This window comes from Bos grunniens, chromosome 1, assembly GCF_055505025.1.
Source record: "Bos grunniens cultivar Pamir isolate PY7600 chromosome 1, Bosgru_T2T1.0, whole genome shotgun sequence".
Classification (NCBI taxonomy): Eukaryota; Metazoa; Chordata; class Mammalia; order Artiodactyla; family Bovidae; genus Bos; species Bos grunniens.
This window is the reverse complement of record NC_141165.1, coordinates 6,391,311-6,462,339: the sequence shown is the minus strand read 5'-3', so window position 1 is coordinate 6,462,339 and position 71,029 is coordinate 6,391,311. Positions and strand designations below refer to the sequence as shown.

General features: G+C 46.3%; 2 protein-coding genes, 1 long non-coding RNA gene and 1 pseudogene across 4 annotated transcripts; 3 read left to right on the top strand and 1 right to left on the bottom strand.

Annotated features, from left to right (window-relative positions):
- Nucleotides 1-25,890: 25,890 nt before the first annotated feature.
- Nucleotides 25,891-40,044, bottom strand: LOC147378896 (uncharacterized). 2 transcript variants are annotated; one of them, XR_015170028.1, is made up of 3 exons: nucleotides 39,649-40,044; nucleotides 28,039-28,159; nucleotides 25,891-26,387 (listed from the first exon to the last, which is right to left on the bottom strand). It is a non-coding gene; the product is annotated as an uncharacterized LOC147378896 (long non-coding RNA). The 2 variants fall into 2 exon arrangements; XR_015170026.1 differs by having other exon boundaries at nucleotides 39,567-40,007.
- On the top strand, nucleotides 26,854-26,980 carry LOC147378897 (small nucleolar RNA SNORA70; annotated as a pseudogene).
- A 139-nt stretch (nucleotides 40,045-40,183) lies between the features above and the next one.
- On the top strand, nucleotides 40,184-60,000 carry ETS2 (ETS proto-oncogene 2, transcription factor). The gene is made up of 10 exons (XM_086416280.1): nucleotides 40,184-40,506; nucleotides 44,975-45,046; nucleotides 48,340-48,451; nucleotides 49,690-49,809; nucleotides 50,107-50,307; nucleotides 52,168-52,251; nucleotides 53,447-53,671; nucleotides 54,713-54,976; nucleotides 56,525-56,643; nucleotides 57,790-60,000. Exons 2-10 carry the CDS (start codon nucleotides 44,975-44,977, stop codon nucleotides 58,003-58,005), a joined length of 1,413 nt encoding a protein of 470 aa, XP_086272406.1. The 5' UTR covers nucleotides 40,184-40,506; the 3' UTR covers nucleotides 58,006-60,000.
- Nucleotides 60,001-65,937: 5,937 nt separating this feature from the next.
- LOC147378894 (melanoma inhibitory activity protein 2-like) lies at nucleotides 65,938-67,711 on the top strand. Its single transcript, XM_086315924.1, has 2 exons — nucleotides 65,938-66,565; nucleotides 66,598-67,711. Exons 1-2 carry the CDS (start codon nucleotides 66,016-66,018, stop codon nucleotides 67,488-67,490), a joined length of 1,443 nt encoding a protein of 480 aa, XP_086172050.1. The 5' UTR covers nucleotides 65,938-66,015; the 3' UTR covers nucleotides 67,491-67,711.
- The last annotated feature ends 3,318 nt before the right edge of the window (nucleotides 67,712-71,029 follow it).

Genomic DNA, 71,029 nt, shown 5'->3' with positions numbered 1-71,029 from the left:
TTTTAAGAATTCTTCTCAAGTTATTTTACATTCAAGAAATGTTTAAGATGCAAAATAGGTGCATTTTAATACACGTGATACAATGCATTGAGATTTCTTCAAAAGGGACTGCTTCTGCTAAGTCACGTCAGTCGTGTCTGACTCTGTGCAACCCCACAGACGGCAGTCTACCAGGCTCCTCCGGGAGGGAGACCGTTAAAACTGGTCTGCTGGTAGATAAAAAAGGACCTACTGTGTAGCACAGGGAACTATATTCAATACCTTATAATAACCTATAATGGAAACGAATCTGAAAAAGAATATACATATAAATACATACATATATGTGTGTGTGTGTAACTGAATCACTTTGCTGTGCACCTGAAAATCAACTACACTTCAATAAAAAATAAAGATAAATGTGAAACAAAACATAAAACCAGTCTGCTGGTTATAGGGCAGAAAGGAATAACAGTATGGCTGACAGAATAAGGACACTGGTAATAATAACTGTGGATTATTAATAATGATCATCGCCACTTATCATGTGCCATTGATTCCTTTCATCTTTAAAAAAAAAGTGACTTGATATTCACATAACATAAATTAGCCATTTTAAAGTCTACAACACAGTGGCATTGAATACATTGACTAAATGTTGAGCTATCACCACCTGTCTCTAGTTTCAAGTCTTTTCATCACCCCAGAAAAATACCATCAAATGATAACTCCCCCTTCACCTCTCCCCCCACCACCCAGTAACCACTGATTGCTCTCTTTCTCTCTGCATTCACCGCTTCTAGACATTTCATAGGAACAAAATCATACAATATGTGACCTTTTGTGTCTGGCTTCTTTTTTACAATAAAAACAACAGGGATTTGAACTGTGCAGATCCAATTATACCAGAAGTTTTTTTTCAACCATAAATACTAGAGTGCCACAGATCATTGGTCAGTTTAATGCATGGATGTAGAAATGTGGGTAACAGGGAACCATAGATACGAATAACATCATATAAAGAAGGCCAACTATAAATTACACTTGAATTTTCAAGTCCACAGGGGGTCAGCCCCCTTAACCTCCATGTTGTTCAATGGTCAACTGTATTTTCATCACCTCAGCAAAACTTGGTTCCTATTATTTATCACCTCATTATCCCTCCAGTCCCCCCCCAGTCTTAAGCAACCACTAGTCTATATTCTGCCTCTATACAATTGCCTATTCTGGACATTTCAAATAAATAAAATCATGCAATATGGGATCTTTTGTGACTGGTTCTTTCACTTAACATAATATTTCCAAAGTTCGTCTACGTTGTAGTACTTCATTCCTTTTTATGACTGCATGTTATTCCACTGTGTGCATACATCACAGTTTATCATCTGTTAATGAACATTTGGGCTGTGTTCATCTTTTGACTATGATGAGTAACGTTTGCTATAAACCTTCATGTTCATGTCTCTGTGTAGATGTACCTTTTCATTCCTCTGGGTCCATGCCTAGGATTGGAATTGCTGGTTAATAACCAGTAACTCTTTATTTAACTGTTTGAAGAATGATTCCTTTCACCTTCACAAAAGCAATATAAAGAATTGGAAATAGGCATGATCACATGCTCAAGATCACACACCAGTAAGACGTAAGGCCGTAATTTAAACTTGGATCACTCTGGGTCTAGGGCTCCTGCCCTTCCACTCCCCTGGGACTCTTTCTTATCAGTACACAAGAGATAGGGTACCGTGGGAGGAACTCATGAGTCATGTGCAGGGCAGGACTGGAAGGAAAGGCTGGCAAGTATCTGAGGTGCCCAGGTGTGTCCTGAATGGAGCAGGGCAAATATGGATGGGGGAACAGATCCTGGAGCATGCTCAATGTCAAGGTGGTACTCAAAGCCAGGTAGCCAGGGTTAGATGAGTTTTAAGGACAATGTAGCCAGGACATGTCATTAGGGTCCTTTAGGGACTTGAGTAATAGTGGTGGCCAAGAAGGGCCAGGTTCAAGAACGCATATTAGGGAACAGACTTGAGAAAAATGAGCAGCACCACGGGCTTCCTACATAGCTTTAATGATTAGATTAACAGTCTTACTGAAAAAGAGACATGAATGATGGTGCAAACACACAGACAAATATAAAAAAAAGCAACAGTAGCCCCCATAGTAACAGCCATAATGGCTGCAGCAATTAAGGCAACTAAATTTGTATGCAGGTCAGGAAGCAACAGTTAGAACTGGACATGGAACAACAGACTGGTTCCAAATAGGAAAAGGAGTATGTCAAGGCTGTATATTGTCACCCTGCTTATTTAACTTATATGCAGAGTACACCATGAGAAATGCTGGGCTGGAAGAAGCACAAGCTGGAATCAAGATTGCCGGGAGAAATATCAATAACCTCAGATATGCAGATGACACCACCCTTATGGCAGAAAGTGAAGAGGAACTAAAAAGCCTCTTGATGAAAGTGAAAGTGGAGAGTGAAAAAGTTGGCTTAAAGCTCAACATTCAAAAAACTAAGATCATGGCATCCGGTCCCATCACTTCATGGGAAATAGATGGGGAAACAGTGGAAACAGTGTCAGACTTTATTTTTCTGGGTTCCAACATCACTGCAGATGGTGACTGCAGCCATGAAATTAAAAGACGCTTACTCCTTGGAAGAAAAGTTATGACCAACCTAGACAGCATATTCAAAAGCAGAGACATTACTTGGCCAACAAAGGTCCGTCTAGTCAAGGCTATGGTTTTTCCAGTGATCATGTATGGATGTGAGAGTTGGACTGTGAAGAAGGCTGAGCGCCGAAGAACTGATGCTTTTGAACTGTAGTGTTGAAGAAGACTCTTGAGAGTCCCTTGGACTGCAAGAAGATCCAACCAGTCCATTCTGAAGATCAGCCCTGGGATTTCTTTGGAAGGAATGATGCTAAAGCTGAAACTCCAGTACTTTGGCCACCTCATGCAAAGAGTTTACTTATTGGAAAAGACCCTGGGAGTGATTGAGGGCAGGAGGAGAAAGGGACGATAGAGGATGAGATGGCTGGATGGCATCACTGACTCGATGGACATGAGTCTGAGTGAACTCCAGGAGTTGGTGATAGACAGGGAGGCCTGGCGAGCTGCAATTCATGGGGTTGCAAAGAGTCGGACACGACTGAGCGACTGAACTGAACTGAACTGAAATAAAGTCGAAAAATCTGTGTGACCAGCCAGAGAAAATTTGCAAATATGTTGAAATATGTAGACTCTCTCCCACATGCACACAAAATTTTGCAGGGTCAGGGGTCCCACCGATTTCTTTGAAGATTTAATCTGCAAACTGGGATCCTAAGTTTATTTTGCTGTTTTTTCTCTTGTATATTAAGATAGATATTTAATTCATTCATTTTCAGACTTCCCCCACCCCCCACAAATATGAGCACCTAAAGCTGTGACTGTGTTTCTAAGTTCTGCTTTAGCTGCATCCCCAATGTTTTAATCTTTAGTCTATTCCTCATCATTCAATTGTAAATATTTTCTAACTTTCATTATGATTTCTTCCGTGACCTTTTGATTTGGTTATCTAGTGCTGCACTGAAATAAAAAGTTGAGCAGCTTAAAACAGCAATCATTTTATTTTCTCTCATGAGTTTGTGGGTTATAAATTTGGGCAACTTTCAGCTAGATGATTCTTTTGCTCCCCTAAGTGTTGACTGAGGTAACTGGTGATATTCGGGCAGTAAATGGACTTATCTGGAAGGTCCAAGACAGCCTCCCTCACATGTTTTGCCTCTTGAGAGGGATGGGTAGGCTTGGATGAGACTGTTGGCTGGTGTGTGCACACGTGGCATCACACAGTACTCTTGGGATGTCTGGACTAATTCAAGTGGGCTCAGGGTCCTAGAAAGAATGATGCAGGACTGGGGAAGCTGCTGGTTTAAGGTTCAGACCTGGGATCTGGCACAGCACCACCTCAGCCATATTCTGTGGCTCAAAGCAGCCCCAGAGACATCCCAGATTCACTGGAAGGGACACAGACCCTGCCTCTGGTTGGGAGAAATGGCAAGGAATTTCTGGTTAACTATCTGGGCTGAATTGTGTGCCTTCAAATTCATATGTTGAAACCCTAACCTTTAGCACCTCATTTTGGAGGTAGATTCTCTAAAGAGGTAATTGGGTTAAAATAGGGTCATTATTTTTTGAAAAGACCCTGATTCTGGGAAAGATTGAGGGCAGGAGGAGAAGGGGATGATAGAGGATGAGATGGTTGGATGCATCACTGACTCAATGGACATGGGTTTGGGTGGACTCCAGGAGTTGGTGATGGACAGGGAGGCCTGGCGTGCTGCAGTGCATTGGGTCGCAAAGAGTCGGACATGACTGAGCGCCTGGAGTGAACTGAACTGAGCTGAGCTGAGAGTCGTTATCTCAGACATAGAAAACAGACTTGAGAACATGGGGGAAAGGAGAGGATGGGATGAACTGAAAAGAGAGTGGTGCTGAAACGCACATACTACCACGAATAAAACAGAGAGCTAGTGGGAAGCCGCTTATGACACAGAGAATTTAGCTCATGCTCTAACATGACCTAGGGGGTGGGATGGGGGCAGGTGGGAAGGAGGTTCAAGAGGGAGGCAGTGTATGTATCCTCATGTGTTGTACAGCAGAAACTATTACACAACACTGTAAAGCGATTATCCTCCAATTGAAAATAAATTTAAAAAATAGGGTCAATAGGGCGGTCCTTAATTCAATCTGGCTGGTGTCCTTTTTCTTTCTTAACTTAGTTTGCAAGTTTAATGAATGTTTAGAAGCACCGAAATTCTAAGTAGGTCAATCAAATCTTATGGTATGACTGACTTATAATTATACTGGGAAAAGTTGTCAGGAAACACCAAACTTGCCAACACCTTGATGTTGGACTTCTGGCCTTCAGAATTGTTACAAAATAAATTATTGCTGTTGTTTGGGTTTCTTTTTTTAGTTTAAGAAAGCTAAGGAACTGCTAGAAATAACACCGGAACAACACTAACAGGAAAAGTAACACCAATTGTATAGAAAGCAGTTCTAGCAACAGGAATCATACTATTAATAAACTGTGACATTCTGAAGCAGAATTCCCCTCCCATCAAGTTCTAACAAATATAGTTATGACAACTGATACAAAGAGAACAGCTAACAAAGATGGCAGCATTAGGCTGAAGCCCATGGGGAAGTTTAAAAAGAAATGGCAACAAGCGTAGGAAGATAAGGACTTTTATCCCATGTACTCAAATATATTCAGGATTTTGACTGAGTAGGAGCAGTAACTAACTGCTTTGTTCTTCTTGAGAATTAGGTCATAACAAGAGGGTTATACGAGCTTCTAGGAAGAAAAGTTGTGAATTCTTCAAATTAATGCCAGGAGAAGTTGTCGTCTCTCCTTTCTGGCAGTTCTGAAGGAAAATATAGTCAGCTATTTTTGTTGATATTCAATATGAAATCTAGCTTAGAATCATGGCGCTCATTCTAAATAATAACAATTATTCCTCTGCTGTATTGAACTACAGCTCCCTTTAAAGACATAAGGAAGGATCTTCTATATACTTATATGTGTTATCTAATTTAATCTTAACGTTTACATTTTTTTTTATTATTGTACTTTTTATGAGAAATATAAAGCTCAGAAAAGTTAAGTTCCTTATCAACCTTAAATATTCATTGGAAGGACTGATGTTGAAGCTGAAGCTCCAGTACTTTGGCCACCTAATGCGAAGAGTCGACTTTGGAAAAGACCCTGATGGTGGGAAAGATTGAGGGAAAGAGGAGAAGGGGACAACAGAGGATGAGATGGTTCAATGGCATCACTGACTCAGTGGACATGAATCTGAGCAAACTCTGGGAGATGGTGAAGGACAGGGAAGTCTGGCGTGCTGCAGTTCATGGGGTTGCAGAGTCGGGCAAGACTTAGCGACTGAACAATGGGGTCATATGCCTAGTAAGTGGTGAAGCAGAGGTGACAGTCTAAGTTAGTTGAAGTTCTAGGATTGCCAGTAGCAAAATCAACTCTGGGTACCTCAAGCAAAATAATGCGTGTAGTAGTCAGGGTTTTCTGGAGAAGCAAAACCATTAGGATATATAGTTATAAGTTATAAGAGGAGATCTATTATGGGAATTGACTCACACAGTTCCTATATTCCCAATTCATATGGGCTGAGAAGTCCCACAGTATATCATCTGCAAGTTGACAAAACAGAAAAGCCTGTGGTATAATTTGGTCTGAAGTCCAGAAGTTCTGATGTCCAAGGGTAGGAGAGATGGATGTGCCAGCTCAAAAAGATAGAGAGAATTTCCCCTCCCTCTGTTGGTTCCATCAGGGCCCTTAGTGGATTGGATAATGCCTGCCCATAGTGGTGAGGGAGAACCTTGATCACTCTGCTGAATCAATGTTAATCTCTTCCAGAAACACCCTCACAGACCCACTCAGAAATAATGTTTTATTAGCTATCTAGGCATTCCTTTGCCCAGTCAAGTTGACACACAAGATTATGTATATAAATAAAAGAGAATATATATTGATAAAACTAACTGTCCAATGGAAGGGTGTAGGAAAGGATAAATTTTTGATGTTTAAGCCACTGAGTTTGTGGTGAAAACCATAGCAGATAAGAACACCATCTTTAATCTTAGGATTGTTAGTCAGTCAGTCATGATCCCATTTGTGACCCCAAGGACTGTAGTCCACCAGGCTCCTCCATCCATAGGCTGTCCCAGGCAAAAATACTGGACTGGGTTCCCATTTCCTTTTCCAGGAGATCTTCCCAACCTAGGGATAGAACCCAGGTCTCCTGCATAGCAGGGAGATTTTTTTTTCCATCTGAATCACCTCTGGGCATCTATAAATCATGTATAACTGTGTTTCTTCAACTCCAGTCACATGGGTTTGCTTCTAGTTCCCTTTTTGTTGTTGATTTCTACTGTGGTCAGAAAATGTGGTCTGCACTTTAACAATCATTTGAAATTGGTTAAGGTTTTTAGCCTAGTATGTGCACATTGAGGTAAATATTCCATGTGTGCTTGACAAAAAGGTAAATCTATATAGTCATGGTTTTGAAACAGGAAGGAAGGGAGCAGGGCACAACATTTAAAAGAATGGCACAGCCAGAGGACTCAACAGAAACTGATTAGAACCAAATGGGTCCAAGATGAAGGATGAGTCCGACTTTCACTAGAACTTGAGCCTCAATATATGCTCATCATAACATCAGCAAGCTAAATGACACTCCCACAAGTACCATGACACTTCCAAGGCTGACCATCAAAGACCAAAAAGTGGGCAGAAGCCCAACTCTTGGAAATCTCTGACCCCTCCCCAATATAATTGGAGTAATCCTCCCATTCATTCAGTTCAGTTCAGTTCAATCCAGTTGCTCAGTCATCTCCAACTCTTTGAGACCCCATGAACTGCAGCACGCCAGGCCTCCCTGTCCATCACCAACTTCCAGAGTTTACTCACGCTCATGTCCATTGAGTTGGCAATACCATCCAACCATTTCATCCTGTCATCCCTTTCTCCTCCTGCCTGCAATCTTTTCCAGCATCAGGGTCTTTTCAAATGAGTCAGTTCTTCCCATCAGGTGGCCAAAGTGTTGGAGCTGTTCAGGTTCAGCATCAGTCCTTCCAATGAACACCCAGGACTGATCTCCTTTAGGATGGACTGGTTGGATCTCCTTGCAGTCCAAGGGACTCTCAAGAGTCTTCTCCAACACCACAGTTCAAAAGCATCAATTCTTTGGAGCTCAGCTTTCTTTATAGTCCAACTCTCACATCCATACAGGACTACTGGAAAAGCCATAGCCTTGACTAGACCATAGCCATTCATTAGCCTGTGAAATTATTCAGCCAGTAAAAGCTAATCACGCCATATTTCAAGGCTGCACTTGCCTTCTGAGATGGCCCACATTCTGTCTGTGGAGTGTGTCTCTGTCTAAATAAATCCACTTCTTATCTATCACTTTGCCTCTCACTGAATTCTTTCTCTGATGAGACATCTAGAAACCAAGCTTCATTAAGTCCTGATACTAAGTGTGTGATCTCAGTTGGAAGACTGTGGGTTTTGGCTGGGTTTGAATCCAAGCACCGTGGGTTCAAGTCCCAGTCTGAGGGGAATGGTTTCAGATTTGTGGTCCTTCTATACCTGTTGGGTGAGGCAAAGAGACTCAAGAGGGGCCAACTCCCTTGCCAACTAGAAATAGTCTTTGCTTTTCTCACTTTGACAGTCTTTGTTTATTTCCACACATGTTTAGCTGTTTTGGTTATATTAATCACCACTTTTGTTGTTTTTTAACATGTAATGTAGTCTGCTATTTCTCATTTGATGGCTTTTTTTTTCCTCACTGATTTCCACAGTTAAGAATTCGCTCTCAACATGGACTCAGCAAAGCCTCTTTGCATCTCCACTCCCCTTACCTCACAGCCCTCTTCTAACCTGGCCTCATGGGAACAGGAGTCCCCTCTTCACCTGTTCTCTACACAGTGGCCACAAAGATGTTCCTAGAATGAGAATTTTCTCACCTCACTGCCTTGACCCACCACCTCCAGCCCAGTCCCCATCTCTGAACTTCTTACTGTGTACTTTGGAGACAACAGCTAAGTCTACATGAATTTCATTGCGTTGTGTATAAATCTGCATTAATTCTCAAGAGAAAAGTGAGAGCTTCATAAAGGGTGAAGTTAACAGGATCATGATTGTTTCTGCATAACAGTTGATGGTATCATTTGAAGCCAGGAATGGAGTGCTGGGCCAAGTGCTGGGGTTCAGATCCACCTCCTTGGTTCCCAAAATCTGACATGATGGGAATTCGAAGAAAGATGTCACAGTGTAACCAAAGTCAGACCTCCCCGGGGAGGTGGCCTGTCAATGGGCATTGCTCATGCATCTGGGGAAAAAGCCAGGATGAAGAATCTGCCTGTAGGAAGAGGAACTAATATTCAGAACATGCTGGTGGCACTTACACTGGTTAGGGGAAGAATGGGGATGGAGCAAGGTGATCTTGAAATTTGTGACATTTCCTTTCTGCTGTTGTAGCTACCCTGAGCATCTCTTTCACCACCCACTGCCAGAAGCCTTCCTGGGTCACTTTGCTCAGAATGTAACCTTGTCTGAGGTCAGGGGGCTTCCCAGCTGGCACCAGGAGTAAAGAACCTGTCTGCCAATGCAGGAGACATAAGAGATGAAGGTTTGATCCCTGAGTCAGGAAGATCCCCTGGAGTAGGGCATGGCAACTCACACCAGTATTCTTGCCTGGAGAACCCCATGGACAGAGGAGCCTAGTGGGCTACAGTCCATATGGTAGCAGAAGAGTCAGACTTCTGCTAAGTTTGTGACTTAGCACACACACTCACTGAGGTCAGGAAGATCCTCCCTCTGAGGTGACACTAAGAGTGAGGCCTGAAGGAAGGGTCCCAGTTAGAAAGGAAAACTCTTGTCCAGGATCTCCAGCTTTACTGACTGAATGGCTGCAGGGTTCTGGTCTACCACTTCATGTCTGAAATCGTAGATAGAAAACTTTTAAAGGTAAAGGATTAATTTGGCATATTAACTTGAGTGTGCATTAGTCATATTTGGTTCTCCAGAAAAAAGAGAGAGGGAGGAATTTCTCTGTGGAAGTTATCGGCCCAATCAAGTCCTTATCAGAGAGGAAGGCTTTCAGGACTGTAATTCATTTTCACCTCATGGTTTACATTGCGCGTGCCAGAAACATCACTCATTGCTAACCAAGCAGCAGGTTAAATCAAAATAGTTTCTATTTACACAACTTCAAGAACACCTTCCGAGAAGGATGAAACAGGCTTTGTTCAAAGTATTCGCTCCAGCCGGCTCTGAGCAAACATTGTCTCATTAATCTTCCCCAGGACAGTAAAGGGAAGCTCAGAGTTTCTTTTTATAAGTAAGAAACAGGCTGAGTGCCCAACTGGCTACCCATAGCCTGGGGGCTGTAATCTCTCATTGAAAACAGTAGGCTGATTCATACCATTGTCTAATACAATTAAACCAAACACTTAAAAAATCATTTCTGTGTAGGACAGAACAAAGACCAGAAAATAATACCTTATGGTTTCTTCTCAGTTTTCCATTTTTATTGTGTCCTACTAGATTTTCAAATTTCTGTCAATCTAATAAGTTCTCAAATTAGAGAATGAAACAGTCCTACAAAAGCATAAAATCCTACAAAAACATAAATCACAATGAGGTATCACGTCCCTCAACAAGAAAGACCAACATCAAAAAGTCTACAAATGATAAATGCTGGATACTGTGTGGAGATAAAGGAGCCCTCCTACTGTTGGTGGAAATTGTAAATTGGTGCAGCCACTACAGAGAACAGTATGGAAGTTCCTTAAGACACTAAAAGTAGGGTTACTGAATGGTCCTACCATCATTGGACATATATCTGGAGAAAATCATAATTTGGAAAGATACATGCACCCCAATGGTCATTGCAGCATTATTTACAATACATGGAAGCAACCTAAATGTCCATCAACACATGAACGGAAAAAGATGTGGTACATGTATACAATGGAATATTACTCAACCATAAAAAAGAATGAAAGAATGCCATTTGCAGCAACAGGAATGGACCTAGAGATTATCACAGTGAAGTGGGTCACACAGATGAAACCGAGCAGGACCCTGTGGGGCTCCTGGGCACAGAAGCCTTCCTGTGTCTTCCATTCCTTGTTTGTAGGGAACAGATTCCAGCCTCCATGACCTTCCCTGAGTTCTGAAGGGCAGATTTCAACAGTTCCTAATCAGGGAAGAGAGGGTATGGAGAAACAAGGGAGAAGCAACCAAAAGTCAACAGTGTAGACTTGGGGCAGGTCCTGATTCTACCCCAAGGGATACACATAATGATATCTTTGAGGTCTTTACATATCTAGACCCCACAACAAATGAAAGAAGTAGCATTCTTTGTTCCAGAGAAGAGCACCTGAAACCAGAGTAAAGGAACTAGAGAAACTCATCAAGGGATTATTTGAGGGCAGATTAAGGAGTGCAGGGCTTCCCTGGTAGCTCAGACGGTAAAGTGTCTGCCTACAATGCGGGAGACCCGGGTTCAATACCTAGGTCAGGAAGATCCCCTGGAGAAGGAAATGGCAACCCACTCCAGTATTCTTGCCTCAAAAATCCCGTAGACTGAAGAGCCTATTAGGCAACAGTCCATGGGGTCGCAAAGAGTCAGACACAACTGAGCGACTTCACTTTAAGGAGTGCAGGATCTGCACACACCCTAATCTTATCAACAACCTCGAACCATTGCTGCAAAACTGGTCACCAAATCCTCCCAGGTAGGATGCACGATTTAGAGGTGTGCAAGCCTGTTGTGTTCCCCTTTGTCTGGCAAAGCAAATAAGCTATTCTTCTCCACTTCACCTAACACTCTGTCTCTGAGATTCTATTTGACACCAGTGCACAGAGGCTGAGTTTTTGGCATGAAAGAGAAACACAAACATCATATGATATTGCTTGTATGTGGAATATTTTTTTTAAAATAGACAAATGAATTTATTTACAAAACGAAAAAAGCTCATAGACATAGAATACAAACACAGTTACTAAAGGAGAAGGTTGAAGTGGGTAGGGATAAATTAGGAGCTTGGGATTAATGTATACACACTTCTAGATGTAAAACAGATAACCAAGAAGAATGTACCGTATAGCACAAGGAACTATACTTAATATTTTATAATAACCTATAAGTGCAAAGAATCTGAAAAAATAGATGTTTGTATTCATATATTTATCATTGAATCACTGAGCTGGACGCCTGACACTGACACATCGTAAATCAACTCGTGTGTGTGTGTGTGTGTGTGTGTGTGTGTTCGTGTGTGTTAGTCACTCAGTCATGTTCGACTGTTTGCAACCCCCATGAACCGTAGCCCACCAGGCTCCTCTGTCCATTGTATTTTCCAGGCAAGAATACTTGAGTGGGTTGCCATGCCCTCCTCCAGGGAATCTTCCCGACTCAGGGATCAAGCCCAAGTCTCCCATATTGCAGGCAGACTTCTTACCATCTGAGCCATCAAGGAACTCCCAACTATACTTCAATTAAAAAGAGAAAGAGGGAGAAAAGCATCAAATTACATCATTTTTAGATGCAGTGTCGTCAATGAAAGCATTTGTGTTTCCTGCACAGACTGTGCCAAAACACTGTAGCCTGGTCTATAGACTTGGTGATTGATAGGTAGGTGGATAGATGATAGATATCAATGGTCAGGGTGGCTACCAACCTGCACAATACCACTGAGATAGGTGCTATGATCTCCATGCTTTAGCTAAGACCCAGGGAGGGTCAGCACCCAGCCTAAGTTCACACCATTAGGAAAAGACAGAACTAAGATCTGATCCAGGGCAGGATCTATTCCATGTTGTCTGGTTCCCTCTCAAGATATACCCAAAACAGAACTCATGCTTTGTATCATGGGAAGAGGTACTGGATTGCTACCAAGTTGAACTACAGTCTGCTGCTGCTGCTGCTGCTAAGTCGCTTCAGTCGTGTCTGACTCTGTGCAACCCCATAGACGGCAGCCTACCAGGCTCCCCCGTCCCTGGGATTCTCCAGACAAGAACACTGGAGTGGGTTGCCATTTCCTTCTCCAATGCATGAAAGTGAAAAGTCAAAGTGAAGTCGCTCAGTTGTATCCAACTCTTAGCGACCCCATGGACTTCAGCCTACCAGGTTCCTTCATCCATGGGATTTTCCAGGCAAGAGTACTGGAGTGGGGTGCCATTGCCTTCTCTGTGTGGCAGTTTAAGCCTGTTCAATTAATGAGTTAAACAAGGAAGCCATCAGTCTGATATACCTTCATGAAATGGCAACTTCATAAGTAAACTAGAACCTCAGCCCGTAGATGCCTCAAGGTTCTGAAATCTAAAGCTAAGGACAACCAATCAGAAAGTCAACTTTGACTCTCTCTACAACCAACCAATGATTCCCCATCTCTGCCTCCACATGTACCGTCTATGTACGTATGTTTCTTCTCTGGGGCCTCTGGGTGAAGGGCTGCTAACCATTTCCAGTTTGGTCCTGCCCAATTTGAATAGATTTTTGCTTAAAGAAACTAAAAAAAAAAAAAAATTTAGTGTGCCTTATTTCATCTTTCAATGGGCCCTAAAGGCACATGTTAAAAAATGATTAAAGAGACAGTTTTGGAGGAAGATGGGGGAGGAATTGGGAGATTGGGATTGACATATATACAGTATTGATGTTCATGCTCGGTGGCTTCAGCCGTGTCTGACTCTTTATGACCCCTGGTGGACTGTAGCCCACCAGGCTCCTCTGTCCATGGGATTTCCCAGGCAAGAATACTGAGTGGGTTGCCATTCCCTTCTCCAGGGAATCATCCCCACCCAGGAATCAAACTGGTGTCTCCTACATTGGTAGGCAGAGTCTTTACAGCTGAGACAACAGGGAAGCTCATACTCTTATTGATATTATGTGTAAAATAGGTAACTAATGAGAACCTACTGTGTAGCTCAGGAAACTCTACTCAATGCTCTGCAGTGACCTAAATGGGAAGGAAATCCAGAAAAAGAGGGGATATGTGTATATACCTATGGCTGATTCACTTTGCTGTATAGCAGAAACCAACACAACATCGTAAAGCAGCTACACTCCTATGAAATTAAAAAAAAAAAGGAAAAGAAGATAACTTAGGTGATACGAGCAAACCTGCTTAACCCTTTGTGAAGCGGACGGTCTCCATTAGGAAAATGACAAAATGGGGCAGAAGGCAGGAGGCTTGTACATAATAATGGATAAAAGCCAAGGGCCTGAGTGTAGAAGAACCCAGTGCGGGCTTGGCGCTGGGGAGTGGCCGCCTTGAGACACCGTGTTTCTGGTCAAGCAGTGCATGTAAAGGCCACCAGGTTTATCTGTTTCCACGTGCTGACATGGTCCCCCCAGGGCCAGAGCATTTCCATTTGGGGCCTGGTCATGTCAACAATTCCGAAAGCTGCAGAGATCAGTGGTCAGCTTGGCCCTCCCAGCGAGGGGTTTGGAGGTTCCAGGGGGACTCACGTTATCTTCCCCTGTGAGGGCCAAGCCAGATGCCTGGGAGCACAGCCGGGTTATAGTCTCTGCCTAACTTTCCCAAAGTTTTTCCTGAAATTCCTGTTCATCCTGCGTGTCCACCACTAAGCAACCATTAAAAAAAAAAACAAAAAAACTTTTATCAAGATGGGAATTTTCTTATAAACTTTATGGTTTACTGACTTTGTAATACATTATTTTTTCTACTGCAACCTGTCCCTGACATTCATTCAGTAAATATTTATGTGTCTGTATGTATGAGCACAGTCGCTCAGTCTTTTCCGCCTCTTTGTGGCCTAGTGGACTGCAGCCCGCCAGGCTTCTCTGTCCATGGAGTTTTCCAGGCAAGAATACAGGAGTGGGTTACCACTTATTGCTGACCCAGATCTTCCTGAACTAGATATTGAACCCGCGTCTCTTCCTTTTCTTGCATTGGCAGGCAGATTCTTTACTGCTTAGGGCCACCTGGGAAGCCCCAGAGTAAATACTTATTGACCATCTACTACCTGCTGTGGAGAAGGAAGTGACAACTCACTCCAATATTCTTGCCTGGAGAATCCCACAGACAGAGGAGCCTGATGGGCTACAGTCCATGAGGTTGAAAAGAGTCAGAAACAACTAAAGTGATTTAGCACGCACACACCCAATGAGTGAATTGACGTAAGGAGAAACAGAACAAGCATCATTAAGAAGCCTACATGTTCTCATTCACTGTATTATACCACTGGGAAAAACATAGTGTATCTGACTTGGTAGATCTAGAATGCTCTTATGAAAATGCTAAATTCAGTATGTGGTCTGAGCCCTTAGGATACACAGAAGATGGGCATTAACTTGATCAGACAAAAACAAAAGCAAAGCTTCTCATATTACATATCCCCACAATACTGACCCGGTGCAGAAAGCCTGACATCAGGGTATTAGATGAGTGACTGTCCCCAGTTGTAAGTGATACAGATGAGGGAATGTCACCTGTGAGAATGTCCAGTTCTTGGGGGCTTCCCTGATTGTCCAGTGGTTAAGAATCTGCCATCCAATGCAGTGGGTGCTGGTTCAATTCCTGGTCAGAGAGCTAAGATCCCACTTGCAGCGGCGCAACCGAGCCTACACGTCACGACTGTTGAACCCACGGGCTCTGGAGCCCATGAACCACAGCAAGAGAAGACTTTAAGCCACAACTAGAGAAAGCCCAGAGCCACAGTGAAGACCCATCGCAGCCAGAAACAAGTCCAGAGACATAAGCCTATGTAAAGGCCATTTCAATAGAAATAAGTCAATAGTTCTTTCAACCACCAATATTTAACATTAGCATTAAACATAGTGTAAAATTAGTTATGTATTCTAACTTTCAGCTAGGTCATTGCTCTAGATTTTATAGCAATGACTTTTTTTTTTTTAAGTTGTCATTCATATTGAGCCCTCTCACGAGACAGTAATTACAGGCTCAGGTTTTTTTTTTTCCATCTATGCTTAATTATAGCACAGCTTTAAAAGCAAGCTTCCCCGATGGCTCAGTAGGGTAAGGAATCCACCTGCAATCACAGGAGACACAAGAGATTCAGGTTGGGAAGATCCCCTGGAGGAGGAAATGACAACCCACTCTAGTATTCTTGCCTGGAGAATCCCATGGACAGAGGAGCCTGGCGGGCTACAGTCCAATGGGTCACAAAGACATGACTAAGTGACTAAATTTAGTTTTTTCAGTTTAATCTTTTACAAGCAAAGTTTTGAAAATCTGAAAAGGGAAATGTGAAAACGAGTTATTTTGTAGAATACAGTGCATTAAATGTTACCTTAAACTTACTCCAAAGTCTCAGTAAGCATGGTAAAATATTTAACAATTCAAATTTATGATGGCCATAAAAGCCTTATCAACCAAATTATTTTATGATATCAAAAAATGTCCAAAGAGAAACAAGGAACTCAAATCTTAAAATAAAGGTCCTTTAGTTGAAGCTGTTTGTTGAAAGAATAAACTTCAAATCTCTGGAGCTACTCTTCCTAATTCTAATAACAACTCATTTATTTCTCTTGCAGAGCCCCCTTCCCTTGTCCCCAGAAGCCCCTGTACCTTGTCCCCATGTGGCTGATTTTACATTTTTACAGTCTAAAATGGGGACAGACCACCGTGAGAGATCAGAGAGGCTGTGGATGAACATAACAGGTCTTGTGCACCAGCTTAGGGATGCCCAACAATTCCCTGGACCCCAATCAGCTGGTGCAGGGGTTGGGGGCTGTGGGGACACCACCTTCCCCTCCAGGTGGTGAAGTCTTTGCTTGCACAATCCCTGGCTCATCAAGTGAAGGACACCATATGGACTTTTCTGTTTCCTCTCTGTTTGTGTTATCGGTCTTTGATGGAGTCCAGTGACTCACTCCCAATGCAGTCAGGACTTTCTACATCTTGATAACACCTAGATGACTAATGCCTACAACACCTGGGGAGCTCAGAGAGGGCACTGTTTGTTCAGACCACACTCCCTCCAAGGGCCTGTCCTTCCAGGAATTGAAATCAAATGGTGGCAATTAGCAGCTATGTCCCCACAGTCCCTGAATGAGAGGGGCTGATCCATTAAGCCGACTTGGGGCCTCCTGGGACCGAAGTCGAGGTGTGTCAAATACACCTGTCCAGGACATAAGATGCTCTTCTAAGTGTGACCAGCTGACACAGAGCAGCTCATTACCTCTCCTCCTTCCATCAAGATTCGGCTTAAACCACCTCTGTTCCATTCATCAAAGGGAATAATTACTGTTAATGTAATGACTCCTCTTACTGTACACAAGGCTACACCTAAAATACACAGGCTTTTCAGAAAGCACAAAAGAACATTGTGCAAACCGGAGCCCAGTGAGACGGATGGCCTAGTAAACAGCTGTGACAGCTGTGCTCCGAGGGCCTGGATGGCTTACCTTGCACTGTGGGTGGCCATTGCGTTGGTACCTTATTTATTTCAAAAGTTGTGCCTTCATTTTGAGTGTGATTAAGTACCTAGGCTTTTGCATTTCATCAAAATGATCAAGCAACAAATAAACCTTCTGCTGGGGACAGAATCTTGGGCTAAGGTAAGAAGTTGTGCATCCAGTCCTCAGTAAGAGTTACTGATCAGCTGTGAGACCTCAGAAACTCACACTGGGACCCTGTTTTCTCATTTGAAATGAGACTGGAATACACCTGAGTGGTGGTTCTCAAAGTGTGTTCCAGGGTGGCTATGGGTCCCTGAGCCTTTTCCCTGGCATCTGTGAAGTCAAAATTTACATAAATAATTGTTTCACTCTCAATCTTTCACAAATGTCTAGTAGAGCTTTTCAGAGGCTTCATGACACGTGATATTGTAAGGGTTTGAATTCAGAAGCAGATGAGAAAGTCCAACTGTCTTCCGTTAAGCCAGACATTGAGAAGATTCTCAAAAGTGTAAAACAATTGCATGTTTCATACTAATTTTTTGTTGTTTTAGAAGATAGAGTCACCTTTTATTAAGAATTGTTATTCAAACGATCATATAATAGGTTTATTGTCATTTTAAAATAAATATTTTCAACACTTTTCTGCTTGATTTTTAATGTGGTAAAAATGTATAGGATCCACATAAATGAGAAATTTTAGAATGTAGAGGTATCCTGAGATAAGAAGATTTGACACCCAAGGCACTAGATCTTAATGGTCCTTTGTCACTCATAATTCGGGTTTCCTTGCCTTGTAGTCCTTTCTTTTCTCTTTACCAATCATGCACTTATGGTCATTTTATTTATTTATATATTTTTGGCTGCCCCACATGTGGGATCTCAGTTCTCTGACCAGGGATCAAACCTGTGCCCCCTGCCCTGGAAGCCCAGAGTCTTAACCAGTGGACCATCAGGCAAGTTCTGCACTTGAGGTCATTTTAATTACTAAACACTTCACTTCCTTGTTATGCTTCTTATTTGTCATGTGTATTTCCTTGCTCTTACATAAACTTCATGAGGGCTGAGATATCTATCAATTTTGTTCATTAATGTATCCCAAGTTGCCTAAAACTGGGGCTAGCACATGGCAGGCACCTGACAGACAGCTCTGGATGGGAGGAAGAGGGGAGGGAAAGGAGACAGGGGGAATAACCCTTCCAGGATATGTGTAGTTGATGAGACAGGTGGCATTATCTCTGTTTTATGGGAGAAACTCTGGCATTGGAAGTGAAAGGCCCTATTTAAGACACCATGGTGATTGGCAAAGCCCGAACTTCTTTTCATCACTTCTTCTGTCCCAGGGCTCTATAATCTGACCCTGGAAAGCAGCTCCTTCCCCAGTAGAGCCGAGGGGTATCTCAGCCCCCTGGAGTTGGTATTCACAGAGACCCTGGGTCCCATTGACCCTGAAAGATGCTTGGGTCCCCAGGAGAGAACTCAGAGCCCTTTGGAAGAGCTCAGCAGGAAGGCTCGAATCCACATGGTGTGAACAGATCCAGGCCTTGAAATCTACTGAGAGCCTTCCGAGTTCAGTGCAGCGACACTGGCCAGGCCCCATTCACCAGCCCTGGCGTTTGTGCCCTCTGAGGACCACCTGCAGCTTCGGTTCCTAATAAGTCCATGACTCAGTAAGCACAGCCACAGACCAGGTCTGGCTGCCTCTTCTGGAAACCTTTGGGAAGGAAGGGATCATCTTGCAATCAGCCAGCCAGGATCCTGATACCCACAGAACTGGTGGAGCCCATTTCAACCTCAGCCTCCCCAGCCTGCAAGTGCCTGCCTGCGACCCCTGTAAAAGATCCTGGTGCTCCCTTCACCCAAGGAGGCTCAGTGGAAGGGGACTCTCCGGGACCGTAAGGAACTTTAGTGTCTCTGGGGAGAAACAGGCAATACTGACCATTACAGCCCAGGAATTAAGATCCAGGAGTCGGCTCAGAGATCCAGTGAGGCTACTATAAGGACTGTGTGCAAAATAGCCGAGCTCTCATGACTCAATTACCTCCTAAGTCGCCCACCTCCAAATACTATCTCATGGGGGACTGGGTTTCGGCGAATGAATCTGGGGGCTACACAGACACTCAGACCATAGCAACGATGATTCAGAAAGCCCTCAGTGCATTTCAATTTACTCCTCTCTGTCTTTCCCTACTCTTGGCTGGACCTTGAGGCTCATGGGGTAGGTGGGAGGGTTAGTGGGAGAGGAGGCTGGCAGTGCAAACAAAAGTCATGCCAAGCTGTTTAGATTTCATTTTAAGAGCAGTGCTCCAATACTTTGGCCACCTAATGTGAAGAGTTGACTCATTGGAAAAGACTGGGAAAGACTGAGGGCAGAAGGAGAAGAGGCTGGCAGAGGATAAGCTAGTTGGATGGCATCACCAACTCAACAGACATGAGTCTGAGCAAACTCCAGGAGGTGGTGAAAGACAGGCAAGACTAGTGTGCTGCAGTCCATGGGGTCAAAAAGAGTCAGACTTAGTGACAGAACAGCAACAAGAGCAGTGCATAACATATATTAGCACAACTATATGGAATCTAGGGAAACGGTATAGATTAACTTATGTGCAAAGCAGAAATAGAGACACAGACATAGAAAACAAACGTTTGGCTCTCAAGGGGGTAAGAGCTACCCTGGTGACTCAGTGGTAAAGAATCTGCTTGCAATGCAGGAGATGAGGGCTCAAGATGAGGGTTCGATCCCTAGGTCTGGAAGATCCCCTGGAGAAGGAAAGGGCAACCCACTCCAGTATTCTTGCCTAGGAAATCCCATGGGCAGAGAAGCCTTGGAGGCTACAGTCCATGGGGTTACAAGAGTTGGACACGACTTAACAACTAACCCACCACCACCAAGGTGGGGACAGAGGGAGGGAGGGATTGGGAGATCCGGATTGGCATGTATACCCTGTGTATAAAAGAGATAACTAATGAGAACCGACTGTAGAGCTCAGGGGACTCCACTCAATGCTCTGTGGTGACCTGAATGGGAAGGAAATGCAAAAAAAAAAAAAAGATATATGTATAGGTACAACTGATTCACTTTGCTGTACAGAAGAAGCTAAAACAACATTGGAAAGCAACTATACTAAAAAAAAAGAGAGAGAGAGAGAGCGAGCAGAGCAGGGGAATAACATAACCAGACCAACAGGTGAGGAAGCACAGCACATTGGGCTGCCTGGTGTAGTACTGACTGAGAGGAAGGTGTCAGAGGGAGGGCACCTGATTGGAAATGATCTGGCTGATGCTATGGTGCTCATCCCTGTTAGATCAGTAAGAATCAGAAGAAAAGACTGAGTGTTAGGGAAATTTCAGAGCTAGAATCCACAGTTTCAGTTCCAGATGGATTTGGAGAGAGCAAGAGATAGAAGAGGTTGAGGAATATCCCTGAGCAGCAGGGAAATAGCCTGGGGGAGGGACATACCTCAGGGACGGATTTATTGACAATTGAGCCTAAGTCCCAACATCACTGAGCCATCAAACCCACCTTGGACCATCTTCCCTGAGTGTTTTGCCAGGGAAGAATATGTTGCTATCTCACTTTAACTCCTGTATTTGTTGTATCATGTTTCTGACACATTTAAGTGTTCTCTTATGTGAAAGAGGAGAGTGAAAAAGCTGGCTTAAAACTCAACATTCAAAAAACTTAAGATCATGGCATCCGGTCCCATCACTTCACAGCAAATAGATGGGGAAACAATGGAAACACTGAGAGACTTTATTTTGGGGGGCTCCAAAATCACTGCAGTTGGTGATTGCAGCCATGAAATTAAAAGACGCTTGCTCCTTGGAAGGAAAGCTATGGCAAACCTAGATAGCATAATGAATAGCAGAGACATTACTTTGCTGACAAAGGTTCTTATGGTCAAAGCTATGGCTTTTGCAGTAGTCATGTATGGATGTGAGAGTTGGACCATAACAGGGCTGAGTTCTGATGAATTGATGCTTTTGAACTGTGGTGTTAGAGAAGACTCTTGAGAGTCCCTTCGACAGCAAGGAGATCAAACCACTCAATCTTAAAGAAAGTCAGTTCTGAATATTCATTGGAAGGACTGATGCTGAAACCGAAGCTCCAATACTTCCTCAACCTGATGTGAAGAGCTGACACATTTGAAAAGACCCTAATGCTGGGAAAGATTGAAGACAGGAGGAGAAGGGGACAAGAGGATGAGATGGTTGGATGGGATCATTGGCTCAATGGACATGAGTTTTGAGCAAACTCTGGTGGATTCTTTGCCACTGAACTGCTAGAATTTCATAAAAGCAGGTTACATTGGTGGGAACTGATGGGCTTACTCAGTTCAGTTCAGTCGCTCAGTAATGTCCTACTCTGCAACCCTGCAGACTGTAGGACTCCAGGCCTCCCTGTCCATCGCCAACTCCCAGAGTCCACCCAAACTCATGTCCATTGAGTCAGTGATGCCATCCAACCATCTTATCCTCTGTCGTCCCCTTCTCCTCCTGCCTTCAATCTTTCCCAGCATCAGGGTCTTTTCAAATGAGTCAGTTCTTTACATCAGGTGGCCAAAATATTGGAGTTTCAGCTTCAACATCAGGCCTTCCAATGAATATTCAGGACTGATTTCCTTTAGGATGGACTGGTTGGACCTCCTTGCAGTTCAAGGGACTCTTAAGAGTTTTCTCCAACACCACAGTTCAAAAGCATTAGTTCTTCAGTGCTAGAAAGCTTTCTTTATAGTCCAACTCTCACATCCATACATGACTACTGAAAAAACCATAGCCTTGACTCAATGGACCATTGTTGGCAAAGTAATGTCTCTGCTTTTTAATATACTGTCTAGGTTGGTCATAACTTTCCTGCCAAGAGTAAGCATCTTTTAATTTCATGGCTGCAATCATCATCTGCTGTGATTTGGAGCCCCCACGGGCTCAATAAAGGACAGAAATGGTATGGACCTAACAGAAGCAGAAGATATTAAGAAGAGATGGCAAGAATACACAGAAGAACTGTACAAAAAAGATCTTCACAACTTAGATAATCACGATGGTGTGATCATTCACCTAGAGCCAGACATCCTGGAATGTGAAGTCAAGTGGGCCTTAGAAAGCATCACTACGAACAAAGCTAGTGGAAGTGATGGAATTCCAGTTGAACTATTTCAAATCCTGAAAGATGATGCTATGAAAGTGCTGCACTCAATATGCCAGCCAATTTGGAAAACTCAGCTGTGGCCACAGGACTGGAAAAGGTCAGTTTTCATTCCAATCCCAAAGAAAGGCAATGCCAAAGAATGCTCAAACTACCGCACAATTGCACTCATCTCACACGCTAGTAAAGTAATGCTCAAAATTCTCCATGCCAGGCTTTAGCAATACATGAACCGTGAACTTCCAGATGTTCAAGCCGGTTTTAGAAAAGGCAGAGGAACCAGAGATCAAATTGCCAACATCCGCTGAATCATGGAAAAAGCAAGAGAGTTCCAGAAAAACATCTATTTCTGCTTTATTGACTACGCCAAAGCCTTTGATTGTGTGGACCACAACAAACTGTGGAAAATTCTGAAAGAGATGGGAATACCAGACCACCTGATCTGCCTCTTCATAAATCTGTATGCGGGTCAGGAAGCAACAGTTAGAACTGGACATGGAACAACAGACTGGTTCCAAATAGGAAAAGGAGTACGTCAAGGCTGTATATTGTCACCCTGCTTATTTAACTTATATGCAGAGTACATCATGAGAAATCCTGGACTGGAAGAAACACAAGCTGGAATCAAGATTGCTGGGAGAAATATCAATAACCTCAGATATGCAGATGACACCACCCTTATGGCAGAAAGTGAAGAGGAACTCAAAAGCCTCTTGATGAAAGTGAAAGTGGAGAGTGAAAAAGTTGGCTTAAAGCTCAACATTCAGAAAACGAAGACCATGGCATCCTGTCTCATCACTTCATGGGAAATAGATGGGGAAACAGTGGAAACAGTGTCAGACTTTATTTTTCTGGGCTCCAAAATCACTGCAGATGGTGACTGTAGCCATGAAATTAAAAGACGCTTACTCCTTGGAAGGAAAGTTATGACCAACCTAGATAGCATATTCAAAAGCAGAGACATTACATTGCCAACAAAGGTCTGTCTAGTCAAGGCTATGGTTTTTCCTGTGGTCATGTATGGATGTGAGAGTTGGACTGTGAAGAAGGCTGAGCACCGAAGAACTGATGCTTTTGCACTGTGGTGTTGGAGAAGACTCTTGAGAGTCCCTTGGACTGCAAGGAGATCCAACCAGTCCATTCTGAAGGAGATCAGCCCTGGGATTTCTTTGGAAGGAATGATGCTAAAGCTGAAACTCCAGTACTTTGGCCACCTCATATGACGAGTTGACTCATTGGAAAAGACTCTGATGGTGGGAGGGATTGGGGGCAGGAGGAGAAGGGGACGACAGAGGATGAAATGGCTGTATGGCATCACTGACTCGATGGATGTGAGTCTGGGTGAACTCCGGGAGTTGGTGATGGACAGGGAGGCCTGGCGTGCTGCGATTCATGGGGTTGCAAAGAGTAGGACACGACTGAGCAACTGAACTGAAGTGAAAATATAACGTCTGCCATTGTTTCCATTGTTTCCCCATCTATTTGCCATGAAGTGATGGGGCCGGATGCCATGATCTTAGTTTTCTGAATGTTGAGCTTTAAGCCAACTTTTTCACTCTCCTCTTTCACTTTCATCAAGAAGCTTGTTAGTTCTTTTTCACTTTCTGCCATAAGGGTGGGGTCATCTGAATATCTGAGGTTATTGGTATTTCTCCCAGCAATCTTGATTCCAGCTTACTGGAAAAGCAGAAAAGGCAAGTGTGACAGATGTTATTTGTTCATCAGTAGGATATTTCACTCAATGTCTTAGATCTTCCAGGGCAGTTATACAAAAAGAGTTAATCATCCCTAAGTTATTGTCACCCAGAGGGAGAGTCCTAGTGACATACCAACTGACTCTTAGTCACTGTTTGTTCAAGGACTTCCTTATCAAGGTAATAGGTGACTCAAAGTTGTTAGTAATGGAAGATAGGAAGGCTTGGGAGTCATAAAGATCTGAGAGACAGGAATGGTGCCTTGAATTCAGCCAGATTCAGTCATGGATTCATGCACCGATTTATTCATTCATTCACTGAAGGCATATTCATCAACACTTAGAACACATCAGAGGTTGTCAAAGGTGCTGGGACATAGCAATGAACAAAACGGACAAGGGTTCTGCTCTCCCTGAGCTTGTGATTTAGTTCATAGCAGAAGCTCTGTCCTGGAGACCAGAGGCAAAGGAAGGAGGAGAGTCCGGTGCACAGAAGGACAGGGACCAAGGATTTCTCAGGACCCAGCGGTGACCCTGGCCAATCTCCACCAGACCACAGGGCTCCCTCTTGGTGTATCTTTAGCTCCTGTCCAAAAGTCTACGGGGCTAGACCAGTTCTCTTCCTGACTCAGGAACAGGGACTGGATCGGATTCCAAAGCTGAGGGGCTCAGAGACCCCAACAAGGAGAAACTAGGAACAGGAGAACTAAAGACAACCTTCTCGTTTTCTTCTAATCTTCAGGCCATTGATCCCTTCACACCATTATCAACTTGTAATTGATCTGAATTCTAAGCTCTTATTCTTTTTATTTTAATGATTTTTTTCACATAAATAGGAGATGGTGCCTCACCTCTAAGACTGTACTTAAGATTTCAACGTGTAGTTATCACCCTAAATACACATTGGCCCCACTGGCTAGAGTGTTCAAGAAAGCAGTTTCATAAACCTCCTTTTCTCGTTTTCTTGTAGAGAAGGTCAGAGATCCAAGTCACTGCCTAATTCAGCTTTTTTTACTCTTTATCCTGTTTTCAATGTACTCAAAACTTTCTTACTCCTACTAAGGCCCTTCACTTTCTTAGAAAGCTTCCCATCCCTTAACTTCATCCCTGGTGGTTTTTTCTCTCCTTTCAGTATCTTGTCTCAGAAAAAAAGGTTGCAAGAGTTTCCTGTGGCTTCTGTACCACAAACTCAGTGGCTTGAAAAAGTAGACGTTAATTCTCTGACAGGTCTGGTGGCTGGAAGTCCAAGATCAAGGTGTCGGCAACTTCTGTGACTTGGAGCAAGTCATTTAAACTGGAAATAGTACTGCTATCCAAAATAAGTAATTTCATAGAAAGTAAGCCTAGGAAAATCATAAAGTACTATGTAAACACAAGGTCTGCCACTGTTCTGGTTTTCATTGTTTCAGCTATATACTATAAATGACCACTGAACAACTAAAAACTGAGCTAACATATAACCCAACAATCCTGCTCCCAGGCATATACTGGGCAAAATTCAAATTCAAAAAATACATGCACCCTAATGTTCATTGCAGCACTATTTACAACAGCCAAGACAAGGAAGCAGCCTAAATGTCTATCAATACAGGAATGGTTAAAGAAGAGTAGTATATACATACAATGGAATACTACTCAGTCATAAAGAAGAATAAAATAATGCCATCTTGGCAACATGGATGAACCTAGAGATTACCATACTAAGTGAAGTCAAAGAAAGAATACCATTCACTTCCTATGTGAAATCTTAAAAATGATATAAGTGAGCTTATTTACATAACAGAAACAGACTTGCAGACTTCAAAAAGAAACTTATGCTTACCAACAGAGGAAAGATGGGGCATGGGAAGGATAAATTAGAAGTTTGGGATTAACGCCTACACACTACCGTATTTACAACAGATAGCCAACAACGGCCTACTGTACAGCACAGGGAACTCTACTCAATAATCTGCAATAATGTAAATGCTAAAAAAAATTTGAAAAAGAACAGACACATGTATATGTATTAATATCAATATAAACGAATCACTTTGCTGTTACACCTGAAACTAACTCAACACTGTAAATCAACTAAACTCCAATATAAAATAAAATTTTAAAAAATGAAAGACTTCACATAATGTATTTATCTCTTTTTATTGGTAAAACTTGTAACAGCTGCATCCATATGTACAAACTAACATTATACTTCTTCCTCAGAAAGGCGGCAAAAATTCCCTGGAATTCATGGGTGTCGTTTACCCAACAAATATGTATTGAGTGCCATGTTAGGAATTGTTCTGCAGAAAAGTAGTGCCTGAAATGGATACAACCCCACCCTGCTGAAATAGAATTCATGCAGGGGAGAAGAAGAGTTGTTCTATCACTCAGTCATGCCCAACTCTGAGACCCCATGGACTGCAGCACGCCAGGCCTCCCTGTCCATCATCAACTCCCAGAGTTTACTCAGACTCATGTCCTTCGAGTCAGTGATGCCATCCAACCATTTCATCCTCTGTTGTCCCCTTCTCCTCCTACCCTCAATCTTTCCCAGCATCAGCGTCTTTTCCAATGAGTTGGCTCTTTGCATCAGGTGGCCAAAGTACTGGAGCTTCAGCTTCAGTATCAGTCCTTCCTATGAATATTCAGGGAGAGTGAACAGGGTGAAAAAGGAAAATGTCAAAGGAAAATTACATAATGACAAGGGCTTTAGGGAAAAAAAAAGTCAGGCTGTGTTAGATGAAAAATGGATTAAATTTTAGACGTGGGAAGAGGTTTCCCAGGAGAGGGAGGATCCTGTCTGATGTTTGGGGGAGGCCAGCTGGTGCCCTGAGGACCAGGAGGACTGGGGCAAGAGGAGACATCTGAGAGATGGAGGCCTCAGAGTGGGGAGGGGAAATCGGAGGGCCTCAAGCTCTTCCTCTGAGTCACCCTGGGCCACTGGAGGGCTTCAGCTGAGGAGAGAGGGTCTGACAGATGTTTTAACAGGATCCCTCTGGATGCTGTTTTGAGAACAAATACAGTGTTTAAAAGCCTTTAGAAATAAGTATTCAAATGTGCAAGTCACACTGACAAATCATTTTTAAAATGTCAAATTGTATTTGCAGCCAATTAAGCCAACTATGCTCCATTCCCCATGGGGGCTTGGTGTGCAGTGATTGCAAATGTCAGGTAGTATATGCAGCCTGTTGCCTGTGTGGGTTGCCCTAAGGGACCTTGGAAACAGCCCTTTCCAGGGGACACTCATGACTGGCCTGCCACCCTCAATCCAGGCTGCAGATAGGTATCTGCGATGCCTTTGGAAAGGCCCAGGGCACAGTGGCCAGGGCCCACACCGGCCAAGTCATAAAGTCCATCCACACCAAGCTGCAGAACAAGGAGCATGCGACTGAGGCCCTTCACAAGGCCAAGTTCAAGTTCCCTGGCTGACGGAAGGTCCACATCTCCAAGAAGCGGGGATTTGCTAAATTTAACGTGGATGAATCTGAAACATGGTGGCGGAAAAGCGGCTCATCCCGGATGGCTGAGGGGCCAAAGTGAAAAGTGAAGTTGCTCAGCTGTGTCTGACTCTCTGCGACCTCATGGGCTGTAGCCTGCCAGGCTCCTCCGTCCATGGGGTTTTCCAGGCAAGAGTACAGAAGTGGGTTGCCATTTCCTTCTGCAGGGGATCTTCCCAACCCAGGGACTGAACCCGGGTCTACCCACAGTATAGGCAGACGCTTTACCATCTGAGCCACCAGGGAAGATACGAGGGATCAAATACACCCCTAATTATGGCCCCCCGGACCAGTGGTGGGCCTCCACTCATGAGAGCTTGGTGCTTTCCCCTGCTCACTCACGCTTACCAACAAATCCTACTTCCCTGTCAAAATAAAATGTCAAATTGTGCCAATTGTACCTCAATAAAACTGAAATGAATGAAGGAAGGAATGAGTGAGTGAATGGATGAGCAAAATGTCAATTTTTTTTTTTAAGTAAACCAGATCAGGTGGTTCTTTCAGAGAAATAGTTCACTCTTTTTTCTATACAAACACCAAAGTGAAAATAAAGCAACAAGAGACAAGCAGCTAGTTTCCTCAAATATTCTTCTCCCTCGTTATCAAGTGTGTTGAAGCTCAGAGAGGGAAGGGCTTCATTGATCTCCTCTCCTCTCCCCAGTGAGGAAGACCCAGCTGTTCCTAAGGTGGCCCTCTGCCGTGACAGCCACCGTGGGAGAAAAACAAAGGAGGCCTGAACGCAGCCCTGTGACGGACCGTCTGGCACAGCCCAGGGCACCTCCTACCCACCTGGCTTTGCGTCTTCCTCTGCTGCCCAAGCTGGTCCAGGAAAAGAGCATCACTGGTCAGCCCTCTCTTGGCGTTAAAGATGCTATAAGCCTCAATCACAAGCCAGACGTTTCACAGATAGCTGCCAACAGAAACCAAACAATTGGATATAATAAAATATATATGGGTCATAAAGAAAAATGAAATGCTGACACAGGTTACAACCTGGATGATCCTTGAGAAGAGTAGGCTGAGTGAGAGAAGCCAATCACAAAAGACGCTTGCTCCTTGGAAGAAAAGCTATTACAACAAACCCAGACAGTGTATTAAAAAGCAGAGATCATCACTTTGCTGACAAAGGTTCGTATAGTCAAAGTTACGGTCTTTCCAGTTGTCGTGGACGGATGTGAGAGTTGGACCATAAAGAAGCTGAGTGGGGAAGAATTGATGCTTTCAAACTGTGGTGTTGGGGGAGCCTCTTGAGAGTCCCTTGGACTGCAGGGAGATCAAACTAGTCAATCCTAAAGGAGATCAACCCTGAATATTCATTGGAAGCACTGATGCTGAAGCTGAAGCTCCAACACTTTGGCCACCTGATGGGAAGAGCTGACTCATTAGGAAAGACCCTGATGCTGGGAAAGATTGAGGGCAGGAGGAGAAGGGGACCGTAGAGGGTGAGATGGTTGGATGGCATCACAGATTCAATGGACGTGAGTTTTGAGCAAACTCTGGGAGATAGCTAAGGACAGAGAAGCTTTGTGTGCTGCAGTCCACGGCGGTCACAAAGAGTGACTGAGCGACTGAACAACAAAACAAAAAATGGTACACCTCTGTTCATGGGAAAAGCATAGAATAGGCAGGCAGAAAGCAGATCAGTGATTACACAGGGCTAGCAGGGGAGAGAAGGGCTGATGGGATGATGGCTAATGGAAACAGAGCTTCTTTCTGAGGTGATAAAAATGTCTTAAATGTGACTGGGGTGACAGCTGCACATATTTGTGAATATTTCTAAAACCACTGAACCATATACTTTCAGTTCAGTTCAGTCGCTCAGTCGTGTCCGACTCTTTGCGACCCCATGAATTGCGGCACGCCAGGCCTCCCTGTCCATCACCAACTCCAGAGTTCACTTAGACTCACGTCCATCAGGTCAGTGATGCCATCCAGCCATCTCATCCTCTCATCCCCTTCTCCTCCTGCCCCCAATCCCTTCCAGCATCAGAATCTTTTCCAATGAGTCAACTCTTCGCATGAGGTGGTACTGGAGTTTCAGCTTTAGCATCATTCCTTCCAAACAAATCCCAGGGCTGATCTCCTTCAGAGTGGATTGGTTGGATCTCCTTGCAGTTCAAGGGACTCTCAAGAGTCTTCTCCAACACCACAGTTCAAAAGCATCAATTCTTCGGCCCTCAGCCTTCTTCACAGTCCAACCCTCACATCCATACATGACCACTGGAAAAACCATAGCCTTGACTAGATGGACCTTTGTTGGCAAAGTAATGTCTCTGCTTTTGAATATGCTATCTAGGTTGGTCATAACTTTTCTTCCAAGGAATAAATAGCTTTTAATTTCATGGCTGCAGTCACCACCTGCAGCGATTTTGGAGCCCCCCAAAATAAAGTCTGACACTGTTTCCACTGTTTCCCCATCTATTTCCCATGAAGTGATGGGACAGGATGCCATGGTCTTTGTTTTTTGAATGTTGAGCTTTGGGCCAACTTTTTCACTCTCCTCTTTAACTCTCATCAAGAGGCTTTTTAGTTCCTCTTCACTTTCTGCCATAGGGTGGTGTCATCTGCATATCTGAGGTTATTGATATTTCTCCCGGCAATCTTGATTCCAGCTTGTGCTTTTTTCAGCCCAGTGTTTCTCATGATGTACTATGCATATAAGTTAAATAAACAGGGTGACAATATGCAGCCTTGACATCCTCCTTTCCCTATTTGGAACCAGTCTGTTGTTACATGTCCAGTTCTAACTGTTGCTTCCTGACCTGCATATAGGTTTCTCAAGAGGCAGGTCAGGTGGTCTGGTATTCCCATCTCTTTCAGAATTTTCCACAGTTTGTTGTGATCCACACAATCAAAGGCTTTGGTGTAGTCAATAAAGCAGAAATAGATGTTTTTCTGGAACTCTCTTCCTTTTTCCATGATTCAGCGGATGTTGGCAATTTGATCTCTGGTTCCTCTGCCTTTTCTAAAACCAGCTTGAACATCTGGAATTCATGGTTCACGTATTGCTGAAGCCTGGCTTGGAGAATTTTGATCATTACTTTACTAGCGTGTTTTAGAAAAGGCAGAGGAACCAGAGATCAAATTGCCAACATCCGCTGAATCATGGAAAAAGGAAGAGAGTTCCAGAAAAACATCTATTTCTGCTTTATTGACTACGCCAAAGCCTTTGACTGTGTGGATCACAATAAACTGTGGAAAATTCTGAAAGAGATGGGAATACCAGACCATCTGATCTGCCTCTTGAGAAATCTGTATGCAGGTCAGGAAGCAACAGTTAGAACTGGACATGTAACAACAGACTGGTTCCAAATAGGAAAAGGAGCACATCAAGGCTGTATATTGTCACCCTGTTTATTTAACTTATATGCAGAGTACATCATGAGAAATGCTGGACTGGAAGAAACACAAGCTGGAATCAAGATTGCTGGGAGAAATATCAATAACCTCAGATATGCAGATGACACCACCCTTATGGCAGAAAGTGAAGAGGAACTACAAAGCCTCTTGATGAAGGTGAAAGTGGAGAGTGAAAAAGTTGGCTTAAAGCTCAACATTCAAAAAAGGAAGATCATGGATGGCATCCTGTCCCATCACTTCATGGGAAATAGATGGGGAAACAGTGGAAACGGTGTCAGACTTTATTTTTCTGGGCTCCAAAATCACTGCAAATGGTGACTGCTGCCATGAAATTAAAAGACACTTATTCCTTGGAAGGAAAGTTATGACCAACCTAGATAGCATATTCAAAAGCAGAGACATTACTTGGCCAACAAAGGTCCGTCTAGTCAAGGCTATGGTTTTTCCTGTGGTCACGCATGGATGTGAAAGTTGGACTGTGAAGAAGGCTGAGGGCTGAAGAATTGATGCTTTTGAACTGTGGTGTTGGAGAAGACTCTTGAGAGTCCCTTGGACTGCAAGGAGATCCAACCAGTCCATTCTGAAGGAGATCAGCTCTGGGATTTCTTTGGAAGGAATGATGCTAAAGCTGAAACTCCAGTACTTTGGCCACCTCATGCGAAGAGTTGACTCATTGGAAAAGACTCTGATGCTGGGAGGGATTGGGGGCAAGAGGAGAAGGGGATGACAGAGAATGAGATGGCTGGGTGGCATCACTGACTCAATGGACGTGAGTCTGAGTGAACTCTGGGAGTTGGTGATGGACAGGGAGGCCTGGCGTGCAGCGATTCATGGGGTCGCAAAGAGTCAGACACGACTGAGCGACTGATCTGATCTGATCTGATCTGAGATGAGTGCAATTGTGTGGTAGTTTGAGCATTATTTGGCATTGACTTTCTTTGGGATTGGAATGAAAACTGACCTTTTCCAGTCCTGTGGCCACTGCTGAGTTTTCCAAATGTGCTGGCATATTGAGTGCAGCACTTTCACAGCATCATCTTTCAGGGTTTGAAATAGCTCAACTGGAATTCCATCACCTCCACTAGCTTTGTTTATAGTGATGCTTTCTAAGGCCCACTTGACTCACATTCTAGGCTTTTACATGGGTTAATTTTGCAGTATGTGGATTATATCACAATACAGGTGTTTAAGTGAGTTTGTGTAGTATGTAGCTTGAAAAGACCAAGTCAGACTGACACAGAGGCTCTGACCTGCTGCCTTGGGAGCAGGGGGCTGATGGCCACCTGTCTGCTGTGTGTTCTGTATGATAGAAGTGCCCTCTGGCTCCCTGCACGTGGGGAAAGTCATGGGGAAAATGTCTCACCAGGGACTGACTACATAATTTGAAGAGCCTTCTGCAAAATGGAGGGAGAAGGGAATGGCAACCCACTCCAGTACTCTTGCCTGGGAAATCACATGGACAGAGGAACTTGGTAGGCTGCAGTCCATGGGGTTGCTAAGAGTCAGACATGACTAAGTGACTTCACTTTCACTTTTTACTTTCATGCATTGGAGAAGGAAATGGCAACCCACTCCAGTGTTCTTGCCTGGAGAATCCCAGGGATGGCGGAGCCTGGTGGGCTGCCGTCTATGAGGTAGCAGAGTTGGACATGACTAAAGCAACTTAACAGCAGCAGCAGCTGCAAAATGGAAAAGAGCCTCTTATATATTATTAAGAGAATTCCCTGGCAGTCCAGTGGTTAGGATTTTGCACTTTCACAGATGAGACCATGGGTTCAATCCCTGGTGGGAGAACTAAGATCCCACAGTTCTCAGCGCATGACCAAAAAAATAAATGAAAATGTAATTTTTTAAAAAATGTAAAAATTTTTAAGTATAAAGAATTTCATGATGGCAACTGGGACCTGGTCCCCTCATTGTCCCTTTTTCCAGGTGTAAATGCAAATGACACACCCACAGGTGCCCTAACAGTTTCAAGCCTGATCATAAAAGGCCAAAAAGTGGGCAGTGGCCCAATTCCTGGAAACCTCCACTCCTTCTCCAAAATGGGAGGTGGGGAAGGGGTGTGTCCCTGTGAGTCATCTCTGCTTTGTTTTAATAAGGGGGCAAATACAGGACTGTTTCTTTGCTCAGAGAGCTGGGGCACCCCCTGTAGAGTTCTGTGAGAACCTTCCAGAAGATGAATCCTGGGGTTCTTCCTCTTGACAGCTGAGAGTATTGTGTGGTGTCTCCTCTTCACCCTCAACCAGAAACAAAGAGGCAAGTTCGAGGTGACAAGTCTGGCACTGAGAGGTAAAGCCAGCATTAGCTGCAATGAGAAGAGGTGATTTACATAATGACTATAAACCAGAGACACTAGCAAATCCACGGGTCTGAAATAGACATAGACACTGGAAATCATAAAAGTAAAGAAACGAGGGAAAATGTCTTGCAGCAATTGGAAAGCCAAATCTCAAAAGAACGTGAAACCAGAGGGAGGGAGGCAGGGCACAGCCTTTAAAAGAATGACATCCCAGTAGAGGATATGACATAAACTGGTTAGAATCATCTAGGTCCAAGACAGCAGAAGGTTCAACTTCCAGCAGACCCTGAGCCTTATATACGCTCATTTTAATACACTGCTGCTGTTCAGTCGCCAAGTCGTGTCTGACACTTTGCAACCCCATGGACTGTAGACCATCTGGCTCCTCTGTCCATGGGATTTACCAAGCAAGAGTACTGGAGTGGGTTGCCATTTCCTTCTCCAGGGGAATCTTCCCAACCCAACTCTCCTGCATTATAGGAGATTCTTTACCATCTGAGCCACCAGGGAAGATAATACATTACCATAAGCTAAATGACACACCCACAGGTGCCCTAACAGTTCCAGGGCTGATCATACAAGGCCAAAAAGTGGGCCGTGGCCCAATTCCTGGAAATCTCCACTCCTTCTCCAAACTAGTTGGAACAATCCTCCCGCTCATTAGCCTATGAAATTTCCCAGCCCATAAAACTAACCACCCCATATCTCAGAGCCTCTGGCCTTCTGAGATGGCCCACACTCTGTCTGTGGAATGTGTTTCTCCGGGGGCTATTTTTGCCTTTTAGATGGACTGAATTCCGTCTATGGAATGTGTATCTCTCTCAATAAATTCACTTCTTACCTATCACTTTGGCTTTCACGGAATTCCTTCTGTGCATAAAGAACCTGAAGAACATAAAGAACGTAAAAAGAACCTGAGCCTCATTAAGTCCTGGGACCAGGTGTGTGATCTCAACTAAAGGGGTTCAAATCCTAATCTGGGCTTTGACTCGGTTCGAGTCCCAGCCTGAGGGGAGCAGTTTCAAATGGACATAACATAAATACCCGGTTTTAATGATTATTCACGTGTTGCTTCTGTCACATTCCTGGGCTTTACAATGCTAATCCAGGTTTTACGTTGTCACCAAGAGCGGCAACGTGAATTAGCCTTCCTTAATCACTGGCTGGACTGGCGGGCGCAGCAGTGACTAACTCTTCGTTTGTGTGAAGACTAGCAGCTCGGTGTCCAGTTTGCAAGATAAATAGTCATGCTGGTGCTCAAAGCATCATTCAGTCCAGCGTGTACTGTGGGAATCATTTTGTGATTCAGAACACACATGCACACCTCTGAAATCCTATATCTCCTCAGATCTGACTCACATTGCAGACACATTTATTTAGGGATTATCAGTTCTTCAGAATACAACGGGTCCCTCTTACTATTTTTGTTGTTCAGACTTGCCTACAGCCTGTCATCATGCAGCTTAATATCACAGTGGATTTTGAAGGCGGCTCGTATACTCTGAGAGCACTGCCTTATAAGGAAATATGACTGCGTCAGGGAGGCATGGGGGGCAGCTGGCCTGGACTGGGGCCCCAGGTCCACCAGGAAATAGTCTTATGACCAACAGCAAGAAATTGATCCTCAGTAGGCTTTAGATTCCGTATAAAAACAGAAGTTGGTCTCACTTATTAACTCTCTTTTTTTTCCCCAATTTTAAAATTCAGTGTTTATTCCTTGATATCCTGCTACCAAAGGCCAGAGAATTACAGTGAAACCATGTACGCCTATGAACGGCATTGGCCTTGATCTTATTCCTCGCTGTGAGTCAAGATCCTGCTTAGAGTGTAGAACTGGGTGGTCATTACACGTGGCTGAAGGGGATGGTGGGATCAACCCTTGCAGGGTCAGGGGAGCTCTGGCTTATTTGTCACAACCTTGTACGTGCCAGGCATTGTTCTAAGAGTTTCAGAACCTTGAACTCACTTAATCGTCCAGCGGCCCTAGGAGAAAAGCATGGCCATTATGCAAATGATGGAAAAGGAAACTGAGGCCCAGACAGTTTCTGTAGCTTACCAGGGTCGCAGCTGGACAGCTAATGAAAGGCTGAGCTGGGACTGGACCCCAGGGAGACTGGCCCATCAAAGGATAAGATCACGGGCTTGCTCTATCTGGTTGCCCTGCCTTCATGCCCACAGGGATCAATCACAAGGGACCAATTTTGGGCTCCAAAATCACTGCAGATGGTGACTGCCGCCATGAAATTAAATGACGCTTACTCCTTGGAAGGAAAGTTATGACCCACCTAGACAACGTATTAAAGAGCAGAGACGTTACTTTGCCAACAAAGGTCCATCTAGTCAAGGCTATGGTTTTTCCAGTAGTCATGTATGGATGTGAGAGTTGGACTATAAAGAAAGCTGAGCACCAAAGAATTGATGCTTTTGAACTGTGGTGTTGGAGGAGACTCTTGAGAGTCCCTTGGACTGCAGGGATATCCAACCAGTCCATCCTAAAGGAGATCAGTCCTGGGTGTTCATTGGAAGGAATGATGCTGAAGCTGAAACTCCAATACTTTGGCCACCTGATTCGAAGAGCTGACTCGTTTCAAAAGACCCTGACGCTGGGAAAGACTGCAGGCAGAAGAAGGGGACGACAGAGGATGAGATGGTTGGATGGCATCACTGACTTGATGGACACGTGTTTGGGTAAACTCTAGGAGTTGGCGATGGACAGGGAGGCCTGGTCTGCTGTGGTCCATGAGGTTGCAAAGAGTCGAACAGGACTGAGCAACTGAGCTGAACTGAATGAGGCTGCCAAAAGCAGATGAAATTAACACAGGACATTAGGGGCAGTTTTTGACCTTCCATAGTCACATGTTGGTTGTTTTGAGGAATCTTTAAGAGAAGTATAGAACCAAACTACCTGCTCTCGAGTAGTGTGGAACCAGCCTGGGGGGGGTCGAGTGGTACTGCAAGGGTGCTGGATCACCCCAGGTTGGCCTGGATTCTGGGAACCTCTGACAGCAGATGGGCATGAGTAGAGGGCAACTGCATGGTGTCCACATCGTGTGCCTATCTGCTGTGTGAGGTGAAGGGAGATGGGGGTGCTTTAAAATTTAATTTCATTTGTTCCTTTTTATTTTTTTATTTATTTTTTTCATTTGTTCCTTTTTAAAATTGTTTTTCATTTATTTTTGGCTGTGCTGAGTCTTTGGTGCTTTTCGCAGGATTTTTCTAGTTGCAGCGAGCAGGGGCTACCCTAGTTTCGGTTCAGGGACTTTTCAGTGCAGTGGCTTCTGTTGCAAAGTGCATGCTCAGTAGTTGAGGCGCGTGGGCTTAGTTGCTCCACAGGATATGGAATCTTCAGAGACCAGGGATGGAACCCACGTCCACTTCATTGGCAGGTGGACTCTTAACCACTGGAACACCAGGAAGTCCTCATCTGTTCCTTGACCCTAACATGTATCAGTAGAATAACTCCTGCCAGACATGACCCAGTGACTGCAAGGTGAATGGTCAGTAAAGGAAACATAGGCGGTAGAATATGAATGAATTTTTTTCAGTTACTCAGTCGTGTCTGACTCTTTGCAACCCCTTGGACTACAGCACATCAGGTCTCCCTGTCCTTCACAATCTCCCAGAGTTTGCTCAGACTCATGCCCATTGAGTCAGTGATGCCATCCAATCATCTAATCCTCTGTCATCCCCTTTTCCTCCTGCCTTCAATCTTTCCCAGCATCAGGGTCTTTTCAAAATGAGTTGGCTCTTCATATCAAGTGGCCAAAGCGTTGGAGCTTCAGTGTCAATATCAGTCCTTCCAATGAATATTCAGGGTTGATTTCCTTTAGGATGGACCTGGATCTCCCTGCAGTCCAAGGGACTCTCAAGAGTTTTCTTCAATACCACAATTTGAAAGCATCAGTTCTTTGATGCTCAGCCTTCTTTATGATCCAACTCTCACATCCATACATAACTACTGAAAAAACACAGCTTTGACTAGACAGACCTTTATCCACCAGGTGAATGAATGAATTAAATTATATCTAAGTGCATTTTCTCCTCCACTGCCTATCCCCTTCTAGGATTTCCAAAGTCTCGCGTTTGTGTATGATATTTGCAGAACTGTGGACTTTATTTTTACTTCTCCAAGAGCAGGGACTAAGCCTTTACTCATCTGTCTTCTCGGCAGCTGACACTGTGTTTGCTGAATGAATAAATGATATACCTCAGACCATATGACGTCTGTTGCAGCTGGAAACTGCTTCAAACTGTATACTGCCTATTGATTAATATTTCAAGGTAAATACAGACATGTTTCTAAGGAACCATTTTTGTTGTGGTAGTTTTTACAGGATGACTAGGTAAGCTAATCATTTTTAATAATTACATCTGGATTCTAAAGAACTCTATGTGCATTTTACTCTCTGGAAATTTAGTACTTATAATGCCTTCATTCTGCTATAATTCCTCTTTCTTCCTCTCTTCGATGAGCTTCCTTCTTTCTTAAGGGAAGAGTTAAGGCTACTCCTACACTCAGCTTGACATGGTGTGTCTGGTCATTTCAGCCCATGCATGCCCCAACTTTTCATTTCCTTCTAACATCTTCGACTTTTGATCTTGAAGCCCAAGGGTCATACTTTTATTGGGTTTAATTCACTGGAAAACCCAATGTTCCTTGTGAATCAAGCCATAATAGTCAATGAATAATCACAGGCTGCAGCCATGCCGGGTTTTAGTTCTGCTGAGTAACTAGGAAACCGACAAATAACAGGAAGGTAAAAAATGTTAGGAACCCCGGTACGGCCCCATTTGATTATGAGCCAGTGACCCAGACAAGCATAGAGGGGGTTACTTACTGCGTAGGACCCAGGGTAAGGGCGCTGCTTGGCTGAGCCCAGGGCTCCTGGGAAGAGGAGCAGGGAGTGGCAGAAGTCTGGGTGGGAGTCAAGAGTCCAACTTGTGGGTACCCTGAGCTTCCTGTCTCTTTCAGCTGCTGTATTTTTTCCAGCTCTGCACTTGTGCCCCTGGCTAGATTATTTTCTATAAGTTTTCATGCATTTATATCCGAGAGGGTAGGAATGATTTTTTTCATATATTGATGTATATATTTTAAAGGATTTTTCATAAAATGCTCCCAGAGGGGAGCTTGGAAAAAGACATGTAATAGCTATATCATTTTGAACCTCTCTCTACCAGGTGATGGACAAATTTGCAAATTTGGCTCTGTGTTGAGCTCCCATCACAGCCTTATGACATAGGTGGCATAATCACCCTTGCTTCTATACAGCTGAGAATCCCCCCAAGGTTTAGCCAGTTAGAGCACGGGGAAAGCTGGTTGTCATGAACGGACTGTCTTCAAAATCCTGTGACCCTTCTTTTGATGTCTTTCTGCTCAGATGTGCTGGAGATGCCCCTCCTCTCTGAGTTCTTCAAGGAAGAAAGATGTCTTCCCAAAGATCACTGGGTCTCAGGGGCCCAGGGGGCCCCTGATCACCTAGCACTGATACCCATGTATACAGGACAAGGCAGCCCCACTCCGGGCAACTGAACTTGACCTAATGGCTGTCTTTTCCGAGTTTCTCAGATGCTTTCAGTAGCCTAGAGGGTAAGTCCCTCTGTTAGCTGAAACCGCAGCCCGAATGAGTCAGTATTTTCTGGTACAGTTAAAAAAAAAAAAAGGTAGCATACTCTTCATGTCTCCATGGTAACTTACTATGGATCTGTATCCCACTTATGAAATTCTTTCCTGATCTATCTATCTGTGATTTCTGATCCAGGCCTGAATGTACACAGAGAAGCCATTAGAATCCGTTCAATCTGCTGGAACGATCAACTGTTTCTGCTTCTGGTGGTTTGAGCTGTATAGACCCGGCCTCTGACCTATGCTATGGTGAGTCCTGGAGACCCTCAGGTACCTGAAAACATTAAGGTGCAATACTATCTCAATTATCTGAACAACTCCTGGGTTCAGGGTTGCCATGGAAACTGGGAACCTTGGCAACAGAGAAGTGAGGCCCCTCTCCCTCTCCTTTCATAGCACTGTGGTCTCTGAGATGCACCAACTTCCAGTCCCTGGCCTTGCCTAAGCTGAGCTATTTTATTCTACACCCACCTTTGGGAAACTAAATCTTCCACCAAAATATTGAGAAGCTGATCTGAATCTGAATAGGAAATGTGCACATTTCTAGCCAGAGACTCAAGTATTTCCTGCTAAAAATGGAAACAGGAGGTACCAGTCACAGTTTTGACCATAGTTGGAAGTCAGATAAACTGGAGTTTCAACCCTGAATTTCCCATCTGTATGTCTTCTGACTGGGCAAGTTATTTGCCCTAAGGGTCGATTCTCTCATATATAAAGCAAGGACAATGAGGCCTTGGAGAATTATCACGGAGGATTAGCCCAGGCGCTAGAGGTGAAGAACCCGCTTGCCAACGCAAGAGATGTAAGAGATGCGGGTTCGATCCCTGGGTTCAAAGATCCCCTGGAGGAGGAAATGGCTACGCACTCCAGTGTTCTTGCCTGGAGTATTCCATGGACAGAGGAGCCTGTCGGGCTACAGTCCAGGGGGTCGCAAAGAGTCTGCACGACTGAAGCCACTTAGCACAACCCAGGGAAGCCCAGCCAAGGCTGGTTATCACCAAGGCACCGCTCAACTCTAGGGGCGCCACTCACGTGGAGGCTGCAGGATTGGGGCGAGGGGGGCGGCTTTCCGGAGCAGGAGGACTTCGTGACAGACCGAGGGTCTACTTCGTACCTTTGTCATCTCAGCGTGTTTTCACGACAGAACGCTCGGAATAAAAACGATCGGAAATCATAAGTCCATAAGCATGTCCAAGAATGGGGCCACAATGAGTGCCCCGGTGGACCAAGCCCCGCGGCCACTCGGTGGCACCGGCGGTAGCTAGCTACTCCGGTCCTGCCAGGACACCTTTGGGGGTTAAAGCGGCGGACCCGGGAAAGAAAGAAAGAAAAGAAAGATTCGTCCTGAGCTCCCAGGACTCACACGGCCCGGGGCGCCGGACGTCGGAGGCCCAGGTCCGCAGCGGCCCTGGGCGAGCGGCCGCCGAGCGACAGCAGGCGCCGGGCGAGGTCCGACCGGGCAGGTCCGGCTCCGCCTCCGGCTCCGTGCTCCTCCCCTCCCCTCTGCCCCTCCTCTCCGCGCGCAGGCTCCCCGCCTGGCCCCCTCCGCCGCCCCTCCTCCTCTCTCCCCTCCCCCTCCGCCCCTCCTCCTTGTCCCGAAGTCCCCTCCCTCCTCCCTCCTCCCTCCTCCCCCCCGAAACCCCGGCTCCAGAAGAGCGCGCGGCGGAGGGCACCGGCCGGTTACTTCCTCCGGCGGCGGCGCGGAGCGCGGTGCAGCCACAGCCCGGATCGCCCCGATCGTCGCGAGCCGGCCCGCCGTCCCCGGCCCGCCCAGGCCTCCCGGATCTCCCGGAGCCCGCCCGCCGTCCCCGGTCCGCCCCGGCCTCCCCGAGCGCCCCGAGCGCCCCGAGCCCGTCCGCCGCCCCCGGCTTCCCCGAGCGCCCCACTCGCGCGCCCGCGCCCCCGCGCTCGCCGGCGCGCACCGAGGAAGCCCGGGCCCCGAGCCCCGGGCGGCCCTGCCCGAAGCGGCGCGGTAAGAGCGGGGTCGGGCCGGGCGGGGTGGCCGGGGTCCGGCGGGGGTCGGCGGGCGGGGAGCGCTCTGCGGCGCCCGCTTCTCTCCCGGGGAACCCAGGAACTGAGTTGGGACGCAGGTGGCGCCCCAGATCCCCAGGGCGCAGCCGAGGTCCAGGCAGGGTGGCGACTATTCGTGGGATTCTGGGGTCGCGCGTCCAGGATCAGTCCGCTTGGGGTTCTTATTCCCCGTGTCGAGTGGCTTTGGGGGTAGGTGGGTGGGCGGCGAGCAGGGTTCGGGGTGGGCCCGGCCGTGACGCGCGGAGCCGGCTCCGAACTTGGGCCGCGGGGCCTGGGGTCGCCGAGGCGGCTGGGGCGCGCAAGGCGCGCCGGCTCGTTTCACTTGCTTTTGTTTTAAAAGGAAACGCAGGCGTGAAGGCGGGGGTGGCTCCTGCCGGTGGGCGCCCGGCGAACCTGATTTCGCCTGGGGGCTTGGGGGACGCGCGAGAAGGTGTCTGAGGGCCCCTGGCGCGCCCTGGTTTGCCGGTGACTTACCGGAGGGCGCCGGGCCCTGCAAGATCCGGGGCGCCTGAAACACCTGGGGAACTGCGGCTCCCACCCCCGCTCCCGGTCACCTGCGCTGTTGCGTCCGGGGCCCGGCCAGGGCGGCAGGCAACGGGGGCGCGGGGAGGATCCGGCGGCTCTACCGAGACCCCCGGGGCTCCCCAGGACCTCTGCATTCGGGCCCCTTGATGCTGGGAGGTGAATGTGGGGACAATGTCGGAAATGGGGTTATGGGTGCGCAAGGCTGCCTCTAATTTCGGGATCTTACAGCATTTTGGACGAAGGGGTAACAGCGTTTGTGCGTATATGTTTTTTTTTTTTTCCAAGCACTCGAGACTTTTTTATTGGCCTGTATTCACTTGTACGGTATCCTAAAATAGTATTTGACCTGCAGTTTATTTAGGGAATAAAGAAATGAGCAGCCCCCTTTGGAGATAGGGGTAGTTAATGTTAATTTACCGGTAACAGATTCATCTTGTTCCGTGCAGTGGAAGCGCCTGCGCGCTGTCTGCCATCCCACACCGCCACCAATCAGGGAGATAAATCTCTAAGTTAAGGTTTATTAAAATTCTGAATAATATCACAGTACAGTAAACTAGCGTGCTGTGTGTCCTGCAGGGAAATAGTCTAACACTCATTTCTGGGATTAGTCATTCCTCTCCCTAAATTGATAGCTTTCAAAGGAAAAAGAATACCAATCTTCAAAAGTGCGCTTAGGGTTTGATTTTTTTTTTTTTTTTTTCTTTTCCAATTTGCCTAAATGCAAACCTGTGCTCTAATCTCCTAGAAGCAATCACTTGTTCCCATAAGGGTACTGTTGTTGGGCAAGTTCTACTTGTTTTAAAATTGAACATGTCTGCCATTTACCCATTTTTTTCTGTTGTTGCTCAAGAGCAGCGATCAGTAGGGCAATGGCAAAAAGACCTGAATGTGAAATTGATTTATGTGGACTGATTTGGCCTGTCTGCTGTCTTCACAAGCCCTGTTGAGTAGAACTGTTGTTTAAACGCTAAGTCACGTCTCACTCTCTGCAACCCCATGAACCCCACCAGGCTCCTCTGTCCATGGGATTCTCCAGGCAAGAATACTGGAGTGGGTTGCCATTTGCTTCTTCAGGGGATCTTCCCAACCCAGGGATTGAATCTGTGTCTCCTGCGTTGGCAAACAGATTTTTTACCACTGAGCCACCTGTGAACCTGTTGAGTAACACAGGGGAACTTAAATTTGATTAGCTATGTGTTTGCCAGAAACGATTGGTAGAGCACTTTGATTCTACATGGTTTTTACAAAACAAATTAAAAGCCGAACAACAAAAGAATTCTGTTCCGCAGCTGGTAATTAGAGCTCTTTATATGGGAGTGGTAGACTGACTTTCCTCTCAGAATTTGTACACAAAAACCAGGCGAGGTTGCTCCATGGCCTTCCACATCTATTCTCGGTCCATCTCCGTGGAGCTTAAGAATGTGGAGTAAAGTCTGCAAGTCAGGAGAAGGAGATGGGTAATTGACACCCAAGATGTCCTTTCATTTTGGTCTCCTGTTTTGAGGCTTGCTGATGTCATCAACAGGTGACAGGGCTTCATTCATGCAGATCAGTGGCATAAAGCTCTCCATTAAGGAGCATTTTGCATCTGTGCAAAGTCGGCCAGCAGGAGCCTAGGCTTGTGGTATCTGTGTGTGATCTCTGCTCTTCACTGCTGGGAGGAGGGTTGAGGCCTCACCATTCAGGGGATCCTGGCTCAAGGCGGAGCTCAGGTCAGGCCATATCCCCAAGGGGTTTTGGTCTGCTCTGTGCCCCTGAGGGCTCCCCCCATCCCGCAGTAGCCCTGTGATCCTGGGCAAAGTCCTGGGACGGGGGTGTCTCTGTAGCCTCTCTGTCAGATGGCATAACATCTACCTCTCTGGGATATCAGACTGTTGAGTAAGGTGACAAGGCGTGGTCCCCCAGCTCAGGCTTAGCCCTTTGAAAGTAGGAACCTACCATGGCAGTGATCATCCATAGTGTATATTGATTTTTGATTGATTGTGGATGACAGGATTCACCAAGTGGGGGTTCTGAGCAGACGCAGTCCTTTTTGATCCAGAACAACACCCCCTCCCCACCCCCCATTATTTACTGTCAAACCTTTCCAGCCTGCACCGGCCCCCCTGATGATGACCTGCCCTCAGAGGTTTTTAACAACTGCCCCCACCCCCCAGGTGGCTCGGTGGTAAAGCATCTGCCTGCCAGTGCAGGAGACACGGGTTCCATCCCTGGGTCAGGAAGATCCCCTGGAGTAGGAAATGGCAACCCACTCCAGGATTCTTGCCTGGAAAATTCCATGGACAGAGGAGCCGGGCAGGCTCCAGTGCATGGGGTCGTGGAGTCTGACACTACGGAGCATGCACACCCTCCGCCCGCACAAACACACCATTGCCTCTGGCCTCCCCTGTGGCAGGGACTCTCCTCCCACACTGCCTTTCTAGCCAAGGGGGGTGTGTGTGTGTCTGTATGCTGAGTCCTTAGGAGGTCTGGTTTAGCCATAGTGTTGACCATAAAGAGAAAACAAGAAAGGACAAACTCGAATTAAGTAGTTACAGGAAAATATGCTGTTTGCCTCTGCTAGTCAGCCTTATCCATTGCACAATATTTTAATTACTCAAAGTTTTGGTTGAAACAGGTAGCAGCACCCAGTGGAGACCTCAGAATGGGCAGTGAGAGGTACCCATGAAGTTTCCTATTCTAGACCTCCTGTTCCTGGTTCTGAAGCCAGGAGGGTGGGTTACTGTCATGGGGGCTTTCCCAGGGTACTTGAAAATCAGGTTCAGTTGCTTTGTTTTTTTTTTTTCATCTAATGCTCTGGCAGGATTATCTAAGTACTTTTCTCACGAACTAATATTTAACTTACCCTGGCAAACAGTAACGTTTTAGGGCCCCAGTTAAGTTTTCAGTTGATTACAGCAAATCACAGGTCACTTAGGGAACTGTCCAGTTGCAGGTCATACATGTAGCTCTTAAGCTTTCCAAGGGCCGCAGTTAAATACAGTGAAATAGATGAAATTAATTTCAGTTAACCTAACACATTCAGAATATTACATAAACACGCAGTAAACAAAGAGTCAATACTGAGATAGTTGACTTTTTGCTGCGAAATCTTTGAAATCGAGGGCAAGCACATCTGAGTCCGCCCTAGTCCAGGGCCAAGTGCTCAGGAGTCACACGTGGTTACCACACGGGTCAGCGCGGGTCAAAGGCAAAAGCCCAGGCCATCCAAGTAAGGCAGGTCCGCAGTCGGAGTTACTTCCTCTTAAAGAAACGCACAGCTGAGCAGCCTGCAAATGCAGGATTTTGAGCTTGTGTGCTCAACGCTGGAGAATCTGAGATAATGCAGGAGAGTTTCATCTCAAGCTGCCCTTCTTCCTTTCTCTGTGCTTCCTGAGCTTGGAGAGGGGGGAGGGCGCCTCCGAGGCGGGTCTTCCAGTGGGCTTTCCAGGATTTGGATCTGCCCAGGAGCAGAGGTGGCGGCTGGCCCTGGAGCTCCCAGGTTGAGCTGGCTGCCCCTTGCATGCAGGAGGTGGTCCACGGCCAGGCAGCCGACCCACCCACAGCCCCCAACAGCTCCTACACCCCGACCTGACCTTGAAATTGGCGATGAAAAACAGGTCTTCTGCACTTCTGTCCTGGAAGGACCCAGGCCCCCAGCCTTGCTATCCCAGCCAGCCGGAAGGCAGCTTTATCTGAGCCCCTCAGATCCTAAGGGAATTCTGCAGGCGGCATTATTATTTAATTCCTTGAGTAGCATCACCTTGTGAGAAGAATTCCTGGCATTCAGTTCTGAATGACCTGTTAGGGCTGGAGCACTGGAACTGAGGTGTGGATGCGGGTTTAACCATCGCCTTGGTTTGTTGCCTCTTTCAACTCTTAATTTTTCTTTCTTCTTGTTAAAGATGAATGATTTTGGAATCAAGAACATGGACCAGGTGGCTCCTGTGGCCAGCAGTTACAGAGGGACACTCAAGGTGAGTGAACGAGTCTTAATAAAAACTTAGAAAATTGGAAAGCTCAGTTTCTTGGAGTGAAAAAACAATTGGGTCCCAGGAGACCGGTTCTAGCTGTGAGACTGGTTGTGTGACTCTGGACTGTTTGCTTAATCTCTGGGTCTCAGTGTTTTCCTCTGTTAAATGGGTTTCCTGGTGTTTGTTTGACTTATCCTCCAAGATATGAAGGAAACCATTCAATTTGTAGATGGTGAGACCTTGGTAGTTGATTTCTGAGGCTCCTACCAGGTGGAATGTTCCATAAATTCTCAAGAGAATAGAACTGGAGGAGGTATCTGTTCTATCCACCCAGGAAGTTTCCTCAAGTGATGGCAAAGAGCTGAAAGAGCTTAGAGGAGGCAGGCAGGCCCAGTTATTGGCTGTTGCTCCTGCTCTCATCTGAAGGGTCAGAGCCTGTGGGGTTCAGGCAGTCTGTCCTTCCTGGGACAACTGCGGCTGTTTAAAAACAAAGAGAAAAACAGATTAAACAGCCTCCTCCCTTGTAATAAACATTTCATGTAGCTTCTATCTCACTCCCTTTTGGGAACATTCTTTAGCAACACAAATTGATAATTTCCCATTTGCCTTCTCCAAATATGACAGCGAGATTTGATTTTTTTTTTTTTTTTTTTTTTTTTTTAGTGTTCTGTGGTAAAGATGTCTCAGAAGCAGTGGTTTTAGATTGGTAGTGTTTTGTATAATATTGTGTCTCTGGCACGTTCCGCTTTTTACTATCGTTTATGAGGTTGTTTGTCTGATCAAACCCCAGGAGGCAAAAACCGACACAGGTCTCTCCAGAGTATCATGAAACTGATCAGATTTCAAGCCAGTGAGGTTTTTGTTGTTGTTCAGTCTGGTCAGATGTTTTCACTGTGGCCTGGCAGAAACCATACAAGAAATTACAGTAATATTAAGTTTGAAATGACACCTCTAGAGAGAAAATTTCTCCTATAAACTCGAAGAGCTTAGGCCTGTGTGATTTCTGGGCTTGGAGAAGAAATCGTTCTTGCTGAAACTGATGTCTTGAAATATGCCGTGGGAATTTATCTTGTCTTTTGGCTTCTTGGTTTTAAAAACAGAACAGAAGTGCAGTCAGGAAAGGAAAGGCATTTCTTAGTCACCTGGGCCACGCTTTGTTGTTCAGCTGCTTAGTCCTGTACGACTCTTTGCAACCCCTTGGACTGCAGCACGCCCAGCTTCCACGCCAGGAATTTAAAAAATCTATCCGGTATGTCACCAAAATTAGCATTGCTATAAGGTATTTTATAAGCTATTTAATAAGCTGTTTTATAACTCGAGATGAGTATTTCACACGTGCATGATTGGCCTCTCCCCGCCCCCCACCCCCTGCCCCCGTGCGTCTTGGGCAGTTGGGTTTTTTGGGGGGCTGGGTGCCAACATCATTGGGCCAAGCTCCAACTTCTGCCTACCCTCTTATGTCATTCACTGTTCTGCATTTCTAAACAGAAAGCACACCAACCATTGGATCTGTAAATGTGTTACACGCTTTCTGATTGATGACTCAACAAATGGGTCACTGCATTACACATGACATGGGATTTCCAGCTTATGTTGGGAAAATATAGCCGTTCTTCACGTTTTTCTTCCACAAGTTAGGCAATGATGAATCAGGCCTTTGTCTGTTACTTACAAATGACTCTTACAGTACAGGCTCTTCCGTTTTGTATTTGAAATTCTCACAGCTCCAGGCTTATCTTTCTGTGTGTGTCTCTTCCCCTAAATTGTAGGTAGTTTAAATCTGTTTGCTTTGGAAATCTTTCCCCTTCATAGATGATGGGAGGCAGTAATGGAGTGACCTTTTCAATACACTATATTTTTACAAAATTAAATCTTAAAGAATGTTCTTATATGTATTTTGTTTGATTTTTGTCATTTGATATTTTTCTTTCCCTGCCTTTCATCTTAACTGCAGTGAGCTGAAGCTGTTTTGCCAAGGATCATTTTTTTTCCCCTCCTTATTTATTTTCTTATATATTGAAGTATAAATATAGTAGGGCTTCCTAGGCGGTGTGGTGGTAAACAATTTGCCTGCCAAGGCATGAGAGGCAGGAGACACAGGTTTGATCCCTGGGTCTGGAAGATCCTTTGGAGGGGGAAATGGCAACCCACTCCAGTATTCTTGCTTGGAAAATTCCACGGACAGAGGTGCCTGGAGGGCTACAGTCCATAGGGTTGCAAAAAGTCAGATACTATTACCTGTACACACACGTAGTTACTTTACATTGTTGTTAATTCCTGTTATACAGCAAAGTGGTTTGGTTTTTTATATATATATATATATATATATTTACACATATATACATAGATATACATGTACATTTTAAACATATTATTTTCCATTATGATTTCTCATAGGATTTTTTCTTTTTAGTTGGGGATAATGTTACATTGTTGTGTTAGTTTCTGCTGTACAACAGCATAAGAGGCATTTTCCTTATGCACATGGCCTGCGTGTCTCACCCATTTAGCTGAGAAGGGCCAGGTGTTTGGATTGAGGTGGTCTCCGAGTCCCTCCAGGCACTGTTCTAAGACTCTCTGGGTTTTAGGTTTGTTTGCTTAACTTATACATTTAACTTGATTAGGCCATTAAAAGTAAATTCCTAGTCATTCTGATTCTGTGGTTGATGACAGGCAGACCTTGATAGACTGCACTTTGCTATACTGAGTTGTTTTTTTTTTACAGATTGTAGGCTTGTGCTAACCCTGCAGTCTAGCATTGATTGGCACCATTTTTCCAACAGCATTTGATCACTTCGTGTCTCTGTGTCACATATTGGTAATCCTCGACATGTTTTAAACCCTCTGCTAGCAAAAGGATTACCAAGGCTCAGATGATGGTTAGCATTTTTTAGCAATAAAGTATTTTTTAATTAAAGTATGTGCACAGTTTTTAGACACCATGCTATTGTACAATTAATACTGTAAGAGTAACTTGTATATGTATTGGGAAGCCAAGAAATTTCTGTGACTCACGTTACTGTGATGGTTACTTTATTTCGGTGGTCTGGAACCAAGCCTGCAGCATCTCCAAGGTGTGCCTGTAAGTGATCCAGAGTAAAGAGATCCTTTGGGTCACTTGCATCCTCTCAGAAGTCTGCTCAGAGTGCCAACTGGTCAATGCCGTGCGTGGCTTTATAACTGGCAAATTGAATCAGGGTGTTTTGGTGAGGCTGCCCATGGACCACTTTTAAAACAGGTCATTAACTAAGTGTAAATGCCAACGTTTCCGTTTTCTTTCCCTCTTGCCTTTGCAGCGCCAGGCCGCCTTTGACACCTTTGATGGGTCCCTGCTTGCGGTTTTCCCCTCCCTAAATGAAGAGCAAACACTCCAGGAAGTGCCAACCGGCTTGGATTCGATTTCTCATGGTAATTGGTTACTCAGACTTGATGAATTGAGCGTGATGTCCCTAAGGATCTCAGTTCATAGATTACCGTTCGTAAGGGATGCACGTTGATGTCTTGAATCTTTGTATGAAAAGTCAGACAGAGGCTGGGATCTGGGAGAAAACACTTCTTTTTTATGCAGCTGGTGACTCTGAAGTTCTTACCTGCCAGACACACCCCAGGGAGAGGAGGTGCCCTCCTGGGGGCAAACCGCAGGGGGCCCTGAGCGGCTCCTTAGGCTGCTCCAACTCTGCAGCCAGCCCAGGCCCCATCTCCCAGTCCCCTCTGTGATGCAGACCAGTGGACCTCAGAGTGCACCCCACCTTTTCATCCTAGGTTCACGTCCTTAGCTTAGATTTTCCCCTCGCTACCGCCAGTTTTGGGGCAGCAAAGCATTCCTGCTCATCTTTAACCATCTGCCTTTGTGCCTGTAGTTCTTCCTATCAGTGTTCTTTCTTTTGAAAGGAATAGCATGTCAGGTGATGCCTCTGTGATTACTATGATAGAGTTATTAGCAGGAGACATTCCAGAGATGACTTTGTCACATGAAGTCAGTGCTAAAAAATACAGCCCAGAAAATTAATTAAAACGCATATGCTTGCGTAAGTGTGCTGTCACGTGACAGCCATTCATCATTCTTGAAATTGCTGAGGGAATGCAGAGAAGGTTGTTTTTCAAAAAAATTGACGTCACAGGTGCTAAGTACTATGTGTTCCTGCGACATCTGCTGTCCCTTTGCCTGCAGCTTAGTTTAATGGATGGAAGTCGCTTCCAGATTAGCCATTTACAACCCTTGAAGGCTTTTGGTGAGAAACCACACAACTTCGTCTGTTGTCAAAAATGTAAGACTGGCTGGCCTGCAAAAGAAACCTTACCTAGGTGTCGATCACTGCTTTCTGAAGTTTGGCAAAAATTTGACTTGAGTGTTGCTTTACATTTTTTTTTTTCAAATAAGGGTAGTTATTAAATTGTAAGAAGTATAGTTACATAATTATTAAAATAATACGTGTTTTATTAAATTGCAATATATTTTCTCAGTTTCGTTCAGAAACCATTTTGGTTATATTAATATTTACGCTCCTCTGGGGAATGATGCTGAAGACTGAGGATCCTCATTGTTCTTCCATAGGAGCTAAGACTCCCTCCCTCCTCCCCTATCCGTTCTCCCTGTGCTGTGGCCAGCTGGAACTCTTAACGTCCCCATGGGGTTTGTTTTCCAGACTCAGCCAACTGCGAGTTGCCTCTGCTGACCCCATGCAGCAAAGCTGTGATGAGTCAAGCCTTAAAAGCCACCTTCAGTGGCTTCAAAAAGGAGCAACGCCGGCTGGGGATCCCAAAGAGTAAGTGCTGCTTCTTGGAGCTGTGTTCTGCCCTGCGCTGTGCTAGACCGGGAAGTCGGGCCGCCATAGCTTGAGATGGCGTCATTTCAAGCATGTGCCTAGGGTGTCTTGCAAAGAGGGGCAGAGATCTCATGAAGCTGAGCTGAGCCACCCCTCTGAACACTTCTTCCAGCAGTGCTGTTAGCACCTCAGCATCTGCTGGCTCGTCACCTTGAGCCCTGGTGCCCATCGGGGCTCTGCAGGTAAATCAGGAGTGTGTCTGGCCTCACCGTCTTGCTTTTCTCCCCTCCCTGCTAGATCCATGGCTGTGGACTGAGCAGCAGGTGTGCCAGTGGCTTCTCTGGGCCACCAACGAGTTCAGTCTGGTGGATGTGAACCTACAGAGGTTTGGCATGACAGGGCAGGTGTTGTGTAACCTTGGCAAGGAGCGCTTTCTGGAGCTGGCACCCGACTTTGTGGGTGATATTCTCTGGGAGCATCTGGAGCAGATGATCAAAGGTACCTGTGAGCAACGGGGTGATTGTGGTGGGAAAGAGTGATGGGGGAGCTGTGCATGCTAACTGTAGGGTCAGCAGTTCAGTGATGGAAGGCAGATAGACTGAAAATAGCATTGCACAAGTCAGCTCCATGGTGACTTCAATGATTTCAGTTCCACTTAAGTACGTGTGTGGGGAGCATTAGCCACAAGGTGGGAGCCTTAGTCACCAAGGTGTTCAGTGTCGCCAGACCTCATGAGTCGGAGGCATACATGTGGCTCTGACGTCAAGGCAACTGGGATGCCTGTGTTTGGGGGCTCACTTTACAGAGCCTTGAGAAATCAGTTGGTCCCAACCAAAGCGTGCCTTTGATAAACTGGGAATTTTATAGTTATTTTCCCTAAGACCAGATGGGATCCCACAAAGACTTTTTCTTTTATGTTTGTAAACAAATGTAGAAGTGATTGATGTATATTTTACACACTGAAATATTGTACAGAAACTAGCCTTCAAGCAAAAGAACTCTCATGTAGAAAATGTTGATTTAGACCTAAACAGAGCATTGAGACTAGTGTTAAAAATACATTGAGCCTTACGGGCGGTGACGCCCTCCCCATGAGCTCATGCCTCTCGCAAAGTATCTCCTTCATCCCTCTCCAGAAGAGACGAGGAAGCAGGAGCAAGTGCCTCGTGCAGAGCCCCAGTTCCTGTTTCATGGGTGTGAAATGCCCAGGATGCTACAGAATCACCCTGTCTTTAGCCATGCACAGGCAGTAGTTATGTGTGTTCACTGCTGTGCTGTTCTTGGCCAGCCTTCAGGAGGAAGAGCAACCTTACAGGAGGACCAGCCTTACAGAAGGCTGCTCCTTCGATTCAGACCGAAGCAGTGCTCAACGTACCCTGTATCAACGTACCCTGTATCAAGATGAGTGGGAAACCTTCCCAATACACATTTTGGATAAAAGAAAAAAAAAACCACATTGAGTTAAAAAGCAAGATATAGGAATCTTCAAGTTAAAAATATAAGAAAATAAGCCTGTTGGTGGAGTTCAGAGAAATATTTCTCATTCAATTGATTTTAAACTCTGAGTTTCAACACCTATTACAGACTCAGCATCTTAAAAAGATCTCAGGGCCCCCCACCAGCTCTTTGTAGTTATGACTTCTGAGGGCCAGGGAAACCTAAAGACCCTTAAATTTTCCCTGAACCTGGACAAGTCTGATCTGACAAGTTTCTGTTTGAATCTGTTTGTTGGCATGTTGGGCCCATTTTGTGATTTCTCAGTGTGTGTGTCTGGATATGTGTGTGTGTGTGTGGTTGTGTGTTTGTAGAAGTAAGTTCACACAGAGAATGCCAACCTTTTCCTTTTTAAAGTTCCTGGACACATGGGTCCCACTTGGAAGCCCATGGCACTGTTTTGACATCTCTGTAGCTCTTCCCATGCGTGGACACACCTTAGGGTTTGAGGTGATGGATCTGAAGCATCACCAGGGCAGAGAACCTGTCCAGGTCCCTAATTTGCTGTGTTCCCAGCCCCTGGTGAAGAGGGTACTTCATAAGCATTTAACCCTTTGTGGACTACATGGATGAATTCAATACATCATCTAGTTCGCTCAAATTATACAATAGAAAATTTAACTTTGCCAATGGCAGCACTAATTTTAGAAGTCTTTTTCAAGTTATTAGGAAAATACGTTGCTGTCTCTAGTACTTTTAAAAAACATAATGACACGGAACACCATCGGATTAAGTATGCAACTAAAATGCATTTCTTTATGCTGGAATAACCGTAGAACAGTAATTCAGAAAGGAACTTTTTTTCCTTGCGTCGTTTAAAACCTCTCAATTTGTAATTTTCTGTCTCCTCTGTCAATTTTTCAGAAAACCAAGAAAAGAACGAAGATCAGTATGAAGAAAATTCGCATCTCAACTCAGTTCCTCATTGGATTAATAGCAATTCGTTAGGTCAGTGCAATGAATTCTGCCCTTGAGAGCTTGGTTCTAAGACTTCCTGTTAGATTCACAAAGGGTGCGAAGCCAGGGTCTAGACCTGCACTGTCCCACACAACGGTCACATCTCACAAATCCAGGCCACTGGTCACTTGAAGTGTTGCTGGTCCACACTGAGATGTGCAGTGAGATAAAACTCATGCCCACCCATCTGAAAGTCTTAATATAAATGTCTCCTTAATAACTTTTAACATTATGATTACATGTTGAAATGATAATGGATTTCTTGCATACATTCTGATCAGTTGTATCTGACTCTCTGTGACCCTATAGACTGTAGCTCACCAAACTCCTCTGTCAGTGGGATTCTCCAGGCAAGAATACTGGAGTGGGTTGCCATTTCCTCCTCCAGGGGATCTTTCCAACCCAGGGATTGAACCCACGTCTCTTGTATCTCCTGCATTGGCAGGCGGGTTCTTTACCATCTCTTGGGTCAAGTAAAATGTTCAAACTTGTTTTGCCAGTGTCTTTTTAGTTTTCCAGTGGAGCTGTTAGAAAATCTAACATTGCATTATGGTGGCTTGTGTTAACCTTTGCATTGGCCAGCGCTGGTCAAGGCAATTTATAACGCAAGGGGGCAGAATGGAGTGAGCTGATCGCCAGGGTCAGATCAGTATAATAGATAAAGGTGGCAGGCACAGGAGGTATGTGAACAGCAGTACCCCATTTGCTCTGGGATGTTACAGAATTTGGGTCGGTGTTTCTGGTGGTTGACGCTGGTGAGCGCAGCTTACGGTGGTCCCCTCGGGCATGGGCAGGGTGACTGGACAGGCTCACTTATGGGTCACAGGCTGGACGGCAGATCGCTTAGTTGGTCTGGACCTGTTTGCTCAGAAGGCGAAAGAGCCAGTGACCCTGTCGTCCTGAGGCTCCCGCGGAAGCATTAGGAATATCCACCTGCAGCATTGCCCCAAGGGTCCAGAGGCTGCAAGCCTTTTGGGAAAGGGCCCTGGACTAAGAAGATGGACAGTTAGAACAGAGGAGGACTCAGTGGAAAAGCTGCCTGTCAAAGCCTCAGAGTGTCCACTGAGATCTTGCAGAGGGAGGGCTGGAGCGGGAGGGTCTGCTCGCGTTCCCTCTGGTTGGAGGCGTGTAGGGTCTCTGGTCATCACGCTGATGTCGTCTGACAGCCCGCGGTCCCCTGTTACAGGTTTTGGCGTGGAGCAGGCGCCGTACGGCATGCAGACGCAGAGTTACCCTAAAGGCGGCCTCCTGGATGGCTTGTGTCCAGCGTCCTCAGCGCCCAGCACGCTCGGGCCAGAGCAGGACTTCCAGATGTTCCCCAAGGCCCGACTCAGCACCGTCAGCGTCAACTACTGCTCTGTGGGGCAGGACTTCCCGGCCGGCAGCCTGAACCTGCTCTCCAGCGCTTCTGGTGAGACCCAGGCTCCCGAGCGCCACTCTCGGTGGGGCTGGGGGTGTGATTTCCCGGGGCCACGGTCAGACCATAACTGAGTTTCTTAATCAGTCGGCCCGTGCTCTGCCCCTGGAGGAGGTCAAGGGCTGGACTGCCGGAACCCGGCCGCAGCAGCGATGCTCAGCGAGCTTGCTCCTCACGTGCCTCCGGCTCTGCTCCGGCCGGGAGGGTGTTGGGGAACCAGCAGAGTTCCTGCTCCTGTAGCAGGAGTCCTCCACCCACCCAGTGCGCTGTTGGAGGAGGCGGTGTAGGCAGGTGATGGGATGTCTTTGTGGAGACGAAAATGCATATTCCCAGGTGTCACAGTGATAAAGAACCCGCCTGCAGTGCAGGAGACATGAGACATATGTTCGATCCCTGGGGCGGGAAGATCCCCTGGAGGAGGGCATGGCAACCCACTCCAGTATTCCTGCCTGGAGAATCCCACGGACAGAGGAGCCTGGAGGGCTACGGTCCATGGGGTTGCAAAGAGTCGGATATAACTGAGCGACTGAACACACTGGCAAGTATGCAGTGTACAAAACTCAGATTGGATTTTATATATATATATATACCCCTGGGGACCACCACCCAGATTGAGATGGAGAGGGTGCCAGCATCCCACAAGGCTCTCTCATACTCCCACCCACTCAGTAGCACTCTCCCTACCCCCAGAAGATGCTACTGTCCTGACTTTTCTCATCACCGTCTTTCCCGTTCTTGAACTGGATGCAAAGTGTTCTCGTGTTGGGCTTTTGCTCACATTGTGTCTGAGATCCATCCGCATGGCGCCCCTTTCCCGTGCGGTGTAGCCCTCCGCTCGGAGCTACACAATGTCTCTGTCCTCTTGCCTTTTATGGAAGAGGCGCTTGAGTGGCATGTTTATTCATAAGAAACAGGCGCCTCAGTGAGAAACCTGAGTTGCTGTGCACCGGCGGGGCGAACGCCTGGAGGGGCCAGTGGTCGTGCCTGACCTTGCGTTGTCCTAGAGGGGTCAGAGCCCATGCTTGTCTCTGCCAGGGAAACCCAGGGACCACGACTCGGCGGAGACGGGCGGCGACAGCTTCGAGAGCTCGGAGTCGCTGCTGCAGTCCTGGAACAGCCAGTCGTCTCTGCTGGACGTGCAGCGGGTGCCCTCCTTCGAGAGCTTCGAGGACGACTGCAGCCAGTCCCTGGGCCTCAGCAAGCCGACCATGTCCTTCAAGGACTACATCCAGGACCGGAGTGACCCAGTGGAGCAGGGCAAACCAGTTATACCCGCGGCCGTGCTGGCCGGCTTCACAGGTGCGTGCGCCCGCCTTGTTTATCAAGGGCGTTTCTCGCTGGACGACCCCGCGTTGGTGCTCCCGGTTTTACGCGTGCGGTGTCATCCTTAAGCCGAGCGAGCTGTCTCCCTGCACCCGAAAGAGGCCACATGGACAGGGATGTTCGTGGTCGCTGAGCTCAGCATAGTGGGTGGGAATCCCCAGGCTGCTCCCTCACCTGGTCAGTCCTGGCCGGTCCCCAAAAGGAGAGGAGAACAGTGGGGGACATGGGCCCTGGAGGCTGAAGCTCTGACTCAGCCACGCCTGGAATTTCAGAGACTGTAGCCTGGTGGGGGAAGGGGCACAGAGCTGGCCTCCAATAACCCAGGGACTGTTTACCTTCTGCTTCTCAGATCCATCTTATTTTGAAGGTTTGAGTAACAGCTATTCTAGGCGGGGACAAATATTAAAGCTGTTTTTAGAACCAGATATTTCCAGGGTTTTTTTTTTTTTTAATTGCTTTCTGTGTCCTTAAATGTGCTTTTTTTTTTTTTCCTTTTTTTATGCACCCCCCCCCCCAATCCCATAGTTTGACCATATGGAGCCACTGGGGATTTAAAAAATACCTGCTTTTAAAAATCCAATAGGTTAAAATAAGAATACGCAGGCATCCCATTTCTTTTCTGTCCTGTAAAACAAACAGCCATGAAAATTACTTGGAGAGTGAAAATAGCTGTCATTTTCATACATGGGCGTCAGGGCCTAATCAGAAGGGAAACAGCCACGGTGTGGGTGGGTTTTCATTTTAACGTTAGTGATCATCGGTTGCCTTGCCAGCTCTGTGGTTGACTAGGACAGTACTGGGACCCTAGGGCAGCCTAGCATGGCTGATAGTAGCCCATTTCACAGACAGGGAAGTGGGCTTGGAGGACGCTAGCTGTGGTCACTCAGGTCACAGCTGTATCCATGATGTGGTCACTGTGCCTTGGGGAATATACGGAGAGCACTTTGCAAAGCTTATACCTCACCCAACACATGCTAAGGCCCTGGCTACTCCCCTAGGTGCCCCAGTGACCACTCAGTCAACCAAGTCTTGGATCAAGCGATTTAGCCACTGTCATCTGGTCAGAAAGCCACGCGTGGGGTTCCAAGAATGACATGCCTCGCTCTGTGCTGAAAGGCCCCTTCTAACGCCCCCACCCCTGTCCTACGAGGTGTCTCTAGAAATAAACCTTGAAAGTTATGACATAAGGAACAATTAAATGGAGGGAAGGATTTTGATGCCAAGGAGATGGTGGCCCAGAATTTGTTTTTTTTTTGTTTCTTTTCTCCAAAAGACCAAGCCCCAGCGATCAAGGACCCGGTGATCTCTTTCCCAAGAGCAGGAGGCATGGGGGAAGAAGCCCTCACCTTGGGGTCTGGCCTCCTGCCATTAAAGCATCCAAGACTGTCACCAGCACCCAGCGCCACACCTTCACCTTGATACCCACTTGATACCACTTGATCTCACAGTTCTTGTTTCAGGAGGGTGACTCTAAAAGCCTTGCTGTGTTTAAAAACGTCTAACCCACCCCCTTCTCCCCTGCAGGAAGCGGGCCTATCCAGCTGTGGCAGTTTCTTCTAGAATTGCTCTCCGACAAGTCCTGCCAGTCATTCATCAGCTGGACGGGGGACGGGTGGGAGTTTAAGCTCGCTGACCCCGACGAGGTATGTCCAGACCCAGGGACTCAAGTCTCCAGGTTCTCAAACCTAATTCCATCACATGGGCTTTGCATGCAAGAAACGGGTCCCAAGTATATACAAATGAGAGCACTTCTGCAGGAGACAATTTCTGGCCCTTTAAGAGTCTTACTGCGATGATAAGCAGTTTAATATGCTGTACTCAGCGGCCCAGTCGTTTCTGACTCTCTGCAACCCCGTGCACTGTAGCCCACCAGGCTCCTCTGTCCGTGGGGTTCTTGAGGCAAGAACGCTGGTGTGGATTGTGTGCGTGGCACTGTTGGGCTTCCCCATCTTGCTCTGTCATTGAGCCGAAAGGCGCAGGCTATAAACTGAGGCTCTTGCCTGACTGTCGGAACGTCGTAGGAAATTTGCCTCTTTCCCTTGCCGGGGGTTGGGGGCAGATACTGAGCCCCGCTCCTCAGCTGAGCCAGCCCATCTGGATGAGAAAGCTGAGGGCGGGTCCCATAGCAACCCTTCAAGGATAGCGCAAGGGGCGCCCGTGGTCTCTGGCACCTGCGGGGTGTGGTGCGTCACCTCCCCAGTAACCCAGGGCGGCAGAGGCACTGAGGAATGCAGACGTCCACGGGACCTCGGTCCCACTGCGGCAGCTGCGGGCGCGGTGGTCTTGGAGTGCGAGCCCAGGAGCTGGGGGCACATAGCATTTCCTTTGTCTCAGGACCAGCCCCTTGATTCTGAACCCTTGGCTCCCGAACACTTTACTGAGGGAGAAGCCTCAGCAGACGAAGCTGTGGGTCGGGGGACCCGTCTCCCTCATCTGCCTGTCCCTCCATCCCCAGACAAATACCCAGGGATGCAGAGCAGGAAAGCAGACGGCATCTCTTCGGTCCCTTTGTGGTGGTCCAATAATCATGCATCCAAATTGTCATCAGGGCAAAAGGGGTGCTTTTTCTTTCTTTCTTTAAAAATTAACTAATTTTGATGGGAGGATAGTTTTCTTTACAGTATTGTGACGGAGAAGGCGTGCTTTTTCTTTCTTTTTTTTTATTTATTTTGATGGGAGGATAGTTTTCTTTACAGTATTGCGATGGTTTTTGCCAGGACGAGGGAGACACGTGTGCTTTTTTTCAATTAAGGAGTTTTAAATGGCACTCTTTCCCATCCCCGCCACAGGTGGCCCGCCGGTGGGGAAAGAGGAAAAACAAGCCCAAGATGAACTATGAGAAGCTCAGCCGGGGTCTGCGCTATTACTACGACAAGAATATCATCCACAAGACGTCAGGGAAGCGCTACGTGTACCGCTTCGTGTGCGACCTGCAGAACTTGCTGGGCTTCACGCCCGAGGAACTGCACGCCATCCTGGGCGTCCAGCCGGACACGGAGGACTGAGCCCGCCCGGGCTGGGGGCGGGGCTGTCAAAGCGCCCCGTCCCAGGACCCTGAAAGGCCGGACCGGCTCCTCCGGCACGCCTATTGGAAGCAGTGGCCTTATTCCATCGGACACCGCAGTTCTTCGCGGAAAGCAGCACGGTTTCTCGCTTCTGAAAGCCTGCTGCCGGGAACCCGCCACTTAACAATGCTATTCCATTCTGTCGGCCCAGGAAGAAGCTTGGGGTCCCCGGCCTAGCCCTGGGCAGGCTGTACGGTGACAGGATCGGTCAGGCTGTTGGGTCTTCTCAAAGTTGCGAGCGTGTCACAGACGCACACTTCTTGGATTTTTCTTTTGCCTTTTTGCAGCCAGGAATCGCACAAGAGCTCTCTTTGGTTCTGAGGGGGAGGAGGGGGCAAAGACACATTCTGTTTCCAAGTTAGTTTGTATATATGACTGTAACCTTGTAATTGTTATCAGAGTCCCCTAACAGACCTATTTAACAGAAACTGTATATTGTAATTTAAAATAATTATATAACTGTATGTGAAAATAGGAATGCAGATGGCATTTTGCCGTGTTCGCTGGTTTTCAAGAGCACTGGCGTCCTTTTGCAAACATTTAATCTGCTGGTGCAGATTAAGAGAAGTTGTAAAGTGTGTATTATTTACATTTAATATGCCTACAGGAATAAGGTCTAAGAAGGTTCATTCCTGTTTTGTTTTGTTTTGCCTAGGTTGTTATCTATGGCAAGGACTTTGTACATTTGGGAATTTTTATAAGAAACTTAATGTTATTATCTGGGGGCCTCTCCTGGCCTCTCTGCTTCTCCTTTAATTGTAATGTAAAAGCTATAAAGCAGTATTTTTCTTGACAGATGGCATATGTTTTCCATTTCTATGCATGCCTTGAAATAAGTTTATAACAAAACTTACTTTATTTTTTAGTTCAACTGTGTTTTCCCCAGCGACTCACCTCCCCTGACCAGGCATTTCCTTCCCCAGCCCCACCCCCACACCCCAAATTATGCTGTATGATTAAAATAGGAATACTATTTTTGGAAATATGCGACTCCTTTTCAGAGATCAGGAGGGATTTATGTAGCAGCTATTTTTACTGCAAAAGTAACTCACTGGAAAAAAAATGTAATTTGTTAGAAAGTTTTATTTTTACTGCAGCACCATGAGCCATACAGAGCTGAAGATGCAGGGGGAGGGGAGGCTTAATTAATAAACTTCTCGGGCATGAGTGGAGCCTGATTTTGTCCCATCTTGTTTACCTGTGGAGTCTCAGGATTTCCCAACACCAAGCTGCTCCTTTCTGTTGAGTGTCCACCGTTTTTATTTTCTTGCACACAGAATGCCCAGAGGCAGAAAGAGGGTCAGCAAGATGGGAAAGAGAAGGCATTGGGGCCATTCATGTGAAGAAAGCGTCTTCATCGTGATGGAGACTTCCATAGTCCTTTTGAAGGAACCCCTGGTTCAGCCTGTGTTCCTGGCTTTTGTAAACGAGCGAGTTGGTTTCCAAGTCAGACAGTCTTCACTAGCGTCTGAGGGGGACGAGTGGTGATGTCTCTGAAGACGAGTCCTCCGTGTGATGAGACAGGGGAATTGGGTGGTAGGGTGAGCAGGGGAGAGCCGGAAGGGGGACCACGGAGTCTCATACCCAGACAAGACCGTTTGCAGTACCGCTAAGCACAGGATGTTCTTCTCAAGCAAGACCTGTTTATCTGCCGGACAGCTGTTTATAACATCAACAGACATGCGGCTGGGAACATCTTGCTGCTGACAGAAATCGGCCATCCGCTCGCTCGTTTTATTTGGGCTTTGACCGCATGAATTTGCCAGTATTTGTTTTTATCTACAGAATTGGCAATTTTACATGGCTCGAGCCAAGAGTCATGGAAAATCAAATCCATGGTAAACCTTTGGCATGATAATAAACAGGACTTATATATCAAAGTTTTGTAATCTGGCCTTTTCTTTCTCAAATAATAAAGTATTTTGTTTACATCAATTCCTCCTTGTAAGAGTCTTCGTGCTTCACCCCTCTGCCTCCCTCCCCCAGCATGGAGGCGGGAGATCCAGAGTGCTGGGCCTGCCCCTTGGTGGCTGTCACTCCAGGTCACAGCCCCTTTGAACTGACTTTACACACCTCTGCTGCTGCTGCTAAGTCGCTTCAGTCGTGTCCGACTCTCTGCGACCCCATAGACGGCAGCCCACCAGGCTCCCCCGTCCCTGGAATTCTCCAGGCAAGAACACTGGAGTGGGTTGCCATTTCCTTCTCCAATGCATGAAAGTGAAAAAATAAAGTGAAATCGCTCAGTCGTGTCCGACTCCTAGTGACCCCATGGACTGCAGCCCACCAGGCCCCTCCATCCATGGGATTTTCCAGGCAAGAGCACTGGAGTGGGGTGCCATTGCCTTCTCTGTTACACACCTCTTCCCCAGCAAATCAGGACCAAGCTGGAACCTACTGTAAACCTTCCTGAAGCAATTCCCAAAAAGTGTTCCTTAAAGAGAAGGTTTTTCAAGGAGAGATTAGAAAGATTCGGGTATCTTGTCTTCACCTGGGCTTTGGCAGAGATCACAGAAGAGACTTCAGGATATTTCTGTTAAGAACACGAGGGTGGCGACGTCCCTGCTGGTCCAGTGATTAAGTCTCTGCTTCCAGCGCAGTGGGTGCAGGTTTGATCCCTAGTCAGGGAACTAACGGAGAAGGCAATGGCACCCCACTCCAGTGCTCTTGCCTGGGAAATCCCATGGATGGAGGAGCCTGGTAGGCTGCAGTCCGTGGGGTCGCAAAGAGTCGGACACGACTGAGCGGCTTCATTTTCACTTTCATTCACTGGAGAAGGAAATGGTAACCCACTCCAGTGTTCTTGCCTGGGGAATCCCAGGACGGGGGAGCCCAGTGGGCTGCCGTCTATGGGGTCTCACAGAGTTGGACACGACTGACGTGACTTAGCAGCAGCAGGGAACTAACATCCCACATGCTGTGTGGAATGACCAAAAACCAAAATAGGTTTTTAAAAATCCAGTTAAAGAAAGAAGAACCTTAGGGTTGGAAGCTCAAAGACTTGTAATTGAGGCCTCGACTGCCCTGGAGTTCTGATGTGACCAAGATGAGGGTGGTGGTCCTAGGACGCCTGAGCACAAACTCATTCTTGGACCTCCTTTCCACTCTCCAGAATTAGTGAGGATTCCAGAACCGTAGATGGATCATGTCCAAGCTGTGCTGGAGCTGGCTCGCCATGGGCCAACCCAAGCTGAGGGTGTGGGCCTCTCCCCAGCGCTGCATCAGTGAGGTATTGGTAGCTGGAACTTGGTTGGGATGAAAGCAGTTATGCACCACCAAAATTAGCATCTGGGATGTCCTCTGTGGTGCAGTGGATCAGAGTCCACCTCCCAAGGCCGCGGACATGGGTTTGATCCCTGGTTCCAGGAAGATTCCACATGCCTCAGGGTAATTAAGCCAGTGTATCAACAGCTACTGAGCCTGCATGCTGCAATCACCAAAGCCCAGGCACTCCAACTTGAGAGTAACCCCTGACTGCTGCAACTAGAGAAAGCCTCTGTGCAGCAACCAAGACCCACCCAGTGAAGCTAAAAATAAATACACATTTATTTAAACAAAAACAAAATCAGCATTTGCTACAAATCAGGGCTCCCCACCAACCCTTTTAAGGGAGCTTAAATACATTCTGAGAGTCCCCTGGACTGCAAGGAGATCCAACCAGTCCATTCTGAAGGAGATCAGCCCTGGGATTTCTTTGGAAGGACTGATGCTAAAGCTGAAACTCCAATACTTTGGCCACCTCATGCGAAGAGTTGACTCATTGGAAAAGACTCTGATGCTGGGAGGGATTGGGGGCAGGAGGAAAAGGGGACGACAGAGGATGAGATGGCAGGATGGCATCACCGACTCAATGGATGTCCCCTTTTCCTGACTGAGCGACTGAACTGAACTGAACTGAAATACATTTAACAGCACATCACTGATCATCAATATTAACTATATATATATATAAATATATTATAAATTAAAGAAAAATTTAAAATATGACTCCACATTTTTGAAATAACACCTATATTAACATTTTTATGAGAAATAACTCTTTCCAAAAAAGGAACAATGGCATTGTTTTACGTGTTTTCAAATCTCTTTGATGTCTGATTTAATGAAAAAGAGCTGAATTTACATACTGCCTTCTGCATCAATCTGTTATGATACACTTTAAAGAAACTAAGTTCAGTTCAGTCACTCAGTCATGTCCGACTCTTTGTGACCCCATGAATCACAACACGCCAGGCCTCCCTGTCCATCACCAACTCCCAGAGTTCACTCAAACTCATGTCCATCTAGTCGGTGATGCCATCCAGCCATCTCATCCTCTGTCGTCCCCTTCTCCTGCCCCCAATCCCTCCCAGCATCAGAGTCTTTTCCAATGAGTCAACTCTTCACATGAAGTGGCCAAAGTATTGGAGTTTCAGCTTCAGCATCAGTCCCTCCAATGAACACCCAGGACTGATCTCCTTTAGGATGGACTGTTTGGATCTCCTTGCAGTCCAAGGGACTCTCAAGAGTCTTCTCCAACACCACAGTTCAAAAGCATCAATTCTTTGGCGCTCAGCCTTCTTCACAGTCCAAATCTCACATCCATACATGACCACTGGAAAAACCATAGCCTTGACTAGACGGACCTTTGTTGGCAAAGTAATATCTCTGCTTTTCAATATGCTATCTAGGTTGGTCATAACTTTCCTTCCAAGGAGTAAGCGTCTTTTAATTTCATGGCTGCAATCACCATCTGCAGTGATTTTGGAGCCCAAAAAAAGAAAGTCTGCCACTGTTTCCACTGTTTCCCCATCTATTTGCCATGAAATGATGGGACCAGATGCCACGATCTTAGTTTTCTGAATGTTGAGCTTTAAGCCAACTTTTTCACTCTCCGCTTTCCCTTTCATCAAGAGACTTTTTAGTTCCTCTTCACTTTCTGCCTTGCCTCACACAAATCTGTAACTGGAACAGGGAGCATGTTTTACAGTTGTTTCAGATAACTGGATATTGTTATATTCTACACCTAAGCTGACACATGGTAGTTTCTTAAGCATGAATTGCAGTTGGAAGATGAAGCTATGTTAATAAACTTGTCAATCATGAAATTCCGTGGGTCCATCTTGCACTTGAATGAATCTTTTTACCCAAGTGTGATTTTGTAACATGCATTAGTCATCGGAAAATACTGCCTCAAAATGTTGACTCATTTCAACATACACTGTAAAATGATCACATTAGTTACACTCCCCACTGATTTCACCAGAAAAGTCCTAAGAAGCTATCAAGCGCCCAGTGGCAGACACAAATTTTTTTTTCAAAATTTCAGATTTTTCACCTGAGAGCTCAAATTTTATCATCAGCAACAAATAATCTGTTGTTCCTTTGGCACTGGCTGACAGGCTCACTTAATTTTCCTTTGGGGAAATGCTTGTCAAACACGCAAATCCGAATAAACCTCGTTTGTCGGTTGTGTATGAAGGGGTCAGTGTAGCTTGCAACTCAAGCGCACGCCTCAACTGCATTTCCCAGGACAACGAAACTCCCTCAGTAGCACCAGATCTTCTGTATATTTCCCATGTGGTTAACCAGGAACCAAAAAGATGTATCTTTACTTATTAAGAAAATTAATTTTTACTGCTTATTCAAGAACATTTTTAAAGGAAACTGGTGCTTTTTCCCTGTAAGTACATGATGAAACACTCTAGTACGGTTTAGTGCTAAGGCTTCAAGGGTTTTAAGTACCATCAGTGCAAGTGTCAACACAGTAAAAAAAAAAAAAGAAAAGAAAAATGAATGTTTTAATGTTATTATAAATATCATTTTGATCCTGAGGATCCCCCTGAGAGGGTGTTGTCTGCGGACCACACTTTGAGAACTATTCTAGAAAGTGGAGAAGCTCGCCCAGAACAAAAGAGCTGGAACTGGGGCAGTGAGGGTGTACAGGGAGGAAACATTTTTCTTTTGTCTCTCTGCGTCCACGCTTACAATCTTACCCTTCCAGAGCCAGTTTAGATGAAGCACATTCCATTTAAAGCAAAAAGAACGGTCTGATGTCTCCACGACAAGGAAGAAGTTCGTTCACGCAGGCTGAACTGGATCTTTTCAAAGTCCTTCTATCAGCAGCATTCTTCTTTTCCTTGTTCCACTCAAATCCCAAACCTTTTTAAAAATGTTTATTTTATCATGATTTTTTTTTTTAATAATACTTTCCCCTAACATGGTCAGATCTGAGGTCATAAAGAGATGAGGTGTGTGTGGTCCATATTCCAGCTTTTCCACAAGGTGGAGAAGAAGCAGAGCTAGGAGCTGCCCTTTGGGCCCCCGCTCCCTGAGTCCCGGCTACTCCTCGTATGAGGGGCCATGTGGTGAGTGCTCAGGGGGTGGGGACGGGAGCTTGGTGGCTGTGGGGCCAGAGGAGGTGGGCAGGGCCCAAGGGTGGGGCAGGGTGGGCTGTTTCATCACCTCTTTGGAAACATCGAGCAAGCTGGCTTTTTGTGCTTAGGAGCTAAACCTCTAGTTACCACTCTTGCCCAGCTTTTGGAGCACTGGTGTGTGATCCTGGCCGCATGACTCACTCCATGCCTCAGTTTCCCCTCCGTAAAGTGGGGAGTGGGTGGATGATCCACTGTTGGTTTAGGACTGAGGGAAGTCGATGGCCTGGAGGGTCCACGGAAGTCACGGCCAAAGCCTTCCAGCAGGAGTCCTGCAAAACACAGATGGCTTCTGACAGCCACGCTCCTTCCAGAAGCATCGTAGGTTCAGAGTTCAGTGATAAAGCTGACACCGAGCAGAACTGGGACTCAAACCCAGGTCTTCTGTCTCCTGATGCTTCTCCCTTGCCGAGATAACCAGACTGAGTTTTGCTGATGTCGTTGAAACTGCTACCCAGGACTCCCCCAGGCTTCTGTGACTGCCCTTGGCTTTGAATTTTAAATGACCCAGGAGCCTCCAACCAGAGCCCTCGGACACACAGCAGCTGGCAGCAGCTCAGTCCTCTGAGTGGATGAGAGAGTCCCATAACCTGGGCTAGATGTTAACCTGTCTTTTCTATAAGAACGCGACAGAAGAGTGAGACTCAAGCAGGGAAGGAGGAAACCCCTTATTGTGTAAACCCTTTTGCAATTCCTGGGCAAGGTTAGAACATGTGATGATGCTTGAAATCTAACTTTAGGGGAGAGACCATTTTTGGTCATAGCTGGTGTGTTGACACCTTTGCAACTGGAAATGGCATAGCCTCTGTCCATGTGCTATGAGTAACTGACCCCTCCTGCTTGCCAAATTCGTGTTCAGATGGCAAAACAGCCTGAGACTGCCACATTGGACCCCTGCCAGTTGTTCCTGTGCTGTGTACATATGACCAGGGCTTAGCACGCACCTGTGTGTTTACATGGCAGGGAGCCAGCTAGGCTGATTCAAGGTGGACCCACGGCCTGGGCAGGCTGGAAGGACAGAGACAGTAATGGGGGGAAAAGGGTAAATAGAAAATGGACAAAAATATTGTGTATCAGCCATGATTCATCTCCATATAAAGCCCTTCAGAAACAATTTTATCATTTGCTGGTAAACTCCACCAAATAAGGTCTGGAAGAGGTCATTCATCATCACAATGCAAATAGGACTGTGGGTCCTATCTGGTGGGTCTCACCACTTTGCACTGACTTGCTCTTGTGCTCCGACCCACAAGGTTCGCTGTAGGGCCAGCTGTGCCTATAGGGCCCACCTCCAAGCTGAGGTCAGCTGTTTCCACCTCCCCCAGGGCCTGTGTAGGGGATTAGATCACTATTTCAGAGCACTTAGGGAGAACTGTTTCCTAGAACCTGGCTGGCCTCCCCTCCCCCAGCCTAACTGACAGCCCTGGTTGTCAGGCACATGTTTACCTTGGAGACAGAACACTTCGCAGGGTTCTCAGTGGTCTGCTGAGGTCCCCGGGACACTGGATCTCAGAGACAGAGCAGTGGAGCCCTCGCAGACATGGAGGGCCTGCTGCCTGCCCTGGGATCTTCCTTCCAGCTGATGCTGGAGCATTTATGGGGCACTCTGCTGGTGGTCTCTGAGAGCTGGACACATGACTCAGGTCTCCCTGAGTTTTCCTGGGAGATCCTGGTATGTGCTGTGGTGCTGGTTCTCATGGTAAAGAGATGGCACAATTTAAGAAGTGTGAAGTCGCTAGGGAAAAGGTCTTCTGCCCGTGAGGAAGTCTGCGGAAAATGTAGTGAGAATGTTGGGCCACGGGCTCAGGCTGACGAAGCCCTCAAGCCATCTCGGGTGGAGGCCAGTTCTCCCACGTCACAAACCTTGTGCTTGTCGGCCGTGAACGCAAACCTGAGCGGGTCATCGTTTCAGGACACGGCGGACCTCCTGGAGAAGGCATGGAGCGGTCAGTCTTCTTCCCTTTCCCAAGTTACTGACGGAAAACACGCCTTCAAAGCATCAGAGGATGGTGGAGAACGACCTCAGAAGAAAGACATGAGTGATTTGAACAACAGTGTTGATTTTCCAGAAAGTCCAGAACCATCTGACCAAGAAATCGAGAGAGAAAAGCAGCGAGTCCAGGAAAAGGAGGGGCAGGGAGGAGGCCCGAGCCGTCCAAGGCCCGCAAGGAGCGGGTCCTGGAAGACAGGGTCAACCGACTAAGATTCATAGCAAAACACCTGCTGACCGTCTTCCCCTTTCCTGAGCTCCTCAGAGACTGCGGGGATGAAGGGAACCCAGACGTCCAGCCAAAGAAGGAAGCAGAAAACAGCCATCCCCCTGTCCAGGGGGTGGAGGGTGACCTGAAGGGCGTCCCTGATGATGCTGACTGCAGTGTGTCCCTGCCACGTCCCGAAGAGGAACAGCAAGCAACCGCCAGACACCCGAGGGGAGATCAGCAAAGGAGGGAAGAGCTTCCAGGACGAATCACAAGTCTCCACATTGAGGAAGCGTCCCTGTGGTGTGAAAATTCACAGCTCGACAGTGAGATCCAGCTGCTGAAGTGGAAACTTCAAAGCCTGCCTGATTTACACGACAGCTATGTGATGCAACTTCACAGAAGACTGTTCAAGAAAGAAGCGCGCTGCTTGGAAGCGAAGAAGAAACTCCTCAACGTGTGTAGAGAGCTGAACTCCGTGTGTCAGATCCGCAACCTCTCCAAGAAGATAGCTGGAGACATGAGCAAAGAATTAGAGAGAACCGCTGCCTACCATCGCCAGGAGGTGGGTCTCTGCCAGGAAAGAGCTCAGGAAAGCTGGGTGGCAGCCCTGGGGATGGAGAGAGCGCTCAGCGAGCTGACCCGAGAGAAGGCCCGCCTCAGGCAGCTGCTGGCCCAGGTCGAGTTCAACTCCCAGCTCTCCCCGAGGGGCCTTCATGCCCCTGCTGCTTCACCCACAGCCCACAGGGGCCCGAAGGGGTCAGGGGAACCCCTGGGTCAGGAGGCACCCTCGGCGAGGGGGAGGGTCCAGCCGTGAGGACTCGGGCCCGCGGTCACCTGCAGGCGGGACTCAGCTCAGCGCAGCCGGGTCCGGACACTCACGACCAGGACACAACATCAGTGTGTGTTTTCCCTTTTTAAAGTAATTTTGATGTTTTATCTTTTTATTTTAGCTTCTGTTACATAATCGATTTTTATTCGTATAGATGGTGCATTATAATTTGTAAGATTTTTTTCTGAATAAAGTTTTATTTAATACATTTCTGAGGAATAACTTATTTGTATGTCTTGCACCCTCTAGAATAAGTTAGTATAAATTATAGAATAAGGTAGTATAAATAATGTATTTTAATTTAAATCAAAAGTCATGATTCCTTAAGCCGTCATTGAAGTTTAACATAGAGATGTTTGAAATAATAAAGACCATGTCTGTATGCTATGAACGGTTATTAGAAATGGATACAGTTAATCTAAATTTTGCCCCCAAGAAACTGAATTGGTTTTAAAACACAATGCAAAAAAAAAAAAAAAAAAAAACCACACACGAATACACTATCCCTGAAACTTCATGATTTTTATCAAATGGCCTAAATCCATTAAATAATTTAGAGGAGTTGACATTCTGCGCTCATTTTCGGTAGGTTTTATTGTCTTTCCAGGCTCGCCCCAGTGGTTCAGCAGTAAAGCGTCTACCTGCAATGCAGGAGACACAGGAGATATGGGTTTGATCCCTGGGTTGGGAAGATCCCCTGGAGAAGGAAATGGCAACCCACTCCAGGACTGAAGAATCCCACGGTCAGAGAAGACTGGCAGACTACACAGTCCATAGGGTCACAAAAGAGACACAGCTGAAGCGACTGAGCACGCACACGTGTACTTCTTGCTGTTTAGACATTTTTCTACTTTATGACGTGAAAGTTTCTTATTGGTGGCAATCCCATGCACACATGTACACACACATACACAGATAAACACAAACACCAAGACTACAATGCAAGTATAAGACAATTTTGTTATTCTAGTACCTAGGGGGAAATGTACAGGAAAAGGAAAAAATTTAGTTAAAAAAGGAAAAATTAAAATCACACTTTCTTGTGAACCTAGCTCAAGGATGCATCAGCTTTGGGTCTGACACCTGCCACCTCAATGGACCAGAGCTTGATCGTCACCCCTGAGTCAACGCGCTGAGGCATGCTCCCCACCAGACTTTCTGGATTTGAGTCCCAACTCTGCCACTTACTGGCTTTGGGTCCTGGGGAAACTTATCCACTTGGTGAACTCAATACTTTCATCTGTAAATGGGAGGCTTCTTCATACCTACCTCACAGTGTAGTTGTGGGGAGTCTACTTAGGACGTGCTGTGACTCCTGGGGACAGGCTGGTGGAGATCAGGGGCCCCCCCTCTCAGAATCCTAGTTTTAGGCATACAAAATTCAGAGGATGACAAATGAAACCAAATGTTGTACCCTGGATTATAGTTGTGGAAAAGCGATCTACACTTTTTTCTTGGCATTTTGTAGAATAAGATCAGTGTCAGGTCTCATAACTATTACAATTTCGAAGCAGTATTTCAAGATTTCACAACCGCATCCATGTGGGATGAAATATGTGTCATTTAGCTTGATGACCCCATCAGAGGTGCAGCTAATCCTGCTGTAATGTGTGGCCTCCATTCAATTAATGAAGGAAACGCTGCATTTTATGAATTCTCCAGGCCAGAATACTGGAGTGGGTAGCCTTTCCCTTCTCCAGGGAATCTTCCCAGCCCAGGGTTCAAACCCAGGTCTCCCGCATTGCAGGCGGATTCTTTACCAGCTGAGCCACAAGGGAAGCCCAGTTGGAAGCCAGTGAACATTAAAAATTTTGTGTTTTTTATTTTTTTAAATGTTCACTGGCTTCAAACTAAAATGCAGCACTTCCTTCATTAACTGAATTCAAGTTCAAGTTCATCCAACTTCAACTTCATTCAAGTTCATTAAGGAACCCTGAAAACTCAAATCTCTGGGTTCTCCATGGCTCTGTCCCAGGATCCCAGATTGTCAAGGGAGGAGCAGAGGTTGCTGGCCATCCACAGAGGTGGGTGTGTGCAGGGTGGGTGGACTGTGGATAATCTATGGAGGAAGGGGACCCCTGGGAACTAGGGGGACCATGGTAGACGTGAGACGGTTACCATGGCAACCTTCTCACCAGCCCGTGTCCTCCCCTCCTGTGCTCACCAAACACTTCTTCCAGAGCCCATGTCCTGAGATGCCCTTCCCTCAGGACGTGGTCACGGGCTGGTTTTCCTGCCTGTCCTCTGCTACTGCTGCTGCTAAGTCACTTCAGTCGTGTCTGACTCTGTGCGACCCCATAGACCGCAGCCCACCAGGCGCCCCTGTCCCTGGGATTCTCCAGGCAAGAACACTGGAGTGGGTTGCCATTTCCTTCTCCAATGCATGAAAGTGAAAAGTGAAAGTGAAGTCTCTCAGTCATATCTGACTCTTAGCAACCCCATGGACTGCAGCCCACCAGGCTCCTCCATCCATGGGATTTTCCAGGCAAGAGTACTGGAGTGGGGTGTGACAAAATTGATAGGGACACTCGGGGCTCCTGCTAAGTTGAAGAGCATCTCCCCAAATTCATGTCCACCTGGAACTTCAGGAGACCTTATTGGAAATGGGATCTTTGCAGATGTCAGTCAAGATGAAGTGGCACTGGGTTAGGGCTGGCGCCCCATCCTGGGTAACTGAGGTTCTTAAAGAGGGGCAAACAGACAGACTCATGGGGAAGAAGCCACGTGAAGACAGAAGCAGAGCTTGGGAGGGTGCGGCCACCAGGGGCTGGGAGAGAGGCCCGGAAAGACCTTTGCTCAGGACTTGAGAAGGAACCAGCCTGGCTTGACACCTTGAGTTAGACTTCCGGTCTTCTGAACTTGGGGGAGAATACATTTCTGTTCTTTCCAGCCTTTCAGTTTGCTGCAGCTCCCACTGTAAACCAAACAGTGCGGCTGGATACTTCAAAATATACAGCTTGCAAAAACTCGAAGCTGGGATTCAGTTAGCCGGAACCTGCGGTAATATTAAAAACGTATGTATGTCTGATAGCCATACCTCATACTTTTAACAGAAAAATAACATACACATACATCCTTAAATATTTCAAAAATAACCTTCCAGGCAATGTGCTGGGATTGACACCGATTCATCGTGAATTCCGCCAGGGACCTTGAGTTCACAGTTCGCACCTGCGTGTAATCCTGGAAAAGCTCCATGAAGACAAATTCCATTCTGTTTTCTGTGCCGGCTCCTGGGGGTTGGGGGTGGGGGGCGTCTCTGTCCCAAGAATGGCGGGAAGGAAAGGTGCAGAGAGGCAGGCCCGCCGCCCCTGCGACCCCCATCATGTGGTCATGTTTTCACAGAGGGTGCCTTGTCGACTGGGGCTCACAGTCTGTCCCACTGAGTTTCCTGCGTGGCCCTTCGCCTCCCTCAGGGTGAGCCCGGAGGCGGCGTGAAGTCAAACCCCCAGGAATAGGCGTTCAGGGACCCGCCGAGCCTCGCGCCCCGTTCCTGGGCAGCTGCGACGTGCTCCACCTGTGCG

Bases quoted from the DNA above. Each gene is read 5' to 3' on its own strand.
- ETS2 (XM_086416280.1), top strand. From the start codon at position 44,975: ATGAATGATTTTGGAATCAAGAACATGGACCAGGTGGCTCCTGTGGCC. The intron at 45,047-48,339 runs GTGAGTGAACGA...TTGCCTTTGCAG, and splicing joins GTTACAGAGGGACACTCAAG to CGCCAGGCCGCCTTTGACAC. The intron at 52,252-53,446 runs GTCAGTGCAATG...CCCCTGTTACAG, and splicing joins GATTAATAGCAATTCGTTAG to GTTTTGGCGTGGAGCAGGCG.
- LOC147378894 (XM_086315924.1), top strand. From the start codon at position 66,016: ATGGAGGGCCTGCTGCCTGCCCTGGGATCTTCCTTCCAGCTGATGCTG. The intron at 66,566-66,597 runs AAGAAATCGAGA...CAGCGAGTCCAG, and splicing joins AAGTCCAGAACCATCTGACC to GAAAAGGAGGGGCAGGGAGG.